Raw genomic sequence first — 64,583 nt, 5'->3', positions numbered from 1 at the left:
ACAGAGTACATCAGTGTCTTGTGCTTGAAAACCTCATATGTTTGAATGTAGATAACACTTCCAGGACTAGGGATTTATTGTTGAATTCCTCTAAGAGGGGCAAGAAGGTGTCCTCAGGTGGTGAAAGATGAATGGTACTTACTGGGTGTTTTGTCCTGAGTTTTGCTGATTTGGACATGCGGGAGGGGTTAGTGCGTCTGTTACGTTTGGAACACAAGTCCACAACTGTCAGTATAGTAGCAGAGTTAGAATTGTGGGAAGGTGTTTGGGTGGCAGTGCCCTTTGTGCTAGCAGCTGGTGCATTCTCGTGTGATGAATTTGAATGGGGGGAGAAGAATCAACTGAAGTGTAATCATGTTCTGCCTGCTCGGCCATGTTGATGTGGTTGATATTGTGGGAAGTTACTGATGGGAATACAGAGGAAATTATTTGCATAAATACCATTTTAAGCAGGGTAAATTATTGTTATGTTGCTTTATCAATGTTAAACCTATTAGGATATCAGCAGGAAAGTAAATGTCAGCTATGTAAGTGGTAACTGGAATGGCTGGGCACTCATCTTTGAAGCTAATCTCTAGGGAGAATTTACCAATGGTCGGGAATGATACACCATCTACATTGCAAAGATTGACTTCGGGGGGTTCCAAAATGGTGACACATTTTGTTTCAGTGGGGAATTTGTGGAAAGTGTGTACTGACATGATGTTAACTGGGGAACCTGTGTCAAGAAATATTGTCACTTTGGTGTTGCTAGACATGGCATTGAATGCTAAGGAATGGGAAGACATGTCTGAGATATTCAAGGTATGTACCAGTAGAGTTGATGATTGAATATCTGGGTATGGTGTAACTGTCCTTTGTGTTCACTGAGTCTTTGTATTCTGTAGTCACAAAGATGTGTTATGTGATGTCTTGCAGGAGATGTGTTACATGAATGTCTGAGGTACTTTATCAAATGGCTTCTCTAGGTCCAGGTACACATACTCCATACATCCCTCTCTCTCTCTCTTACAGCACATCAATCACTCTCGTGTAAAAGCTTAAAAGGTTTGACACAAATGACCTTTCAGATCTGAAGCCAAATTGACTATCTCTCAGAATGTTCATCTCTTCAAGACATTTGGTTCATTGATCTTTCATAATCCTTTCACATAATTTTACTATTGTGCTGGTTAGTGATACTGGCCTATAATTTAGTGGTGTTTCCTTGTTTCCACCTTTGTGAATTGGAACCACATTTGCCCTTTTCCAATCAAGTGGCACAGTGCCTTCTTTCGATGAACATGCAATAAGACTTTGGGTCTTGTCCGCTAGTTGTTCCCTACATTCTTTAAATACCCAGTTTGAGATCCCGTCAGGTCCTAAGGCTTTGCCACATACAATGATCCAAGGATATTGAGCACTTCCCTCACCTCTACACTTATATCTGCTAAACCTGGTTTTTTGCTGCCCTCACATTTCTCCAAAAAGTTGCACTCATTTGTGAAGACTAATTGGAAAACTGAGGCCTCTTCAAAGACCTTACCATCTACTATTAACTTGGTGATTTCTTCCCTGTCTGAATGTACCATTTATGAACATGTAAAACAGCTTTGGTTCATTTTTGCATTTTTCTACTACACCTCTTTTAAAGTTGCTTTCTTCCTCCCAGTGAATTTTGGTATAGTCATTCCTAGCTTGTTTGTAAGCTTCTTATCTTTCTCCATTTTTCCCAAGCCACATCCCTGGCCTTTACCTAAATTTTACACTTTTTGTTAAACCAATCCTGTTTTTGCTTCTTCCTTTCCCTAGTCTTTGATATATGTTTGTTCATTCCTAGGTTGTAATATCAAAAAAGATTTCCCATTTCTTCCTTATCCCTGTGGTACTCATAAATTCCTCCCAATTTTTCTTCAGTTTTCTCGACCCTTAGTAATCTTCTTTCCTAAAATTGAGTCTCCCTTGCCTTTGATTCATTCCTTGGCTCTATTTTCTCATTGTCCAGCATGCACGTGTGTATATGTCAGGGCAGGGCTTTCATCACCCTGTTGATGGAGAAGTATTACAGAGTGCAGCATAGAGCTTTGTCTAGGAGGATAACTACTCCATCCCTTCTTCTATTGTTTGGATTATATCATATTCCTCTTTAGCCAGGAGGAATATGTGCTATATTTGGGGTAGCTTTTCTAGCCCCTTCCTCAATTGGGATGAACAGTGGATCCTGCAAGGGGTTGCTCAGATGTACAGGTGACTGCCAAGCAGTACTGCTGCCCTTGTACCATTACCAGGCAACCATCATGCCTGTATTGCCTCCATATGAGAAAATATAAAGTGGATTTAATAAAACTTTAATCACTATTAGAATATTCTATCCACTCCTGGTATGATCATGATCTATTCTCTTCATGTAGGTAAATAAAAAACAATTTATCCTTTCATTCACTGAGTTGTATATTTGCAAATTTGGAGCATGTTTAAATACTAAAGAAAAGAAAAGAAAAAATAAGTGACATATTTCATTATAATAAAATATAAATCACCAAACAGCCTGTATAGAAATAGTTGCATCAACATGGTCCTTTTTGGGCAAAGATCATGCTAGTATACCATAAGCAACAAATAAACGTACAACAAATACCTGTCCTATACTTATATGTAGGAGAAAAGGAATAGTTACCTATCCATTCTAAGCAAATAAAAAGTGAGAACATTTCTGTCTCATATGACTTTGGATAGAAATGGCATGAATTTTTAAATCTAAAACATTTCAAGCTTGCAAACCAAACAAAAATTTTCATCACAGAAGTAGACCACTTCTTTGGTTTCATTTTTCTTATAATAATAAAGCTAGAATATTAAAACTCCTCAACACCATCTTAATGCCCTTCATATGAATTCAGTTAATTATAAACACAAGAATATTCACAAGTTGATTATATCATATATGACCTTGTCATTCATATAAAGTCAGCCATTCCTACAAAGATACCTCACTCTTTGTAGGCAACTTGGTCATTGCATTACAACAATGGTTATGCCTCAACCTATGTACTTAATCAATTATGGTACTTGGCCTCAACAATACTTATTCTGTTATATGCAAATCAGAACTAAGTTGTGCGTGCAAGGGAAATGCTACAAATATATACTTAAAATAACTCCCAGTTTCATGCTACAAATATATACTTAAAATAACTCACAGTTTCATGCCATATCACACTAATTATGCAAATCCCTTTTCCTATGGAATAAAACATTCTATAAAATTTTACGACAATGTAATATAAAAAGCAAGAATGTAATGAAAGAATGGATTGAAGGACTAGTAAACCTACACTACCAGCTCAGCCCCTTCAGTATTCATGAGGAACAAAACTTGCCTATTCACTACTATCTGCTGGATTCTAGAGGAAACCATACAATCTTGACTGCTTTGGGCTTTTTCAGGTGTTCTATGATTTACCTATGACTTGTTTAAGTTTATGTGGTACTTAGCTGTAGCCAAAGCAGTCACCTTTGCACTATGTACCAAGATAAGTAGCAATTATCAGTAGCTACTGGAGCTCAAACATGCTACAATGGCTGCCTACAGGTACCTCTTACTTTGACTATACAAACACATAAGGCAAAGGTGATACTTTCAGCTGCAACAAAGTGCCTCTCAACATTATTTAAGCAATAATGCCATACACTCAGGTTCACTGTAATTATGACAGGGTCAAGGAATGAATGACTACATAAAGAGAAGGGCAAGTGGGAGAAAGAGGAACAGGAGATGCAGGATGAGGTGAAGCAGAAGATGTATAAGGACAAAGACAAGGAGGAGGAATATGGAAAAGAAACAAGGAAAATATAAAAGAGGACATGTGCAAAAGAAAGATGAGGAGGAGAGAAGCAGAAAGAGAGGGGCAGTAGGATCAGAAGAAGGTGGAAGAGTGATAAGAGGTGGAGGGTAGTAGGAAAATGGCCATGGAGGATAATGGGAGGAAGAGGAATGAAGGTGGTGGTGGTGTAATACATGGGTGAGGGGGAATAAATAATGAGAAACAAATTACACAGTTACAAAGATACTCTGGTCACACAGACTTTTCAGTCCTTTTTGGGTAACATAGCCTTAATCCTAAACTCCAGTGCCTATTTGTTGAATTTCCCCAATATAACTACTTTTCCATAACTTACACATGCACACAATGTATCTCAATATCTAACAGGTGATAGTTGGGTCTATTCTTCAACATATTCACTGAGGTACTGACTACTACACATTCAGGAAGGTTGTTCCACTTGTTTGCCACATAATTTGTGAAGAAAAATTTTGTATTCCCTAGATGTTCTGCTCATCAACTCTAATTTTAAGCTGTTCCCACAAGTGGGTAGTTTAAGTGCTGTTGCCTACATAATTTGGGGTGGTGTGCTACAAATTTCTTTTGGAATTTTTAAACATTTGATAATTTTCCATCTCAGTTGTTTCTTTGTGATAATAAGGTGAGTTGCTTTCATCTTCCTTCAAAGGCCTCACTATGGACTAACAAGATCATGTTGTAGCCCTTTGCACCAACTCCAACCTCAGCATACCTTTAATTTGTGTGTCCCATATAATCAAATTTTGCATAGCATTATAATCTCTACTCGCTAAATTTACTCACGACCTCAATCATTCTGATGGCTTTCTTTGTTGGGTTATTGTTTTGCTGTGGAAACTTGGGGTATTTGAAATTATTACCTACTACAGAACTTAGTCTTTTGTCATTTTGTGTAGGGAAATTTTTCTTACTTTCGAATTTGCAAATCATCTGAATATTTTGTCTATTTTCTTCCAATTTGATAGTTGGAAATGTCCACAAATTTTGAGATGGTTTCATTAAGCCTACACTATTATTATTGTTGTAAAAATACACAAAGGGGACCCTAGCATAGCATTGACCCTTGAGGAAACCTTATATCACAATTCTGAAGTACAAGGCAGGGCTTTTTACTGCCCTTTATTCTCCATTCTGTAATTAGTTCACCAATGCCCAGTATAGTCCTTGATCCCTAGTGTCTATGCTAAGTATTTAATTTTGTAAATGGGAGCTTTATCAACTACTTCATTTTAGAAGTCCATACATACTTCATCCAGTGCTTTTGTACTGTCATTTTGTGGAATAAAAGGCCTTATCCCCCTATAAGGGGGATTGTGTCAAAACATACACCCATCCAAAACCTATTCATTGCCTTTACCATCTTAGCATCTTCATCAAACCTCTCCAGACATTAACTCCACAGAAAAATCCCTAAGCAAGGCAATGTTTGGGTTACTATCCATCACTGCAATATACCAACACATAATAGGCCTGATCACAGAAAGTCTCCCCAAAACATAACCATCACACATATGACACTGAACACATCCTACAATACCTCATCCTAGCCATAACATTTTTTCAGTGAGAGGCTTGTGGGCCAATCCAGTGGCTGTTGCCAGCTACCTAGGAGCCTTGGGTCTCCTGCAGGAAAGATCTGAGGCAATGGATTGATTGATTGATTATGTTTGGATGGGTTAAGATCCGATGGGTGTCAGGTGAGTGTATACTTATGACTTGGCCACCCCCTCTTATAAAGGGAAAAGGTCTTTTAGTAATATGTACTTTTAGATGGACGCCAATGAGTACCTTCCAATGATGGCCCTGTAAGATCGTTATCAGAGAATGATCTCCCAGATACCCATCTTCAAAATAAATCAACACAATCTAGAAGATGCATCCTGGAGGGGTTGACCAGGTCCAAGAGCTCTTTCACACTAACTGTAGTTACTCTTCCTTTTCACATTAGGAGAGCTGACAAACCGTAGCTGTTCCCTATCTTCTACTACTATAAGCCACACAGAAACAGTCTCAAACTAATACTACATAGACATTAGTCAAATGTTTCTTCCCAGAAAGATCTATGGGAAAGGAGTTGGAAATGGGGAGGGAGGAGGAGGAGGAGGAGGAGGAGGAGGGAAGGGAACAGCTGCCAGTTGTCTATCCTCCTAGTATAATAAAAAACAAAGAAGAAACCTCGGGCCTGGTCTGAAGACCGAGTGGGAGTCCCTCAGGGCTGCCCCTCCAGGTGATGAGGGTGCTGATAAGTTTTGAAGATGGGTGAATGGGAGATAGTTCTCTCTGATTTCCATTACACAGGACCACCACTTGCCAGTATCAATCATGGATTCCTTGGTGAGGGCGATTCAATATTTACTAATTTACAGATGTAAGCTTAGGAATAAGTTATCAAGCTATGGACTTACAAAAGCTTTTTTCTTAAATTCTTTAGTACTTGTTTTTAGTAATAATGAACATGATTATAACAATCTAAATCAACTACACTTTTAGCCTTTACATATTATCATATTTCTCAAAAATTCTCAAAGAAATAATGTCAACATTATGTCCATCTCTATTATCCACTAATTTAATCCCCAGTTTATGAACTCAATTGTCACTTTTCTGTTGCTGCCTCTTTTTAAGCTATTTGGAGCTTTTGTGTCTTTCTTAGAGGAGAAAGACAAGTGGGCAGTGGGAAATAGGTGAAAAGGATGAGTGGACATGGTGGATGTGTGTAACAAGATGGAAAAGGTTCAATGGGGAAATATTGGGACAGGAGGCAAATTAAGGTAAAACATATGGATAGGAAAACATAGGGACAGAATAGTAGAAATATAAATATATATATATATACATACAAACACGCACCAAGGGCTTTTTCCCCTTTACTAGGGAAGTAGCCAAAGTCAAAAAGCATAATTCCACTCCCATCCATTTCATCCCCACCCACTCCACTCCCATTCACCACCCTTCCCTCCCTCTCTCTTTTCTTGGCTCCTCCTGGATGATGGGTCATTCCTGCATTCAAACCATTCTTGTATGGTTAGAAATAGATATGAGATATATATACAGTACATATATCTATATACAGTAAAACCTTGGTTCCCGAACATTTCACAAGTTCAACAAATTGGTTCTCAACCAAATAATTTGATAAGTTTTTGCTTCAGTGACAAACCAAAATATTGGTTCTCAACCAAGCTGAATAGGGAAAAATGGAGGAAAATTCAATTTTTTGTGGAAAAATATCACTGACAAAGCTGTATGCATCATATACCCACACTTGACACCTCAGAAATACAAATCTCTTCTTATGCAGATCCCATAACAATTACATACACACACTGCAATGCAAACAAAACTGCAGAAATGCTACAACCATACCTTGACACACTCAATACCTGGTTCACTATAAATAGCCACACCTCTCACCACTTGTACAACAGAACACAAATACATACCATGCCCCTATATCAACAATACTCTCATACCACACACATACACCCAAGATTCTTGGCATAACATATGATGTCATTCAAACAACATATCACAAACATAAGTACAAAATGCACAACTAGAGTTATTGCACTTATATCAATTGCAGGAACAACATTCGGATAAAAAAACAAAAAAAATATTACTACAGTATACAATCAATGCATATGCTGTGATGAGTTATGCGAGCTCTGTGTGGGCCCCTAATTTCACTAAGACACACCACAATACCCTACATACCATACAAAACAAAGCCATAAAAACAATTACAAGCTACACACATCTACAACACCTTCAGACAATTTACACCATGAAATGAAAGTCCTCAAAGTCAAGGATCACCTTGACATGAGAGGCACACATACTTGCCACAGCCTCCACAAACACAACACACTCACTGCACTAGATAACAGGACTCCCACACATGCCAAGAAATCCCAAAACAACACCGAAATACTTATATCACACGCAGATACTCTCTTATTTTCCTCCAGAAGCATATCCATAATCATATCACTCACTGCTCCATCAACAAACTGAAAGACAATACATTGCTACATGGCAGACCCCAATATCCATCCCTCTGAATCCTCTCTCCACTGAAAGAGCCAAGTCCACCTGGCTAGACTTCAGTGTAGTCACCATCCAACCCTTCTAAGCAACAAGAAGATGCTGGATGACCACATCATAGATAACTGTACAGGATGCAACACTTCACCCCATACTATACAACACATTATGAAAGACTGCATTGTACACAACCATGCATGCCAACAACACAATATACACTCTATAAAGGATTTGTGGGAAAACTCTGCTCTGGCAGTGGCATTCCTCAGAGAGATGGGACTGCTTGGCCAGAGTCTAGGGAAAGACAACAACTTGTTTTGGCCCTGAACCAAACTGGTTTTGGAACAGTTTTCTAGACAGGCTGTGGTCAAATAACTGAGGCTCTGCTGTGTATGTATGTACATACATACATACATATACCAAGGCATTTTTCCTCTTTCAAGGGAGGTAGCCAAAAAGGGAAAGGCACAAAAACACTCCCACCCATTTCATCCCTAAATACACTCCACACCCCTCCCACCCTCCCTCTCATCTGAGCACCTCCTGGATGACGGGTCATCCCTGCACCTTGCCCACCGCCCTGGGTCAGAAGCAGTGTCGCAAGACACAGCACATCCACAGCAAGGCCGCTTCATTTAATCGGCGACCCCCCCTCTCCGTCCCCCTTTGCATATAAGGAGAGGACGGGGAGAAATCCCTTCGGGCTGCGTCAAAATTTACTCGCACATACTACCCCACCCCCCCGCCCATTCCTCCTCATGCAATCACAACATCATCCATATACAACCATTCTCCACTCACCTCTGTCTTCCGTCCTCTCCCTTCCTTCCTCAACAGACATTCCCCTCTTCCCCAAAGCCCCCTTCACCCCATCCATCCACCTCATCCTAGGACGTCCCCTCATGTTCACTCCCTCCACATCTGCCTTCCATACCTCTTTTACTAGTCTTTCTTCACTCATTCTTTCCATGTGTCCAAACCATCCTAATATTCTTTCATCAACCCTATCTCCCAGCTCCTTTTTCACCCCTGTTCTCCTCCTCACCTCCTCATTTCTCACTCTATCCAGCCTAGTAACCCCCACCATACTTCTCAGACACCTCATCTCAAACACATTCAAACTCCTTCTCTCTTATGTTCCACGTTTCTGCCCCATACAGTGCTGTTGGCACAATCACTCCTTCATACAGTCTCCTCTTCGCATCCATTCCTAAATGTCTATTCCTCATTACACTCTTTAATCCACCAAGGCATTTACTCGCTTCTCTCAATCTACATTCTACCTCCACCTTCACTCCACCTTTTCCTGCTACACTTGCACCCAAGCATCTAAAACTATCCACTTCCTCCAGTCGCTCTCCCTTAATGTTCACTTCCAGTCTACTGCCACTTTCACCCCTTGTACATCTCATCACCTTACTTTTACCCACATTTATCTTTAGCTTTCTTCTATCACATACTCTCCCAAACTCTGCCACCGGCTTCCTCAATCCCTCCTCCGACCCTGCCACAAGCGCAGTGTCGTCCGCAAACAACAGCTGGCTCACCTCCCACTTTTCTCCATTTTCTTTAACCATCTCCAATCCCTGACCCACTACCCTAGCATTCACCTCTCGCACCACCCCATCCATGTATAAGTTGAACAGCCAGGGCGACATAACGCATCCTTGACGAAGTCCCACCTTTACTTCAAACCACTCACTCTCTCCATTTCTAATCCTGACACAAGCTCTACTACTCTCATAAAAACTCTTGACAGCTCCCAAAAGCTTTCCTCCTATCCCATAAATCTGCATAACCTCCCACAGTGCCTTTCTGTCTACCCTATCATAAGCCTTTTCCAGATCCATAAAAGCCCAAAAAACATCCTTCCCCTTTCCTATAGCTTTCTCACATATCTGTCTTACCACAAAGATCTGATCTACACAACCTCTACCTGTCCTAAATCCACACTGTTCCTCACCAATTACTCCTTCTGTTCCTCTCCTAATCCTCTCAATCAAGATCCTCCCATAAGCCTTCCCTACTACACTTAACAGGCTAATCCCTCTGAAACTACTACATTCACACTTGTCCCCTTTTCCCTTGTAAAGAGGAACTATACAGGCACTTCTCCAGTCCTCCGGTACTCTACCCTCTCTCCAGCAAACATTAAATAACCTCACCAACCAGTCCACCATCACTGAACCTCCCTTTTTCAGACATTCTGCATGGCATCCATCCAGACCAGGCGCCTTACCTGCTTTCATCATCTTAACAACTGCCTTCACCTCATCCTTCCTTATTTCTCCTCCATTCTCCTCACTCATCACTCTCATTTTCTTCGCATTTCCCACTGTATGTATGTATGTTTAAATATATATATGTGTGTGGTTGTGTGTGTTTGGTTGAGGAGTAGATGTGGTAGTAGATATGAGGAGAGAAAAGGGAGGAGAGAAAAGGAAGAAGAGAAAGAAAGTCATGAGGGTTACAAGAAAGAGATAAATGTGAAAACATGTGGAGACAAATCTTTCAGGAAGAGAAAAACTGTGGAAAGAAGACATACTAAACAGAAGAAAAGCCCAGACATTAGGAAGAACTGGGAAAGAAATACAGAGGAGAGGTGTGTCACCTTGGTTTGGAACCCCTATAGAACCACATTTTGGCAAGGTGGTACATTTTATAGAATTTATTACAGCTAATGACATACCATTCTATTTGGCTGATGAGCTCATTACCACTGTGAAGAGGTTATGATTCAACTTCTTCAGCATGGAAACAGCCTTCAAGATTTTATTCTGGCTAACAACAAACATTCTATTCTGCTGAGGGGTTGTCACTGTGGTAAACAGATGAAAACTAAATTTCCATTCAGAGAAACTCAAACATATTTCAACAAACTTGAACTTTTGCTTGAATAAAATGGGAAATCTTCCTTGAAATCAAATATCCTTTGTGCTCAAACTCGAGTTCTCCAGGTTACTGCATTGTGTCAATACTAATGAGAAAATTTCCTTGAAAATGAATATTTTCACTAAAACCTAGCTTCTTAATTATAATGTGTGAACTCTAATGCTGACACAGAACCTGAAAAAATATATATATGCTCATCAACAACAACTCTGCCATTCACTGCAAGTTTATGTAAGTTTACTTTTTTTTAAGAGGCCATCATGACCTCAGGGAAAATACATCTCACAAAAGACAGTTCTAAGGTTCTCTGGAAACCAAATTGTTGCCAAGTGGTACCTGAGCATTAACCCTTTAAAACCACTGTGATAAAACTACAGCATTTAGGAATTTTGCATATGGTAATACTTTATGATTTTATTCAGCTTAGATAACCTTCTAGTCTGTACAGGGAAGGGAAAAAAAATATCAACCTACCTCAACTGCCAAATATAAGAATTGTTTTGACAAATTTGGAACATCTAAGTATTTCATTACGGCTAATGTGACATTTAAATCAGCTCCAAGAAACTTCTGGTCCAGAAAGTTATATGCATCCTATTGACAAATTTTGAACCCAAGGGACCAATAACGGGTACCTGCAAGTGTGGGTCCTAGGAGGTAGATGTCGGAGCAACATCTCCCTGTCGACACCCTCACCTCCACCTGGAAGTGCAGGCCTGAGGGGTTGACACTCAATCTCCAAGTTGGGCCCAAGATCTGTATCAACTTCACTGGTATTTTCTCTACATTTTCACATAAGGAGAGCTGACAAGTGAAGTCTCCTCCTCTCCTCTTACTACTACAAACCAGAGACTGTGGGCTCTTTTCAGTGAGTGAAACTTGAGGCAACAATTATTATTCTGGACTCAACAAATATGGGATCCTGACTTTAGTATGTTTGATAATCTAATAAGGCAGTTCAATAAAGAAATCTTCCCTTAATTCCTTACATGAATTACTGAAGTTTGCGACTATAACAGTTCAAATCAATGCTAAAACTGACACTAATACAAGTATCTACCATAAAACCAAGTCAGTTACACTAATGAACTATAGAAGCATAAAAAATCTTTAACCAACATGAAAAACTGGTGAATATAACAAGTGTTTGATGGTAAGAAAACATGTTCATATTGACTGTGTAATATTTTTTCAATCCCATTGGTAAGAAGGATCTGGTGCTAAGAATATGTCCAGCATTAACTCAGAGATGCTCTGCATAGCATGAAGGACAATGGCTAAGACAATACTGAGGGACAGCTGCACATATTTGACTTCTATTAAATCAAGTGATGGCCCTTCACTGTCTTGTGCCGATGACCTCGTACTTTCCTCATCATCTTTCTCCTCCTTGGAGGTTTCATCCTCCACAGGTGTTATGAGGTCTTTGTGGGTTGAGGCTTCACCAGCAAGCTCTTCCTCATCCACAGGAATTTCAGCATTTTCTTCAGTTGAGAAACATTCATCAGGAGGACCTTGCATGCTTTGAAGATCAGAACAAGCACTAAGGTAATCTGTAATGTCTTCAGCTCGACTAAAAGACTGATCTCTTTCTAGTTGCATTCCCTGATCACAAGGTAAGGAATACATACTCAATGATTCTAAAGTATCTTCAATGGTATCATTGGAACACTGTACTTCATTTTCTTGGCATTCTTCAGCCAATGGTTTAAAGAGTGGTAAATCAGCAACAAGAGACAAAGCACTTACATCATGTTTCTCAAAAGACTTTCCTGTCTTGCTACCTTCTTCATTTGCTGCAACTGAGAGTAAACCTGAAGAAAGTTCCTTGATCAGCAGACTGGAAAGCACGGTCTTGGCTACATCCTGAGGTGTCATTCCTACTGTAACACCATGATCTGAAGAAATTACAGTAAGCTTTTCATTATCCTGCTGAGTTATCAGCTCATCTCTTACACATGGTTTACTTGTACCAGACCTAGAGTAATTCCCACTAAGATTTTTACGGGGTGAAGTGTTAAGCTTCCCTAAAACTCCTGGTAAACTATGGCTAAGAGTCCTTGTGGGCACTGGCAGTGTATCATCTACTTTCCAGAAATCCTCATCATCAACCTTGTTTCTTGTCTTAACTGGAGTTGTATTCTTACTTTTCAATTCTGCTATTCTATTTGAACCGGCATTTTCATCTCTCTTCTTTCTTGGTGACTTTGAGGCCCTTTTCCTTGGTGAAGTGCCCACCCTTGGAGAATTCATGCTATGCAAGGACTTTGTTTTGGGTCGAACAGCTGGGTAATTGGGATTATTTTCTTTATTGTTGGCTGGTGACGAATAAGAATCTTTTGTGTGGGAGTTGGGTTTATCCTCCTTAGCTGGTGATGAATGAGAATCTTTTGTAAGGGTGTTACTTTTATCCAAGTCTGTTTTATTTGAAACAAGAGACCCATCATTGTTCTCTTTCACTGATAACGGCTGCTCTTCCACTCCTTGGTGCAACTTTGTTAAAGTATTTTCATGAGTATTAGTATTTGGCTCTGTGCTCATGCTTTTATTACAAAATTCAACCTGGCTTGTATTCAAAATTTCATTATTTGAAACCTTATCATCTTGAGCAGAGATTGTAAGCTGATTTTTACTATGAATTTCTTTATTCAAATCTGCTTCACCAATCTGACTGACCATGAAACTTGTGGTACACGAAATGTTACAGCTTTCCACAGTTCCTGGGGACATATCAGTTAAATTGAGTCCTCGTTCAGGAGGAAGAGAATGGGTTTTGTCACTTTCCAAGGCACTGGTCTCTGTATTTTGTTTGTGGCAAATGGCAAGTCGAAGAGAATGAGGGCGAGGTCCTCTTTTGTTTGAATTTTTTTCTTCTTTTTGTTTTCCTAGTAAGGATACCATTGGCCCATTTGAGCTCTGGTCTCCCAGTGATACTACACTACTGTACATCCCACCACAGGACATCTTTACCTCAGTGTCATGCTGACTACAACTAACAGCCTGAATGCCCCCAGCAACATTGCACTCAATGAAAGGAACTGTGGAAACATCAGGATACACATTTGGACTATACATAATGGGCAGCACAGAACAGCAACTATCAAGGTCATTATATATAACTAAAGAGTCCTTTGTACAAGAGGAGTCTTCCTGTATATTCTTTACACATCTGCCATCATAAGATACACCTTCTTCATGAGGATCTACTTCTGAACTAGTGGAAACTAAGGGCACACTGTACAAACTGTTATCAAAATTACAATCCATTAGATCTTTGTGGATCAACCCAAGTTTTAATTCAGGATGGGCCCCGCTTGGGTATTTCAAATACATACTGGCTTTGAGATAAGGTTCCTTGATTTTCTCTATGCAATGATTTTTGTTGTACAAGATTTCTTGTGGTCCACACTCACTTTTTTGGTAACTTTGATTTACCCCCACATTCTTGCCCTCTTCTCCAAGAATGCACTGTATTTTTTCATCATTCTTTCTTATATCTTTCACATGTCTTTGATTTTCAGAACAATTACTAGAATTTCCACTTCCATCTATTTTCAATAAATTGTATCCTTGATTTTCATCCCTCTTTATGGCCCTAATTACATTAGAATGTTCAAAATTTAGGCAGTCTTGAATAGCTCCATAAGTGGCTCCCGTATGATGAATAATATGTTCCTCACTGTCCTGCCATGGCAGAACACATGAAAATGCACTTAAGTAATTTGAACCACACGACCTTCTTAAACTATCCTCTCCCTTTGTCTTTCTGAAAGTTTCATTGGTAATATGACTGTCACACTGCTGTGAAAAACTTATTAAATGTCCGTGGCTTTCAGTAGGCAAACAGCTGTCATCCAAATAGTCATCTTTCAACTGTACATGTATTCCAGTAATGTCAAGTGGGGATGGTGAAGAAGAAGAAGAAGCAGTAGAGTGAGGACAGCCTGAGAGAAGACGGTCTGTCCGGGGCACACTTTCTCAGGTGACATATGACTGTGCTGACAAGATTGCTTGAACGTCTTCAGTCAAGTCGCTGTCAACTATACCATACTGAGAAGGACTGAGTGTTTCTGCAGATACATAAACCTGCAAAAAAATAATATTTAGCAAGAGACACATCAAAACTATTCAGAGTTTTTCATATGGGAAAAAATTCAGTATAATATTGATGTTATGGTCTATCTATATAAGAGCTTTTTCCTCCTTACAAGGGAAGTACATACATATACATATACCAAGGCTTTTTCCCCCTTACAAGGGAGGTAGCCAAAAAGGAAAAGGCATAAAATCATTCCCACCCATTCCATCCCTGAATACACTCCACACCCCTCCACCCTCCCTCTCATCTTAGCACCTCCTGGATGACGGGTCATCTCTGCACCTTGTCCACTGCCCTGGGTCAGAGGCAGTGTCGCAAGACACAGCACATCCACAGCAAGGACGCTTCATTAAATTGGTGACCCCCCCTCTCCATCCCCCCACGCACAAAAGGAGAAGACGGGGAGAAATCTCTTCAGGCTGCGTCAAATTTTGCTCACACATACTACCTCACCCCCCATCCCCCCATTCATTCCACCTCATGCATCACAACATCATCCATATACAACCATTCTCCATTCACCCCTGTCTTCTGTCCTCTCCCGTCCTTCCTCAACAGACATTCCCCTCTTCCCCAAAGCCCCCTTCACCCCATCCATCCACCTCATCCTAGGACGTCTCTTCATGTTCACTCCCTCCACATCTGCCTTCCATACCTCTTTTACTAGTCTTTCTTCACTCATTCTTTTCATGTGTCCAAACCATCCTAATACTCTTTCATCAGCCCTATCTCCCAACTTCCTTTCTAGCCCTGTTCTCCTCCTCACCTCCTCATTTCTCACTCTATCCAGCCTAGTAACCCCCATCATACTTCTCAGACATCTCATCTCAAACACATTCAAACTCCTTCTCTCTTATGTTCCATGTTTCTGCCCCATACAGCGCTGTTGGCACAATCACTCCTTCATAGTCTCCTCTTAGCATCCATTCCCAAATGTCTATTCCTCATTACACTTTTTAATCCACCAAGGCATTTACTTGCTTCTCTCAATCTACATTCTACCTCCACCTTCACTCCACCTTTTCCTGCCACATTTGCACCCAAGTATCTAAAACTATCCACTTCTTCCAGTCACTCTCCCTTACTGCTCACTTCCAGTCTACCCCTTGTACATCTCATCACCTTACTTTTACCTACATTTATCTTTAGCTTTCTTCTATCACACACTCTCCCAAACTCTGTCACCAACTTCCTCAATCCCTCCTCCGATCCTGCCACAAGCGCAGTGTCGTCCGCAAACAACAGCTGGCTCACCTCCCACTTTTCTCCATTTTCTTTAACCATCTCCAATCCCTGACCCACTACCCTTGCATTTACCTCTCGCACTAGCTCATCCATGTATAAGTTGAACAGTCAAAGGCACATACATACTCCTTTTCATTCCACTCCCCTCCACCACCTATTCCTCCCTCTTATCTTAGGTCCTCATGGATGACAGGTCATCTTTGCATCACCCCCACTGCCCTGGGTCAGAAGCAATGTAGCAAGACACAGAACTATGTCTTGGATGTTATGGTAGTAATAATAATAATATCAATAATAATAATAATACATACACATACCAAGGGCTTTTTGCCTTTACAAGGGAGGTAGTCAAAGTCAAAGAGATAAACCCTACTCCCATTCACCATCTCTCCCTCTTTCCTTTCTTGGCTCCTTCTGGATGATGGGTTATCCCTGCATCTCACCCACTGCCCTGGGTCAGAAGCAATGTAGCAAGACACAGCACATCCACAGCAAGGCCACTTCATTTAATCAGTGACCCCCCCCTCTCCATCCCCTCATGCAGAAAAAGAGAATATGAGAAATCCCTTCATGATGCGTTAAAATATCATTCACACATATTCCCCCACCCACACCATTCTGTGCATCACAGCATCATCCATACACAACCATTCTCCATTCACCCCATCTTCTGTTTTCTCCCTTCCTTCCTTAACAGACATTTCCCTTTCCCAATGCCCCTTTCTCCATCCATCCATCTCATCCTTGGTTGCCTCCTCCTGTTCACCTCTTTTACTAATCTTTCTTTACTCATTATTTCCATGCGTCCAAACCATCCCAATACTCTTTCATCAACCCTATCTCCCTTTCCACCCCCGCTCTCCTCCTCACCTCCTTGTTCCTCATATTATCCAGCCTAGCAACTCCTACCATACTTCTCGAGCATTTCATCTCAAACACATTTAAACTCTTCCTCTCCTCCCCTCTCATGCTCCATGCCCCTGACTCAGTGCTGATGGCACAATCACTCCTTTACAAAAAGGAGTTATAGAAGAGATCTGGAGAGAGAGAGAGAGAGAAAAGTTTTCCACACAGACTGGTGGATATCTGGAACAAACTGGACAAAACAATAGTGTGTGCAAACACCATACATAAATTTAAGGACAAACTAGATATTGCGAGATACAAAGACGTGTCACCACTAGCATAACTCCCCTTCCTGTACAATACAACTAGGTAAATACATAATCTCCTCTTAGCATTCATTCCTAAATATCTATTTTTCATTACACTTTTTAATCCCCAAAAGCATTTCCTTGCTTCTCTCAACCTGCATTCTACCTCCACCTCCACTACTCCCCTTCCTGCCACATTTGCACCCAAATATCTAAAGCTATCCAATTCCTCCATGCATGCTACCGAGCAGCTTTCAAGCCCACAATAACATGCAGTCAGTACCCCTGATGGGGTATAATAGTAACATTAATAACAATAAATATAATAATAATAATAATAATACATACATATACAAGGGAGGTAGCCAAAGTCAAAAGGCATAATTCCACTCCCACCCATTCCACTCCCATTCACTACCCATCCCTCACTCCTGTCTTGGCCCCTCCTGGATGACAGGTCATCCCTGCATCTCACCCATTGCCCTGGGTCATGAGTAATGCAGCAAGACACAGCACATCCAGAGCAAGGCTGCTTCATTTAATTGGTGACACCCCCCTTATGCAGAAAAGGTGAAAACATGGAGAAAACCCTTTGGGCTGCATCAAAATATTTGAACATAACCTCTCTCTAACCCTCCATCTCCCACCCACCCCCTTCCATGCATCACAGCATCATCCATACACAACCATTCTCCACTCACCCCTATCTTCTGTCTTCTCCCTTCCTTCCTCAACAGACACCCTCCCCCCCTTTCTCAATGCCTCCTTTACCCCATCCATCCATCTCATCCTTGGTTGCCCACACCTGTTCACTCCATCCACCTCTGCCTTCCATGCTTCTTTTACTTATCTTCTTCACTCATTCTTTCCATGTGCCCAAACCATTCCAATATTCCTTCATCAACCCTACCTCCCAACTCCTTTTCCATTCCTGCTCTCCTCCTTGTTTCTCACTCTATCCAATCTAGTAACCCCTACCATACTTCTCAGACATTTCATCTCAAACACATTTAAATTCTTCCTCTCTTATGTTCCATGTTTCTGTCCCATACAGTGCTGTCGGCACAATCACTCCTTCATGCAATCTCCTCTTAGCATCCAACAACAACAACAACAATAATAATAATAAAAATAATGATAATAGATATTGTGCAGTATTAATTGAATAGCAGCATGCAACTAATGCTTTAGGGACTGTTTTGGGGTGCCCCTATGGACTAGAGCCACACATAATTTTGTCTATGTTAGAGTAAAACCTCTTCTCCTAAAGGAATGATGCTACTTTTATACTACAACTATTCCTCCATTATGCTGTTCCCTTAAAACTGTCTTGTACCACTTCTTTGAGTGTAATTTTTTTTTCCGTGTCCCTGCGGTATGGGGAGGAAAGAATTCTACAACCTTCATTCCTATGTGAACTGTAAAGGGTGATAAAGTGGGATGGAGTAATGGGACTAGGTATCCTGCTCTCTGTATAATTATCCTAAGAGAAGTCAAGGCATGAGAGGGTCTGGGATGAAATTTTCCAACCAGAATCCTAAAATTTGGGTCATTAAATGTGCATAGAATATGGGCTCTGCTTTCCTTTAAAAGTAGAGATTTATCTCTAAACATAGAAGACTGGTGTCTGATAAGTCCATAGTGGTGTCATCAAATTTCCTGAAGTATCAATAGCATTTTTTTTTTCAGCACTGCTTCTGACACAGGGCCAGGGGCGTGATGCAGGGATGACCCATCATCCAGGAGGCACAAGATAAGAGGGAGGGAAGGGGTGGATGGGAATGGAGTATGTGGGGATGGAATGGGTGGGAGTGGTTTTTATACCTTTTTTTTTTTTTGGCTACCTCCCTTGTAAGGGGGAAAAAGCCTTTGGTATATGTATGTATCAACAGCATATAATTATGCATACAATACCCCAGTACAAGTAACAAGAGTGATAAAGGGGAGATTTAAGGAAGGAAGTAGAAAGGAGGGATAAATAAACCACTTGTTCATGACAAGTACAAAAATGCTATGTCTATATAATGGTATGTAGTTACCTGCAACCCATCTACAACAAACCTGTGGGGGATCCATAGATATTCCTTTGAATTCATCTACCAGAGTGAGCATAAACAGATCAAAGGCTGCAGCACAAACCCACTCTGATGCCGTGCTAGCAACATGGAAGCCCCATCCTTTGTCTTCCGGCTTCCACTTGGTTGGGTTATCCCCTATTAAAATAAAGGGGAAAATATTCAAATAGTAACTTTACAAGCATGGCAAACAACATTCTAAGATTTCTTGTATTACCATGTACAAATAGTCATACCTTTAGTTGTAAAACATGAAGTGGCTAATAGTCTTCACCCATGTAGTCACCATTCCTATTACAACCTCTCCAAAAGTCATTATCACCATCTTTAACATTTCACATAAGACAAATGATGGGTACCTGCCAATGGTGGTCCTGTGAGATGGGTGTTGGAAGGAATCATCTCCCACATCTCATTTTTAATACCTATTGACACCACCTCTTCATGAGGGCTGGCACTTAGTCTCCAGGGCAAACCCTAAGACCCAAGTTAGTTATGTCTATTTATTTTGAAAAAGTAAAGGACAGATAGTCATGAAATATCTTGGATCCAGTCAATGATGAAATGCCAGTCCCTTGGAGGTGAGGATAATGATATCTGAAGATATGTGGTAGGGAAATGATTCTCTACTACATCAATACAGCCAAAAGCAGGTGCCCATCATTGGTTCTTCAACATGTGGAACACTCTTAATCAAGTAAAGGAGCAGTCCAGATACAGGATTTAAGTTATAAATCTAAAGATTTTCTTATGCTAAATCTATTTAGATATCAAAAGGCTTCCCATTTATAAGGAAAATTGTCAGCCAAGGCTGACAATTTTCCTTATAAATCCTTATAAAATCCATCCTCCATCCATCCATTTCCTTTTTAAAAATCTCTTCACCCCTTGTGGATGAGGGGCCAACCCTGGCTCCGGCCCACTGCCCAGGTCAGAAGCAATGCAGCAAGACAGCACCTCCACAGTAGGGCTAGAGCTGAAGCTTGTTTACTCCCCATCATTTCATTTATATGGACACCCTCCCCCTTGATCCCATCATGAGTAAATACAGAAGACAAGGACAAATCCCTTCAGGCCACACCAGTTTATTATCCATTCACAAACCTCCTTTATTCACACTTATATCTTACCCTCTTCTTTCCCTGCTCACCAGGCATTCCCCTTTTCCCCAAGGCCCCTTTCACCACATCTTTCCATCCCATTCTCAGTCTTCACCTCAAGTTCATCCCATCCCCATCTGCCTTCCACACTCCTTTTGCCAATCTTTCTTCACTCATTCTTTGAATATGCCCAAACCATCCCAGTATTTTTTATCAACCCTATCTGCCACCTCTTGAAATGATAATGAAGAAAATAACTGAGACATTTCTCAAATGGGTCAGGATATCAAATGAAGTAACTCAATAACAATAACTGCACTTACCTTCAAAGAGTGAATGTGCAATGACAGCACATATGCAACCCACTACAAAGAAGATGGCAGCAACAATAGCTAAACCAAGGCGAATATGAGCCATTGCCAAACTATTCACCATTGGATGTGTTTGATAAGAACACAAGGCCTACAAATAATGAAACCATCAATTTATCAAATCTTTGTGTGTAATTATTTCATAATACATGAATGCAAAACCTAAGAACCTAAAAAAATTGGGTTTAAGTGCTTCTTAAACAACATATATCAAAAGACACTTAAACAAGAAAGTTAAAATCCAAGGTGTTTGTCAATTCAATTCAATATCAATTTACCACTAATGTATATAAACAAAGCATTTATTGAGATTTCACTTTTTTCTTTAGAGGTCAATCCTGCAAGAGCTGTCACTAGATGGTTTCATTCAACTATTGATTTACCTATTAAGTACTTGTTAAAGTATTAAACCCAATTTTTATTTGTTTTTTATTCACCAATACATCTTTGCAGATTATACTTTTTAGTTGTCTATTATGAGATTACGATTTAGAAGACAAGTGGCAGGGCCATGCTTCTCTCTGATATCCATTTTACAGGACCACCACTTGCTGGAATCTACCATTGGTCCTTGTCCATCTTCTCAATGTATTTAAGGGCCCTTCACAATCCTCTCATACAATTTGATTATCGAATTTGTCGGATGCACAAGTCTATATTTTAGGTGTTTTCTATCTACTTCCTCTTTTATGAACTGGTACCACTTTAGCCCTTTTACAATCCCAGGCCTTAACTCTTTTTCTAATGTATATACAATAGGACAAAAGAATCATACGAGAGGTACAAAGAAAAGAGAAGTAAAGCAGATAAAGGAGACAAAAAGGAGAGCAGATATGAAATGGGGGAAGAGTATGACAGAAAATTCTAAAAGTAATAAAAAGATGATTACGAGAGAAAGTAAGAGAGGAAGGGGAGGCAAATCTAGTAGAGAAGAAATGGTAAATGGTGCAGATGGAGAGATAATAATGGAAGAGACATTGGTAAGAGGAAGATGGGCAAAATATTTTAGGGAGTTGCTAAGTGTGAAGAAGGATAGGGAGGGAAATGTTGTTACAGTGGGAAGTGCTAAGAAAATGAAAGTGATGAATGAGGAAAATGGAGGAGAAATAAGAAAAGATGAAGTGAAAGTGGTTACTGAAATGATGAGAGCAGGTAAGGCACCTGGGTTAGATGGCTGTCATGTGGAGTGTCTAAAAAAGGGAGGTAAAGTGATGGTAGAGTGGCTGGTGAAGTTGTTTAATGTTTGTCTAAAAGAGGGTAGAGTGCCAGAGGACTGGTGAAATGCCTGTACAGTTTTACTTTACAAGGCAAAAGGGGACAAGTGTGAGTGTAGTAATTTCAGAGGGATCAGTTTGTTGAGTGTAGTTAGAAAGGCTTATGGGAAGGTTTTGATTGAGAGGATTAGGAGAGGAACAGTGTGGGTTTAGGACAGGTAGGGGTTGTATGAATCAGATTTTTGTGGCAAGGCATATATGAGAAAGCTTTAGGAAAAGGTAAGGATGTTTTTGGGCCTTTATGGATCAAACCAGTTTACAGAATTTGGGGGTAACTCAGCTACAACTACAAAATAAATATAATCAATACGCCAACGCCTGCATCATCACATTGAAGAGGTTAAGGAAGGGAGGTTGGAGGAAGTGGATAGCTTTAGATACTTGGGGGCAAATAAGGTGGGAAAGGGAAGAGTGGAGGTGGAATGTAAATTGAGAGAAGCAAGTAAATGCCTTAGGGGATTAAAGTGTAATGAGAAATAGACATTTGGGAATGGATGCCAAGAGGATATGGTATGAAGGGATGATTGTGTTGACAGCAGTGTATGGGGCTGAAAAATGAACATAAGAGAGGAAGAGAGAAAGAGTTTAAATGTGCTCGAGATGAAACGTCTGAAGTATGGAAGGGGTTACTAAATTAGATAGAGTGAGAAACAAGGAGGTGAGGAGGAGAGTTGGGTTGGAAAAAGAGTTGGGCGATAGGGTTGGTGAAAGAGTATTGTGATGGTCTGGACACATGGAAAAAATTAGTGAAGAAAGATTACTAAAAGAAGTGTGGAAGGCAGAAGTGGATGGAGTGAACATCAGGGGCAACCAAGGATGAGATGGATGGATAGGATAAAAGGGGTGCTGAGAAAGAGGGGATGTCTGTTGAGAAAGGAAGGGAGAAGACAGAAGATAGGGGTGAATGGAGGATGGTTGTGTATGGATGATGCTGTGATGCATGAAAGGGAATGGGGGGTTAGGAAATGGTTATGTGTGAATGCTATTTTGATGCAGCACGAAGGGATTTCTCCCTGGCTTCTCTTTTTCCCCAGGACGGGACAGACGGAGGGGGCTCACTGATTAAATGAAGCGGCCTTGCTGTGGATGCATTGTGTCTTCCTGCATTGCTTCTGACACAGGACAGTGGGTAAGATGCAGGGATGACCCATCATCCATGAGCCAAGAAAAGAAGGATAGAGGGATGGTGAATAGGAGTGGAGTATGTGGGGATGAAATGGGTATGAGTGGATTTATGCCTTTGACTACCTCCCTTGTAAGGGGGAAAAAGGCCCTTGGTATATGTATATATGTGTATATATTTATATATATGTGTATATATGTATATATATGTGTATATATATATATATATATATATATATATATATATATATACATATATATATATATACATATATGTATATGTATATATATGATATATATATATATACATATATATATATATATTAGTAGAAAGTAAACACTGGGCTCGTCATAGAAATGAGTTTATTCCGATGTTTCAAACACTGTCCAGGGTTTGTCTTCAGGGATATTCCTGAAGACAAACTCTAGACGGGGTACGAAACATTGGAATACACTCTTTTCTACGACGAGTCCAGCATTTACTTTCTACTAAAATATGGCTCCTGGACTCCATCTATTTTTGAACACACACACACACACACACACATATATATATATATATATATATATATATATATATATATACATATATATATATATATAATTATATATATATATATATATATATATATTCATATATACACACACACAATTATTAGGCTGTGAATCTTGTCCACCAGTTGTTCTCAGCATCCCTTAAGCATTTAGTTTCAGACCTTATCAGGCACTGGAACTTTCCTCATATCTATTGTCTCTAGCTGTTTATATATGTCTTTTCCTTCCATATTTATATCTTTTAACCCAGCATATTCATACTGTTATCTTACACAAATTAATTGCTAATTGATTAAGTTTCAGGTGACGCATCTCCATTGACCTCTCCTAATTTCACTTGGTGATCCCTTCCCTGTATCTCAATTTATTTGGTTTATCATGTGTTAACTGTATTAATGTCAATTTTAACTCACCTGTACCCATAAGTACGCAGTACCTAGCCCAAAGGCTATGATTGCTCCAGTGAGGTGAACAAAGAAAACATTTGTTTCCTGGAAGTTGGCAACGACTGATATTCCAAGAGCAGATATGGAACCTAACCATAACCCAGCACGGTTCAGCCGGACAATGGTTGAGGATGCTGAATGATTGCGATAAAACTCAGCAATCTGTCGATACCTCACATAGATTGTGATGAAGACTGCAAATCAATTGTGTCCCTCTTCAGTACAATTACAATAAAAACATGGGAACTAAGTTTATTATTTTTATCTTCAATATGACAAAGTACTTAAAACAAAACAGTATCTTCAATATGTGAATATAACAAAACAGTATCTTCAATATGTGAATATATAACACCCAAAACAAAAACAAATACAGCCATACCTCTAAAAAGAACTGCTTAACTATTGTACACACACAGACACACAAATGTAAAGATCAACCTAAATTATTCTATAGATATGTAAATGGTAAACTAAAAAAAAATAAACAGGAAATAGTAAAACTACATCAAGGGAACATAGAGGATATAGAAATAGCTGAAATTATGAACAAACATTTCAAATCTGTATTCACAAAAGAAAACATACACAACTGGAATGAATGAAGGAAAGATCCCTCCCAATGAGATATAATTGTGACACAGAAAGAATAATGAACCAAATAATGAACATTGATGTCAGAAAATCACACAGCCCAGACAGAATTTCAAACTGGATACTAAAAGAATGTACAGATGAACTAACGGACAAAATATATAAGACAATAGATTACTCACTCAAAGAAGGAAAGGTACCGGAAGACTGGAAAAATGCCAATATTGTGCCAATATATACAGGGGGAAACAAGGAAGATCCAACAAATTATTGACTGAACTCCCTTACAAGTACAATAACTAAAATTTATGAGAAAGTCATCAAAAGTAGATGGACTAAACATCTGGAGAAAATATACTAAATTTGAGACAGTTTGGTTTTATACAGGGAAGGTCGTGTGCCACAAATTTGATGTGTTTCTATTCAAGGTTAATAGTTATAATGCAAGAAAGGGACGGATGAGCAGACTGTGCTTTCCTGGACATTTGATAAAGTACCACACAAAACACTATCAAGAAAACTCAAAACAACAGGAGGTATACACAGAAAACTATTGAAATGGATGGAAGATTTCTTGCATGGGAGAAAAATGAAAGTGGTGCTCAGAGATAAAAACACTAATTGGGAAGAAATGACATGTGGAGTCCCACAGGGTTCAGTACGGGCTCTGATAATGTTTGCTATATGTGTAAATGACATGGATGAAGGTGTAGAATATTACATGAACTTCTTTGCAGACAATGCAAAACTACTAAAGAGAGTATGGAAAAGGATTGTGAATCGCTACAGAGAGACCTGGACAAGGTCTGGGAATGGAGTCAGAAGTGGGAAGTGAACTTAAACATGAAGAAATGTAGTATAATGGAATTTGGAAAAAGTAAAAAAAGAATATCAGGACAATATAAAATTGGTGCAAAGGAAGTAAAGAAAGTTGGTTCCGAAAATGATCTAGGAGTAATCATCACCAAAGACAGGTCCCCAGACAAGCAGATAAACAAAATGGTTGGAGAAACCTACAACTTACTAAGATCAATAAAGGTGGCTTTTAATTACTTGGATGAGGTAATGGTAAAGAAAATTCTAGTCACACTGATAAGCCCAAGATTGGAGTACACTGTGACACTATGGACACCCAGTACAAAAAGAAAATAAGGAAAATAGAAAGAATCCAAAGAGCAATGACAAAGATGGCACCAACACTTTCAAAAGTGACATAAGAGCAAAGATTGTCTAAACTGGAACTACCAACCCTGGAACAAAGAAGAGAAAAAGGTGATATACTGGCCATTTACAGAATCATGAAAGGCATGGAAGTCCTGACAGAGAAGACTTATCAAGGTGGGATGGAAGAAAAACAAAGGGACATGAATAAAAACTCAAAAAGGATAGTTATAGAAGAGATTTGGAGAGAGAGAGGAGAAAAAAAAAAAAAAAAAAAAAAAAAAAAAAATTTTTCCACACAGAATGGTGGATATCTGGAACAAATTGGATGAAACAATAGTGTGTGCAAATACCATACAGGAATTTAAGAACAAACTAGATATTGCGAGATACAAAGACGGATCACCATGAGCATAGCTCCCCTTCCTATATACTGTAATATAACTAGGTAAAATAAAATACACACACATGTGAATGGATGTGAAGAAATAAAATTTTCCATATAGATGTATAAATATGTGGAATAGCTCAGGTGATATAGCCCAAGCTAAAGCAATACACGAGTTCAAATCTAAATATGATAACTGGAAATCAAAGATTTAGATTAAGTTAGAACTGTACATGAATTTGAGTTTGGGTATGTTAGAAAATTAGAGAATAGGAGATAGGACCCAATGAGCATTGCTCCTTTCCTGTATGCTACAATTAGGTAAATGCACACATACACATACAATTTTGAGGCTAGGTATGATAAATTAGAAAATAGAGGACGGAACTCGATGAGCACTGCTCTTTTCTTGTATACTACAATAAGGTAAATACACGTACACACAAGATCGAGAGAATACAAAGGGCAGCAACCAAACTGGTCCCCAGCCTGGCAGCCATGTGAAGAAAGACTAAAAACATTAGGTTTGCTAACTTTGAAAGATTGAAGAGAAAGAGGTGATATGATTACAATATTCAGGTCACTAAAGGGGATAGATTGCACTGACACAAGAGATCTCTTGATTTAGGATGGGAACTCTTTAAGAGGTCATGGGAAGAAATAAACACCACATCTAAAGGACTGAAGAAATACAGTTTTCCATATGGAATGTGATATGGCCCAAGCTAGAACAATACATGAGTTCAAATCTAAATATGAGTGGAAATTAAGGATACAGTATAAGTTGGAACTGTACATGAACTTGAGGCTGGGTATGATAAATGGGAGATTAGGAGATAAGACCCAATGAATGTTGCTCCTTTCCTGTATACGCACTACAATTAGGAAAACACACACACACTAGGTATGATAATTGGAGAGCAGGGGACTGGACCCAACAATTACTACTTTCCTGTATACTACAATTAGGTAAATAAAGAAATTTGTAAATGACAAGCTGAAACATACTGAAGGATTCAAGTTGGAAGTTTAAGTCACTGTATTTGAAGATATAAGAATGCAAGCCAAAATAATGAATGTGAGCTTCCTATCAGTATTCAATATGATTGACAAGTATGAGGGAGAAAATGGTGAAGAAATGGAAGATACTATAAACATCATAACAATGGAAGTAAGTGAAATGTTTGAAATTAATCAAGGATTTGGAAGCAAGTGATGCTGTAGGGCCTGGCAGGATCTCAAATTGGATTTTGAAGGAACATAGATAGCAATTATTGGATAAAGAAATGGACATAGAACTACCTAGTGTAGGCCCTGTGGTCTCTTGCAGTCTCCTTCATTCTTATGTTCATAATTGAAAGCATGTTCACTGGAAGAAGGGAAGGTGTCATTGGATTGGAAATCTATGAATGTGGTACCAATATTCATGGAAGAAAACAAGGAGATACCACTAAATTTTAGACCAGTGTCCTTGACCAAAACAATAGCCAAAATGTGTGTGAAAAAAAAAAAGGACAAAGGAAAGGAATACTGACTGCCAAACAAACTGAATATAGAAGGTAAATTTTGCATGATTGACAAGCTAAGTTTCTACTTGAGAGTGGTTATGTTGCATAAGGCAGGATGGGCAGACATTGTATACCTAGATTTGAAAAGGGCATTTGACAAAGTGCCACACAAAAGACTAATATGGAAGCTGGAAAATGTAGGAAGCAACAAAGGGAAAACTTTGAAATGGTGTAAAAGACTTTTTAACTGACAGATATATGAGAATAGTGGTGAGAGATAAAAATTCAGACTGGAGAGGAATGAGTATTGGGGCACCATATATATACCCACATGCATAAGCACACATACATAACAAAATCCACAATGGTGTGGAAAAGCAAAAGTTACATACTGACAAAGGCGCCAAAATTGAGGGCCTGTCCAAAAATACAGCTTTCAGGAGAGTAGGTGCCCGTATCACTTATATATGGAAACTCAGGCTCTGTGTGATGCAGCAACACTGATATGGTGTACCTGGAATTCAGATAATATACATATAAAACACTGATTCATGCCTATATGTATCAAAGACCCTTGTTATAATATCTACAACAGGAATTAGTTACAACTATACACAAATAAATCTAGGTAGCTCACGATACAATTTGCCAACCACAAAACTCATAATAGGAATTGTGCATGCAGTTTTAGAAAGAAAAGAAGAAGAAAAAAAAAATGTGAAAAGAAAATGAGAAAAGGTTGAAAAAATAATAAATAAATAAATAAAAAGTGGCATATGCTAACACAATTAGTAGCTAGGTTAGAAATAAATATTTGAAAGTGAATAAGACATTGAGGAGGAATTATTTTACTAAAAGTATGAGAGGTCTATAATGACAAAATCACAAACTCAAATAATTAACAGAAGTTTCCAATCAGTATTGACTAAGGCAAAACTTTATAGAGAAGGGAGATACTAAGACTGCTGTGTTAAGAGATATCAAAGTGGAAAAGAAGGAAAGGAAGTATACAGCATTTGTTTTGTGATCTGAGTATCAATGTGTTTTTGTGTGGATGTATAGTGTGGTGCAGGTGGTAGGTATAGATGTTTAACCAATAAGCTTCTGGTGAATTTTTTAGTTGATTGTGCTTGTATGATTTAATGAAATGGGCAAGTAGGGTTGAACTCTTGCACAGAACAGTGTACCTATTATTTTCATGTAACGTTTTATGAGTAGGATTTTGATTTCTGTGTTTGTGTTCTATTGGGGTGGTTTTGGTGTATCCCATAATTATTCTCAATGCTTTATTTTGTAAAATTATAAGGAATCTATGTTTTCTAGAATACCAGGAGTCACATTATGGAAGAGTACCTGAGTGTGGTTCTCAAGAATCGTTTATAAGACTGTGATTACAGTTCCTCTTTGCAGTCCTAAGCCCAGGTTTGTGACTGATCTTAGTGTTTATTTTCTTGTTGATTTTCAATGTAAGGTCTTTAAAGTGTAGGTGAAGGTCATTTTGCTATTAGATGTTTCTTTGATAATGAAAGAATAACTGAAAACCTATTCCAACCAAGATTGGAAAATGAGGCAGTTGTATCGTCACGACATAATGAAAAAAAAAAAAAAAAAAAAAAATGAAAAAAAAAAGGAAGAAAAAAAAAAAAAAAAAAAAAAAAAAAAAAAAAAAAAAGGTAAGGAAAAAAAAATATATATATATATATATATACATATATACATAGACATACATATATATATATATATAATACAACAGGCAGCAACCACAATGATCCCCAGCCTGGCAAGAGGACTGAGATGCAAACTACCTGAATAGATGAAAGATTTTTTGAAGGAAAGATACATAAGGACAAGTAAAGGACAAAATGTCAAGATGAAGAACAGTAATGAGCAGAGTTCCACAAGGTTCAGAGCTTGCACCAACAATGTTTCTTGTCTATGTCTATGTTAATGATATGAACAACAAGCTATGCCAACATGCAAAAATCATAAGAGTGAAAAACAGAGAACAGTAGACTATTGCAGAAAGATCTAGACATTATTTTTGCATGGAGCCAAGAATGGGAAATGAAATTCAATACCAAAAACCTGTCACCTGACAGACATATCAACAGAGGTGTATGAACTACTGCAGAAGATCAAAGTAGCGTTTCATTATATGGATGACGAGATGATGAAAAAACTCATCAAAACCCTGATATGTCCAAGACTGAAATATGCATCAGTAGTTTGGTCCCTACATAAAGTGAAGGGCATAAACAAGAGCAAGAGAATGCAAAGGGCAGCAATCAAACTGGTCCCAATCCTGGCAGATACACCATACAAGGAAAGACTAAAAGCACAAGGCTTGCCAACTCTGAAAGATAAAAAGAAAAGAGGTGATATGATTACAGTATTCCACTAAAGGGGATAGTTGGGATGGTTTGGACACATGGAAAGAACGAATAAAGAGAGATTAGTAAAAGAGGTGTGGGAGGCAGAGGTAGAGTGAACTTGTGGGGATGACTGAGGATGAGATGGATGGATGGGATGAAAGGGGCACTGAGTAAGAGGGGAATGAATCACAATGGCAAAAGCCGACAAGACTGTGAGAATAAACACCTTGTGAGATCGAAACCTTTCTTGGTACTACGTTTCGCTTGTTACAGCTTTTTCAAGTACAGACATGACACACACTCTGAGCACATATAAGCCAACAGGGAAGGAACTGGGAGAGGTTATCAGGGAGGGGTGGGTGGTAGGTGGAGGGGGAGGAGGGGGACGGGTGGGACTTGGTGGAGACAAAGGAGGACATTTCGGACAGTTTGTTGGAGTGGACTAAGGGGGACATTTCATACATTTATTTAATGCGGGTAACAGATGGATGATAGGAGGGGCGATGTTAAACATGCCTCTGTTCTGCTCAATGGTTTTGAAGCTTTGAATGGCGGCCGCTTCGAGGCATTTTCTCCTCATCCTGTCTGGTTCACTAAACAGAAGTTCTGTGTTATCCCAATGCATCAGGCGGTCGTTGGTGTTCCGGTGGATAACACAGGCGTTGGTGGTGATGTTGTTCCGGGAATCGTAGCGATGCTCCCGGATCCGGGTCTTCAGGTCACGGGAGGTCTCGCCGATGTATACTTTATCACATCCAGCACAGGGTATGCGGTAGACACCAGCGTTTTTTCCCCACATCTCGTCCAGGCTGTCACTCCTTCTTGAGAGCTCTTTGATAGTTCTGCTGGACTGGCCCACTACCTGAATGTTGCAACGCCCAAGTGTCTGGGTGAGGGTGGCGGTGACGCTGCTTCCATTATTTTGAGTGCCTTTTTCTTACACTGGTGGATGATGCACTCTAGATATTTTAATTTATGAAAAACCTCCTTTATGTGCCTAAACTTGTCCTCTAAGAATTCAGGGCTACATATTCTGAGAGCTCTGAGGTAGAACCCTATGACTACACCTTTTTTAATACTGAGGTCATGGTGGGATAGGAAGTGAGTCAAATCGTCCTTATTGGTTGGTTTCCTGTAGACTGTAAATTTAAAAAAATTATCATTTTTGGATACCCTTATTATCAAACATGATAATTTTTTAAAATTTACAGTCTACAGGAAACCAACCAATAAGGACGATTTGACTCACTTCCTATCCCACCATGACCTCAGTATTAAAAAAGGTGTAGTCATAGGGTTCTACCTCAGAGCTCTCAGAATATGTAGCCCTGAATTCTTAGAGGACGAGTTTAGGCACATAAAGGAGGTTTTTCATAAATTAAAATATCTAGAGTGCATCATCCACCAGTGTAAGAAAAAGGCACTCAAAATAATGGAAGGGCGGGAACCAACAAAAGATCCAGCTAGGAGGCTTATCCTTCCAGCCAGCAGCGTCACCGCCACCCTCACCCGGACACTTGGGCGTTGCAACATTCAGGTAGTGGGCCAGTCCAGCAGAACTATCAAAGAGCTCTCAAGAAGGAGTGACAGCCAGGACGAGATGTGGGGAAAAAATGCTGGTGTCTACCGCATACCCTGTGCTGGATGTGATAAAGTATACATCGGCGAGACCTCCCGTGACCTGAAGACCCGGATCCGGGAGCATCGCTACGATTCCCGGAACAACATCACCACCAACGCCTGTGTTATCCACCGGAACACCAACGACCACCTGATGGATTGGGATAACACAGAACTTCTGTTTAGTGAACCAGACAGGATGAGGAGAAAATGCCTCGAAGCGGCCGCCATTCAAAGCTTCAAAACCATTGAGCAGAACAGAGGCATGTTTAACATCGCCCCTCCTATCATCCATCTGTTACCCGCATTAAATAAATGTATGAAATGTCCCCCTTAGTCCACTCCAACAAACTGTCCGAAATGTCCTCCTTTGTCTCCACCAAGTCCCACCCGTCCCCCTCCTCCCCCTCCACCTACCACCCACCCCTCCCCGATAACCTCTCCCAGTTCCTTCCCTGTTGGCTTATATGTGCTCAGAGTGTGTGTCATGTCTGTAATTGAAAAAGCTGTAACAAGAGGGGAATGTCTGTTGAGCAAGGAAGAAGGCAGGAAACAGGATTGACTGGAGACTGGCTGTGTATAGATGATACTATGATTACAAAGGATTACAAAGGTGGAGCATGCCGACAGGAGACCTTTTGGTCCATATCTAGGTCGGATGCGAAAAAAAATCATAATAAATAAAAACTATAATAATGTAAATAACAAATAAAATACATAAATAAATGCATAGGTATAGTTAGATAATAAACAAACAGGTAAATAGTAAATAATAATGAATTGACATATAACTAATAATAAATTAAAATCAAAACAGACAAACGATAAAACAAAAAGAAATCATATGAAATAAATTATAATCATTACAGCATCTTGCTTAGGTGTTTATCTTAATGATTCTTAAAGCTTCGAACTGAACTACATTGCACTACCTGTGCAGGAAGTTTATTCCATTCATTAACTACACGGTTGGCGAAGTTGTTTCTACCTACTTCCAAATTTAATCTATTTCCGGACAGTTTGAGACCATTGTTTCTTGTCTGATTCTCATTCAATGTGAAAATTTTGTCACTATTGATGTTGTCAATTCCCTTTAGAATTTTAAAGACCTGTATCAAGTCACCTCTGAGTCTACGCTTTTTTAGGGAAAACAGATTCATATGTTTTAGTCGATTTTCGTATGATTTATTTTTGATATTTGGAATCAGTTTTGTGGTTCGCCGTTGTACTTTTTCCAGTCTGTCAATGTTTTTAATGAGATTTGGTGACCATTCAGAAACAGCATATTCTAAATGTGGACGAACTAATGATTTATATAGCTTGTTAATGAGTGATGGACTTTTGAAATCAAAAGATCGCGCAATCAATCCTAGAATCTTATTTGCTTTCTCAGAGGCTGAAATACACTGCTTGGATGATTTGAGATCGTTACTGATAATTACGCCAAGATCTTTTTCACTATCCACTTTTGTTAACGAATTTTCAAATAACTTGTAATCGTACTTACTGTTATTTTTACCTATGTGCATTACCTTGCATTTACTTGTGTTAAATTTCATTTGCCACTTTTCAGACCATTGCTGTAATTTATCTAAATCTTCTTGAATATCTAATTGATCAAAGTGATCATTTGCCATTCCGCACAGTTTTGTATCATCAGCAAATTTGGAAACAGTACATTTTAGTCCATGGTCTATATCATTTATACATACTATGAATAGAAGTGGCCCAAGAATGGAACCCTGAGGAACTCCACTTGTAACATTTTTCCATCTAGAAGTTTTTCCATTTAAAACTCTGTTTTCGATCATTCAACCAATTACTAGTCCAACTTAATAGGCTACCACTTATTCCATGTGGAGCTAATATAGTAATTAGTCTTTCGTGTGGGACGGTATCAAAAGCTTTTGCAAAGTCTAGATATATATAAATAAATACATGTACATATATATGTATACATATATATATATGTATATATATATGATGCAAGGAAAGGAGGGGATGGGGTTAGTGGGGGGATTAGGAAGTGGTCATATGTGAATATTTTGACACAGCCCAAAGGGATTTCACCTCATCTCTTTTTCTGCATGAGGGGACAGAGAAGGGGGATCACCAATTAAGTGAAACGGCCTTGTTGTGGATGTGCTGTGTCTTGCTGCATTGCTTCTGACCCAGGGCACTGGGTGGGATACAGGAACAACTTGCCATCTATGAGGAGCTAAGGTGAAAGGGAGGGGAGGGTGGTGGATTGGAGTAAAACAGGTGGGAATGATATGGGTGGGAGTGGATATATGCCTTTTGACTTGGCTACCTCCCTGGTAAGGGGTAAAGCCTTTGGTATATATATATATATATATATATATATATATGTATATATATATATATATATATATATATATATATATATATACAGACGCTCCTCTACTTACGTTCATTCGTTTTACGTTTTTTCGATTTTACGTTTCAACTGACTAAAAAAAAAATTGTAATTTTTTTTTTTTGAGTGAATCTTTTAGTTTAGCAGGCTCTCCGTAGTTCAAATGATACTTACGCATGACGCTACGTCCATTGTTTACATGGCACAAACGACAGACTGAACGTGCCTTGCCTCCTCCTCCACCATCTCAATTTATGTTGCTTGAATTTAATTTATTTGAAATTAATGTTATAATTTTATAATGTTATGTGTATAATTAATGATTTAGGGGTGTTTTATAAGATACGGTAATAGAATTTACAGATGTATAGTACAGTAACAACTTGCGTTCATTTTCAACTTACGTTCGGCCGTTCGGAATGTAACTAAAACGTAAGTTGATGAGCGTTTGTATAAAGAGGATAGATTGAACTGACAGAGGAGATCTGATTAAAGATAGAAGGACTCTATGATGTCATGGGAACAAATTAAGAAAGACCACATGTCTACAGGATGTGAAGAAATACAGTTTTCTATTTAGATGCATAAATACTTGGAATAACGTAGTAGGTGATATAGTCCAAGCTCAAATGATACAAGAGTTCAAATCTAAATATGATAATTGGGAATGAAGGTTATATATTAAGTTGGAACTGTACATGAATTTAAGGCTAGATATGATAAAAATAATGGAGAATTGGTGACAGGACCCAACAAGTGTTGCTCCTTTCCTGTATACAATTAAGTAAATACATGAGGAGAGACTGGAATAACTGAGACTACACACACTGGGGAGCAGAGAAAGGTGATATGATTGTAGGAGTGAAGTGGTAGAGGTGGTAAAAGAGAAATTTAAAGAGGCTAGTAAAATGGAGAGATGGCAGACATAAGAAGTAATCAGAAGTATTTTCTGAGTGGAGATTAGTATTTACCTATTTGTATTTTACGGGACGAGAGCTATGCTCGTAGTGACCCGTTTTCGTATCTCTCCGCATCCACTTTATTTTTAAAATCTTGTATAGTTTTGGCACTCACTTTTTCTCAGTTTAGTTTGTTCCAGACATCAATCACTCTATGTGGGAAGCTATTATTTTTCAAATCTCTTCTGTAACTGTCCTTCTTTAGCTTCTTTTCATGTCCTCTTGTTTCTCTTGTCCCATTTTAATAAGTCGTCTCTATCAAGAATTTCCATCCCTTTCATAATTCTGTAAATGGTCTACAAATCACCTCTTTCTCTTCTCTGTTCCAGTGTTGGTAGATGTAATTTCTCCAGTCTTTGTTCGTATGTCAAATTTGATAGTGTAGGTGCCATTTTTGTTGCTGCTCTTTGAATTCTTTCTAATTTTCTTAATTTCTTTTTTTGTGCTAGGTGCCCATAGTGTTGCAGCATACTCTAATTTAGGTCTTATTAGTGCAACCACTATTTTCTTTATGATTTCTTCATTCATGTAGTTGAAGGCCACTTTGATTGACCTTAATAAGTTAAAAGTCTCTCCAACTAAATTACTGACATGTTTATCAGGTATCAAGTCACTTGAGATAATCACTCCCAGGTCCCTTTCTGAGTCGACTTTTTTTACTTCCTTGTTTTATATTGACCCGATATTCTATTTTTGCCTTTTCCAAATTCCATTATACTACATTTCTTGATGTTAAAGTTCATTTCACACCTCTGACTCCATCCTTAGTATCCAAACATGAGACTACTGCATGGCTCTGGATTTTTTGTTTTATCTATTTATTTTACATGGAAAGAATGAGTGAAAAAAGATTAGTAAAAGAGGTGTAGAAGACAGAGGTGGAAGGAATGAAGATGGGGGGGGGGGGGCAACCAAGGATGAGATGGATGGATGGGGTAAAAGGGGCATTGGGAAAGAGGGGAATGTCTGTTGAGGAGGGAAGGGAGAAGACAGAAGATTGGGGTGAATGAAGAACGGTTGTGTATGGATGATGCTGTGATACATGGGGGTGGGTGGGGATGGGGGTATGAGGGAGTATGTGTGAATGATATTTTGATGCAACCTGAAAGGATTTCTCCCGTCCTCTTTTCTTCTGCATGAGGGGGCAGAGAGGGGGTTGCTAAATAAATGAAACAACCTTGCTGTGGATGTGCCGTGTCTTACTGCATTGCTGACACAGGGCAGTGGGTGAGATACAGGGATGACCTATCATCCAGAAGGAGCCAAGATAAGAAGGAGGGATAGAGGTGAATGGAAGTGGAGTATGTGGGGATGGAATGAGTGGGAGTGGATTTTATGCCTTTGTTTTTTGGCTACCTCCCTTGTAAGGGGGGGAATAACCATTAGTATATGTATGTATCTATTTATTTTATTTATTTATCTATTTATCTTTTTTTGGCTTGTGGGGCCAGTACCCACTCAAACCTCAATCTTGCAGGTGGTCTGGAACAGCTCATATACATGGTTTGTTGCTCACGTGAGGTCACTGTTAACCTCTTCAATACGAGTCAAATTCTCATGTGCAGCACCGGATTCCTAATGTACAATGATGAATCATAGTACTCAGGTTATAAAATATAAAGTCACTGCTGATTTATTAGTTCTCTTTCACTTTGAGTAATAATAAACACAGAAAACGCAATCAATCCAGTTCACAGAATTCAAAGGTAACTCAGCTACAACTGCAAGATAAATATAATCGGGACACCAAAGCCAGCATCCTCGTATACCCACTTGCACCTCATGATACCTACGTAGGCATCATTGTATGGAAGAGGTTAACGTGATGCCGCTGTAATTAGTGGGAGTATCCCTTAACTGCTGGTGGCACCAGAGGGAGGGTGTGCCCCCAAGAAGCTGAGGGTTGCTTCAGAAGTGGTGACAGCAAGGTGCCATGCCACCCTTGCCATAGTGTGTGGTGGACTGATCCCTAGGCAAGAATAGCCATGGCAATATCCTAGGCAGATCCTGTGGACAATAGAGTCCACCCTTCTATCCGGATAAAGGTGGATTACCTTCTTGATGGTAATGCCCTTGATCTGTGTGATCATGGGTTCCAGGGGCAGTGTGATTGTGCTGAACCTCACCACTGCCTTGATGGCATCATCTGCAATAGTGTTCCCTGGAATCCAGATGTGACTGGAGATCCAGTAGAATGATGCAGACCTTCCATGCTGGTCCAACAGGTGCAGTGATTGCTGGATTAACATCATTAAGTAGATGTCATCTGAAGTCTTCACAGACCAGAAGACGTCAATAGCGCTCTCTTGAGTATGTGTGGAACACAACTACCCCCTGCCCAGCAGAGAGAGAGCATGGTCTGGGGCCTTGGAGATGGCAGCAAGCTCTGTCTGAAGAGTAGGGCTTCCGTCACTCACTCCCCATAGCACAGTCATCCCATCAGCAGTTATAAAAGCTGTGCCACACCTTCCCACAAGGGGATCCACAGAGCTGTCCATGTAGTACAACAGGCCCACTGAAGGGGAGGGTGATGGACCTTATGGCTTCAAGGACCATGGGTCACTGTTGTGCCGGATTGTACTCAGCCTTCCTTCCATTGAAGTGGAAAAGTTGAAAGCTGGTGCAAGGCTTGCCACAGGGGTGGGGGGGCATAATCTGGATGAGGATCATCTAAAGCATGTCACCAAACCAATTCCTGGAGTTCAAAGGTGTGGATCCCATTCATTGCATGGGTCTTCCAGGAGTGACCAGTGGGGTCTCCCTCAGCTTCTAGGGCACTCAGAAGAGAGATTTTTACTTCACTCTCCCTTGGACTGATTAAAAGTTGGATGAGAAGACAAAAGGAGGTAACCCCCACCTTCTTAGATTCACCACACTGGTCCATGTTGGGGACACAGTGACAGTGCAGAGAGCATGTTTTTGCAGGACTTTGAACTTGTCCCACAAACTGGGCTGGAGGGAGATGAGAGCCACGGTGGCATAGTCCACCAATGAGTGTACTGCCTGGATATGGTACATCCAGAGGACCTTGTGCCCAGCCCCTAGCAGGGGTTTCACCATACTTCTGAGGAGATTTAATCTTGTCTTTGTAGGCTCTCAGAGGTACCAGACTTCTGGAGCACAGGAGAGCCTGGCATCAGTCCAGATGCCCAAGTATTGATAGGTAGGCACCTAGGGGAAGGTGCTGCCCTAGATGGGCACTGCTTCTGTGTCCTCAGACTCATTGCTCTTGTTTTTGTTGTCAAGAGTCCCAGGCTTCCACATTGCTGGGAGAGGTGAATGAGAGCCCTCTGAGCCCTGTAAAAGAGGCAGATGCCCCAAGTGCCCACCAATGCAAGCTCGTCCACATACCAGAGGAGGCAAGCATCCTCTCCGAGATCAAGGAGAGCCAAGTTTTCTATGAACACATTGAAGAGGGTAGGACTGAGAATGGCCCCCTGCGGGATCCCATTTTCCATCCTGTGGTATGTGGATAGGTGTCTCTGGAAGTGCAGTCATGCTATTCTATTTGTTAGGCAGTCTACAACCCTTGGATCCCCTTAGTACACTAGGATGTAAGAATAGCAGTAGCACTTGCTAGCTCAATACTTTTTCTAGATTCAGAGGCACTACAATTGCAAGCTGATTACTGACTAATCCACGAAGGGTTGACACACATATTGTGATGGAAGGGTTCCTTCTACCATAGAAGGCAATTGAGGACCATCCACTCAGGGGCCCATGCCTCAAGGGATGGGTGGCATCACAGGAAGCTACGGAATACATGGACTTGATGATTTAGCTCTTTTACAATGTCACTGTAATAGCAATGGTCAGCATACTGATTTATGCCTGGCTTCATTTTGGAGACAACTTGTTATGCAGTGGCCTTGACAGCTGTGATATTGTCTCAATGTAGCTCGTCTATGTTTTGTGTGGGGATGTAGGACTGGTACCAGTGGTCTAGTTCCTCTTGAAAAAAGGTCCAATTGGCTTTCCCTGTACTCCAGCACCGAGGTGGGGGAGGTGGAGGGGGAGGAGGTCCATGGCTAAAATTGTGACTAGGGCAAAATGGCTCCTAGTAAACTGTGAGGCATCATCCAGTGAGCATGATGAGCCATGCATACAGAGAGCATAGTGAGGTCTAGGCAAGGCATCTCCCCCAGAAGTGTTGCTAGGGTGTGCCCTGCAGGACTGAGGATGATAATGTTGTATAGGAGAAGGGTGCCCCTGGCAAGGGTGATTCTGGCAGTGAAGGCCTCTACCCATTCTCCACAAGGCACAGCAGGTATGGAATCACATGGAACTGTTGCCCAAACCAATATAGCAAGTCCAATTGACCCCCCACTATGGGCTGTATAGTATATCTGGTATACCGGTCAGTTGACCAGGCAACTGGTCTCCTGCCAGAGGGCTCCAGCCATATCCCTTGTGGCCATGGCAGCCTGTAGTACATGGATTTTGCCAACCAGGCCATTGATATTCCACTGCAAGAGTTGACCAGGCAACTGGTCTCCTGCAAGAGGGCTCCAGCCATATCCCTTGTGGCCATGGCAGCCTGTAGTACATGGATTTTGCCAACCAGGCCATTGATATTCCACTGCAAGAGTTTTAGTTCTTGCTGTGATGGGGGTGGAGGAGGAGGGGGAGTGGGGTGCTACCGATTAGGAGGAGAGGGGTGGTGGGTGGATGAGGAACAGCAGTGGTAAGGGGAGAGGGGGATGAGTAGGATGGAAGGAGGAGGAGAGGGTAGGAGTAGGGAAGAGGAGGTGGAGTTGGGTGGATGGGGGAAGGAGTGGAATGGGAGGTGAGTAAGAGAGGTGTGGGAGTAAGGAGGAGGAGGAGGAGGAGGAGGAGGAGGAGGAGGAGGAGTGGAGTGGGAGGGAGTTGTAGGGGAGGAGTGGGGTGGGAGGGTGGAAGTGGAGGAGTAGGGTAGGAATGGGACAAAGGAGGGGGAGTAGGAGTACAGTGGGATGGGGGTAGGAAAAATGAATATAGGGTAAAACAGAGGAGTAGGAGGAGGGTGGGAGGGGAGATGGCGTAGAGTGGGAGGGGGTAGGAGACGTGGGATGAGGAAGAGGAGGATGGATTTTGGGGGAGCAGGGAGGAGTTGGGTGAAAGGGGGGACAAGGAATAGGAGTAGGGTGGGAGAGGGGAGGTGGGCACCTTAGGGGTAAGGGATGGGGAGCCCCTGTCTGATCCCCCCATTTGCTTTCCATCGTTGCACCCTCCTCGCTTCTCTATGAGGATAATAACAATGAGTACCAGATCACTGGCTTCTGACAATTGGGTGGGCAGGTGTTGGGGGGAGTGGGGGTGCTGTGACCTTGACCTTTGACCTTGTGGTTTCTCCCACTGTAGTCAGTGATGGGGTGGGGGTCTGAGTTGGGGTGGTAACTCAGAGCAATTGGTCTGTAGGGATATTGCAAAAGTCCCTAGAATATTGACTGTATAAAACTAATTCAGTTGATACTCTATATAATGTTTTATTTCCACGAAGATAATCATTTTTGGTTCTTATTTCAAATGTTTTTATTCCTTTTAATTCCTAAATTTTGCATTTTCATGCCTGTAATACTAGGCATTAGATTTCAATGAAGTGTTATTACCTTACATATATTCTATAATAATTATTATCTCAAAATTCACTGACTGGAAACCTGCAACCCCTCAGTGGGTGGCAGCAGTCCTTGGGCTCTCCCAAAGATCTCTCTGTGAAGAAACTTTGGAGTGCACTTTGTGATGTACTAATGTGAGATTATGTCTGTCACTGGCTTTTGATAGGAAGAGGGAAGCAGTTACCAGCTGTCAGCTCTCTTTGTGTAAAAAGGTGGAGGAACTACAGTCTAAGGTGATGGAAAGAGAGATCTTGGGCCTGGTACCATCTGTACACTTCCAAATGAAGGCAAGGGTGTGAATGAGTTTTGAAAATGGGGATTACTCTGACTTCTGTCTTACAAGACTATCATTGGTTCCTTTGTATTTCATCATTGAGTGCAGTTTTGTGGCATGTAACATAGTATGGTGCCTAGATACAAAATCAAACAATCAATGCTTTATCTTTTACTTACGTGATGATGAAAGTGGCAGGAAAGAGAACAAAGATGGTAAGCGGCAGGAAGTACAAGTAGGAAGACCCCATTTTTTCAAAATTTTAGCCTCTTCAAGTTTCTGAAAACAAAATAAAAAACAAAACAAAAAATTCAGTCTTTTTATATTTACACAGAAAACTGATAAATTTACATAAAAAAATAAATAAAAAATTAATATAAATGCATATTTGATATTACAAATTCACTATTGAACTATGGAAAAGCAAATCAGCATACCCTACAATTCAATATTAGTAAAAACAAATAAAATTAGGTGAATGAATACATAAATAAAACTAATACACCAAACAACAGCAATAAAAGAATTGGTGCTACAGCATATCACTTTAATATCTAACTAAAACTTAGGACCTCATTTAGAATCTTGATATCTAAGCATTAAATTGTGTGATCACTTCTTTGGGAGTTTGTCCCATTATAAGACTAGCAAAACTGTTTCTATTTTACATCCTGCAAATCTAAGTCCCTTCTATTCACCAATTATGTAAATGGCAAAAATGGCTTATGTCTATCACTTAACTATTATGATAGTGTCAATTTTTCATACATACATAAATACATACACACACACATATATACAACATGCTTCTTCCCCTTTATACAGGTGGCCAGCCAAGGTATGCACCCACCTTGACCCATTCCACTCTTACTGTTACTCGTTTAACTTTAGTTAAATGAGCTTTTACATAATATTCACTTAATATTTATGCTGTGTTTGTGTTCTTATGTGGTACCATGCAACATCAGCTGTAGCATTAAGAGGTTAATAACTACCAACATTTCCCCCCATCTCCTACTGCATAAGAAGATTCCAAATAAACTGTATTTTACATGGTGCACTCCCTAAGTTCACTGACCTGGCACTAAATTTTCTGAAACTGGGACCAGCAATGGTTGCTTGAAAGTGGTGGTCCAGCAAGACAGATATCATGTTTCTGCCACCTGTATTCAAAACCCATCAACACCCTGACTTTAACCTGAAGGCATAAAATCAAGGGGCTGACACTAAGTCTTCAGACTGTGCCTGAGCTTTCTCTCTGACAACTTCAACTCTATTTCCTCCACCTCTCCACATACAGAGATCTGTATGTGGAGAATAACTGGTAACCATGACCCTCCTCCTCCTACTACTACTACAAAGTCCCATACTAACATAACACATAGTCCAAAGTTTCTTCCTAGTGCTATGAGAGGGAATCAGGACCATTGACAGCTCCTGTGGGGCAGTGAATTTTCAGTCTATGACTGTGAAACTTGAAGCAACACTTATAACATCCACTGAAATTATTTATCTAAAATCTGTGTGTTTTATATATATATATATGTATATATATATATATATATATATATATATATATATATATATATAAAACAATAGTAAGTATATAAATTAATAAAAAAATAATAATAACAATAATCTTTTTCCAATGAAATAAAGTTTGTTTTCAGTATATAAAATATTTATTCTTTGTTTAAACATTACACTGTGCACTTGTACCCATATAATCTCAAGCTAACACCAATAAGGGGTACCTGCTTGTGATACATATACATACATATACCAAGGCTTTTTCCCCCTTACAAGGGAGGTAGCCAAAAAGGAAAAGGCATAAAATCATTCCCACCCATTCCATCCCTGAATACACTCCACATCCCTCCACCCTCCCTCTCATCTTAGCACCTCCTGGATTGTGATAGTCCTGCTAAATGAACACCAGAATCATCTCCCTGCCATTTGTCCTCAAATATCAAATCCCTCAACTCATATCTAGAAGTGTAGTCCTGAGAGGTTGACACTCATTCTCCAGACCAAGTCCAAGATCTCTCTTTGAATTTGACTATTTTTTTCTCCCTTTCTTCACACAAGGCAAGCCAACATTTGGACAAAACAAAGAAACTAATATAACAATATACAAACAATGCATACGCTCAGTGTTGAATTATGCGAGTCCTGCATGGGCTCCTAATCTCAGTGAGACACACCACAACACCCTTCAAATCATACAAAACAAAGCCCTAAAAACAATTACAGGCTGCACAAATACAACACCTACAGACCATTTACACCATGAAACAAAAGTCCTCAAAGTCAAGGACCACCTCGACATGAGAGGCACACAAACACTTGCCGCAGCCACCACAAACACATCACACCCGCTACACTACATAGCAGAACACCCACACACACCAAGAAACATTAAAACAACACCCAAAGACCTTTATCACGCACAGATACTCTCTTCTCTTCCTCCACAACCACCAAATACCAGCCTCCGGAAACATATTCATAATCATATCACTCACCGCTCCATTAACACACTGAAAGACAACACACTGCTGCATGCCAGACCCCCTGATATCCACCCTTCTGAATCCTCTCTCCCACGAAAGGACAGAGTCCACTTGGCCAGACTGCGGTGCGGTCACCACCCAGCACTTCTGAGCTACCAGAAGAGGCTGGATGACCGCGTTGTGAACAGCTGCCCAGGATGTAACACTTCACCCCATACCATACAACACATAATGGAAGACTGCATTATACACAATCATGCACGCAAACAACACAACATACACTCTATAAAGGATTTGTGGGAAAACCCAGTTTCGGCTATGGCATTCCTTGGGGAGACGGGACTGCTTGGACAGACAGTCTAGGGAACGACAACAACAACAACAACAACAACAGGTAACTCACCTCTTCCTCACTCTACTAACCAATGGCATGATTATAAAGAAATTGACCCATACTATAGCAACATAGAAAACAAATGTTATTTTTCTTTCCAAGAGAAATTTATGAGTGGGTCTGGGGGTTGGTGCTTCTACTGTGGTGTCACAAGTCTCCAGTAGGCAAAACTAAATCATCATTATCATCTCTTGCACAATCATAGGTGCCCAAGGAAAATCTGAATTTTTTCCTTTTCACTTACTGGGGAAAGCAAAATACTTTCTCATGCCTTACACACACAGACAAAACCTGGCATGAAAATGCCCATCATTACCTAGTGGCACGCCAGTCAGAACGTCCCACTGTCAAAACGTCCCACTTGGCCTTCGGTCAAAATGCCCCACTTGGGTATACCAAAACGCCCCACTACCACTGGATCAAACTACGAATAACGTCCCACATAAAAACGTGTTATTAGTGTAATAGATTGCATACCCTAAACTAATTCATTCTAATCCAACCTACCCTAACTAAATCCAACAAAATAGCCATTTTCCAAAACTTGTTAACCATCTCACTTCCGTCTCAAGGGGCTGACACATGATCTCTGGACTGGCCGTAAAGGCCTCTTTTAAAGTTAAACTATATTTCCTCTAAAGGCATAACCTCACCTTTCATCATAGCCCCCACTCAACCCTTCAAATCAAATTATTTGTATTTTGCCACAGAATAGTTATAATTCATCTATTATATTTTTTTTACTGAAAAATAATCTCATACTCAAAAGTAAAAACAAGGTGAGAAAATTGTACATTTTCAAATGGGTTCAGACACAAACATGACTAAATCTCTACGAACAACAAGTGAAACCAAAGACAGTGGGTGATATTTGTTTTCATTTAAATGTAAACACTCATTATAAAATATTTACCCTTATAATTATACCCTACAAGTTTATACCCTAAATGTTTGTCTTACATTTAACATTATCTCTTGGAGTCTTGACTTGTTCAAATTTGAAATACTTTACTTCACCTAATCACTGCCATAATCAAATAATTATTTCTTTACATATGTCTATGTGATATAGGAATTAAGACATGAGATACGAAGGTCAAATTATGATAAAAATGATCACAACATGAATGTCCATAACAACTCTCCACATTGTACCACTGTCAACTTCAGTATATAATCATCAATTACCCAATGTCACTAATTAAAAGTTAAAATGTTGTCAATACTGCTATGCTTACTTCGTTGTAAAGCTTCTGCCTGTCACTGGCTGTGAAAATGATATCCAGCCTTGCTATCATTTCTGGGTCACTTACGATGTGATGTCAGTATCAGCTGATAACTTCACGATTACTTAGTCCATGAACATTTCTAAGAATACCATTACACTACATATATACCACTACGTACTGATCACACCATTCCTTTAATATCCACGAAATTTGGTTCAAAACATGATCCTGTATATTACTTGATTTACCTTTTTCGTGTTATAACTTACCTGAATTTTAATTATGAAACCATCACTTCGTCAAGCAATACTTTGTAGTTTGGACCGTAATTTCATTTTCATAACTAAACAGAAGTCCTTGTGATTAATTGTGTATATCTATAATAATTGAATATTAGCCTAGATAACATTGAGAACTGTGGACATAAAACGGAACGCGATTTGATCAACATCAGCTGTTTGTTTTGATTGTAATAAAAAATGGGAACTGGAAAAGAACGAAATAAAATATGGATAATTGTATAAAGGTTCACAGTAAAATCACAGTGCTACCCAATTAAAATTTGTATATGAAACTGCTAAAAACTAAGTAAATCAAATACCACCAAAACAATTAGTAAAAACGTATTTTGACTGGCAGTAAGTGCAATAATCTACATGGGCTCACAAAATTGCATATACCAAAGGATAATCCTTTGGTATAAGGCTTTTTAAAAGCTTTGATGTAGCTTTTATATGTGTACTGTAACTTTGAATGAATTAAATAGCAACTTTAAAAGTATATACTTTCAATTTTATTTAAAGTACCTAATTGAAATGATATTCACCATAAGATTCTAGTGTCAATTTTAGGTTCACTTTTCAACATAGGATCTTCAAGTTTTAAAAAGCTTAAAGCCAAAGGCATAGCCAGGGGGGAGGAAGCGCAACCCCTCCCCCCTCCGAAACTTGTACGTGTTCGAGATTAGTTCAGAGATTACATGCCGATTTTTTTCTGGGTTTGGAAAATTGAAAGAATATGCAATTCTGAGTTTGTGTTCCCTTCCTCCTCCCAAATAATATTTTTGGCTTTGCCCTTACTAAGATCTTTTTCTTATCTACAGCTGATAAGTTAGGAGTTATCCCAGTAAAAATGTGTATAATGTGTACAAGGAGACCAAATTAAGAATGAAAAAATCAATGCTAGACAGGGATGACATAATATCTAAATACCATGGATATTTCAATTAGAACTCTTATTATTCTTGTTACGTTGAGGAGGAAACAAGTTGTTGAACTATTGTGGTTTCTTCTCTCTCATAAGCTGAACAGTATTTCCTCCTACATCTGCTAATGTCATAAATTTCTCACATTGTAAATTTGATCAAATTTAATGGAACTAATATTTCAATGAATATTTAAGTAGTAAGTTTAAACTCTAAGGATTAGCTTTGAATACATAGCACGTTAAAATTAGAAACTCAGAACTGGCTCCTACATAACCAAATCAAACGGAAAATAAAAGATTAGGTTAGGTCAGAATGAGCGTAACATCAACTACTCCAAATACTACCTTATAAAGATAAACAACCCTCAGATATTCTGGTGTTGCATATTTTTACAAAGTCCGGAATTTATAAGAAACAATAAAGCTATTATGAGCAAAATAGAAATAAAAGTCGACAGTATAAGGCCAATTCCACATGCTCTACCCAAATATCACATAACCGCCAGAACGTTCTCGGCGTTCTGCTGCGCACACTCGGGTAGGAGTTGCCTCTCACCGTGACTTGGTAACTGTATCGACGACACATTATCTCGGTGAGATAACACTTTTTCTGTCTTTTGTGTGCTGCGATAATTTTGTATTTGTGGTTGGGAAAGGTGCTTTACTTACTTGTTTTCCGCTGAAAATCCCGTCCGTGGGGTTGCTTCCGGGTCCGTCCAACCCTCCTCTGGTACACACGTCGCGATCCTTACACTAATTCCCTACTGTCACCCCCTTTGTGGGTTTCCCTCGTTCCCCCACGCACACACACATCCACACACTCGTGGGCTTAGCTATGAACTGCAGACCCACGCCGACGCGCAGGCACCTCCCCCCCCTCTGGGGTTACCAACGTTCGCGTCTTTTAGCCCCCCCCCCCACACACCGGGGGTGCCAACTGCCAGTTTCCATCCGCGTCACATACACCACTTTCACACCACACACACCCTTGATCTCGAGATCAACCTACTCTTCATCTCCTACTTCGTAGTTCTGTAGCCACTATGGAGGACGCCTGTCGCGGTGGGGTCTCCGTGACACCGCCCCTTCATACGCTGTCACTCCGCTACTTTCCTCCTCGTCTTCTCCTTCACTCACTACGCTCCGAAGATCCAAGGTATGCCGCGGCACTCCCTCGACAGAGACGTAGTTCCGCGAATTCACTTTCGTCACTATCCCTCTCGTCCAATGGGACGTGCACTTCCTATCCTTTGGCCTCCCCCATACTTCCTCCCCCACCTACACTGAAGTGGGTCCTTTCTTCAGCATTGGCCAGTAGTCCCGGCCTCTTATGGGGATGCCGCCAATCGTATTTAAACACGACTCTTTGCGGGATCGAGCCGTCATCTTGGCCTGACCTGGGGGACATGTTATGAAAAAAAAAAAAAAAAATGCCTCCGTCGGTAGTACTCGCGCCTTCTAAGCTATGGATTTAATCGTAAGATGGTGTCGTTCTACTATCCCATTTCCGCTTGGGCGGTAAGCTGCCTGGAAGAAGCGTCTTGTGTTCCACTTGTTCAACATGCCTTTCAGCGCCTCCGACAGAAACGCTGTGCCGTTGTCCATCAGGACTTCATCCTCTGGGCCCCGTTTCAAAAATGTCTCATTCATCACCCGTGCCATCTCCTCTCCAGTCTCCGTCTTCAGCTTCCGCCAGACGGCGTAGCGTCCCGGGCCGCAATCGTCCATTGATAAGTACCTGGCTCACTGATAGTAGGTTAAATCAACCGCCAGCCTCCTCCAGTTTTCTCCCACACTAAGTTCCCCCGCCGAGTGCGGCCTAGGCGCGGGATCTATTGACTGACATCGGGCGCACGCTCTCACCGCCCGCCGGACTTCTTCCCTCGATATATACGGGTCAACCTTCCTTGCCAGGAACAACAACCTATCGACCCCTAGGTGGTGAGTTCCATGCAACTCTTTCGCGCGGAGGGACCCTGGAGCGCACACTTCAAACTTATCCTAGTCATGTTCTTCCTTCACTTTCAGCCAGCTTTTCTTCACTCTGGTTAGCGCATCTGCTTGGTTCATTCCCGACGGCACCTCTGTCACTCTCATCCTCAAGCCAAACTCGTCTATTAACTCCCTCAGGATCCCAAGACGGCGCTCACGAGGACCTCTGCAGCCCTTTGTGCGCACTCTCTTCTCAGCCGTCAGCACTGTAGCTGAGTCAGCCCTGATTTCAATTTCACGTAGCCCCCATTTCAGCGTCAAATTGACTCCTTTTATGGCCGCGTCCAATTCCGATACGTTAATGTGGTGGTAGTCATCCTTTTTTTTGGTGCCACTCCCCATCTTCGACTACCACGCCCCCTATCTCCAAGACGACGCCGGATGCTATGCTGCTCGCATCGCACCACACTACGCCTCGACCCTGTTGTGGTGCGTTCCACCATCCCCTCACTGGATCATCGTGTCTCATCCGTCGTACGACGTCACGTATCATGGTAATCGTGCCCTCATCAATCTTCTCTCCCCAATCTTTCGACCCCGACCGCCTCTTAATGTAGCTGCACGCTACAGGGAGCCAACCGGCGATCGGGTAGTGACCCACCAATTTGTCACGCTGGGAGAAGAAATCTCGTTTGTTCATTTCACCCGTAACCTTCGGGATCTCGTTGCCTCTCCTGAACACCAGGTTTCCGGTCCTGTCTCTTTCCACTTGCAGTCCCAACACTGCTCCTCCTTCCACCGGTTCAGGCTCCTTCGCTACTAACCCGTACCGAGCCAAATGGTCCACTACGTCCGACGCTGATACCACACTATCATCCACCAGTATGTCTTCGAGGTACTAGTCAGTACCCTTCTTCATTGTTTCAGTCTTCTCCAGTACCTTCAGGATTTTCGTCATGATCCTCGGGGCCCAGCAGAGCCCAAACCCCAGCCTGGTTAAGTAATAATTTCTACTGTTATATTTCACTAGTTGGTAGTCCCATAGTTTCTCCGCCACTTGAATTTGTAGGTAAGCCACCCGCAGGTCTACAATCGTGGATGCCCTCCTCATTCGGCGCCATCTGCATAGGGTCTCGGTACACACGTCTACGAAATCATCGCCAGTGTGACACCTCACAGACTGGTTCAGTTCTCGGAAATCCAACACCGGTCGTACCTTGTTCTTGGTTGGCTGTACCACTGCCATCAAGGACAAGATTCCACCCTCCACCGGCTCCTCCCAAGAACTCGAAATTCCCTCATCAATCCACCGCTCTATTTCAAGGCCAAAATTGTCTCTCAGCCCCTCTCCTAAAGTCTGTAGCAATCGACTTTATTCTTCAAAAGAGGTGAGCCTTCTTATGAGTACCACTCTACTTCCCACTTCTGGCCATCAAATTCCACCAGGAAATCTTCGTTCTCCATCGTACAAGGTGCCGCTCTCTCGACAGGGTCGAGCTTCATGGTGGCACTCCCCTCCACGGCCCTCATTGCCATTCCTACATCCACTTCCGGCCTCAGCCTGGTCCTCGACCCCCCTTCCGTATTCGAGTCGCGTATCGCTCTAATTCTCACTTGTCCGGCGATAAATGTGACTTCTCCAAGCTGGACAATTGCATCTATTCCCAGCACCATGTAAATTCCCTCTTTCGCCGTTCTAATGACGAGCACTCTTAGTCGTATCGGGATACCCTCCACCATAATTTCATTTTCCTGGTCACCTTCGCACTTTGTCTCCCTCCCGTCTACTGTCATCAGGGCCACATCTCCCTGTCTAAACTCTTGAACCACGTCAGTCGTTACGATCGTGGTTGAACAGCTGGAATCTATTAGCGCCTACGCGCGTCTTCCTTTCAGCCAGACATCCACGATCAGCATAAAGCTGAACGGTGTCCTTACATTTCCTTGTGTAGAGGTCGCCCTGATTGCAATGTCGAGCCATATGCCCTGGCTGATTGCACGCGTAACAGACGAGCTCCACCTCTATACAGTCCCTCGCGAGGTGACCTAGTCACCGACATTCGTAACAACGGACCCGAGACTGGGCCCGCCATCCGCTGTAATCACCCCTGGACTCTCCCGTTTTCCCTTCTCTTGCCACGGTCCTCGTCAGCGGCCCTTCTCTCGCCGCAACAGCCAATGGACTTTCATTCTTTGTCCTCGCCAGCAGCCTAGCGCGGGTTATCAAGTCGTCCATACTCGCCGTCACCGCATTCCTTATTTCCTGAAGTCCAGCAGATACACGATCCGGAAAACTATTCACAAACATCATCCTCACTAGTTTCTCCAAGCCTTCGTCCTTGAAAGTCGACAGGCCTACTAACCTTTTGGTTTAGTTGGCAAACACATCAACCTGTTCACCTACCCATCGCATTCTTTGCAGCTGACAAAACGCATCAAACGGACTCTCACCGAAAGGCTCCTTTAGTCTTTTCTTCACCCTCCCCGCATCCGCTTGCTCATCTCCTCATTTCCAGGTAGATGGCTAACGCGTTGTTCTCCAAATCAAGGGCAATACTGCTCACCTCGTCCGACATTACCGTCAGCCTCGCAACCAACTCCGTCTTTTTTAAGCCGCCCGGCGACGTCTCCATTGCCGTCAAACGGCTTTAGAGTGATATTGTTCATCTTGAATGGCTCCCTGGAGCTCGTTGTCGCGGTCATGGTGCCTAAATAGCTTGTCTTTTGATGGGAAAGGTTGTTTACTTGTTTTCTGAAGAAATCCCGTCATGCGGTTGCGTGTGCGGCAGTCTTTAATCCTCCTTGGATACACACCACACGGTCTCTAAGCTAATTTTCCTACCGTCTAACTTCTAGCGCAATCCCGGGGGGGTACCAACCGCGCGTCCCCGTCTGTGCCACATTCACTACATTCACACCACAGTTGGGTAGTGCGTTCAGTGGGAAAATAAAAGGATGGTTGTGTAGAACCAGTAAGCATGTTTCGGAGTAAGCATATTTGTCGCGGATCAGGAACCAAAATCATAGTACATACCCACCCATCCTACACCTATCTGTTATCCCTTCCATCTCAGTTCTTTGTGGATGAAGTCATCCCTCTCCCTAACCCACAGCTGAGGTCAGAGGCAATACAACAACAAACAGCACCTCAACTGCTGCTGAAGTTGGTTGACTCCCATGTCTTCATTACATGTCAACCCTTCCTCCTAATCCCATCTATCTAAATAACATTAGGCGATTACTCTTTTACACCTCCACCTATCAATCATTACCATTTTATCTTAGCTCCTTATGGATGAAGGGTCATCCCTGTCTCCTGCCCACTGCCTGGGTCAGAAGCAATGCAACAATACACAGCATATCCACAGCAGGGCCAACCACTTTGTTTACATGTCAACCCTCCCTCCTTGTCCCCTCATGCAAAAATAGACATGAAAGGTTAAATTCACCCAAATCCTTTGCAACCATGTTAATTAGGGGGTTTAGGTATTTCCAATTAGATTCTTGCTGTGATCAGTCTTTCTATTAGTGGCTATTGTGGATAGTTGTGAGATTGGTCTGTATGATTCTGGGTTTTCATGTGGTTTGTTGGGCTTCAAGATTGGGTTTATGTGAACTTTTTTGCAGATGCTTGGAATTTTGTTGTGTAACCAGTAGTAGATCAAAATGACAATACTCTTATGGCTGTTGGGCCAAGGTGTTTTGGGTAGATGTATGAGATCTAGTTAGGTCCTTCAGCTTTGGAGTTTTTAATTTTCTTTATGGTTCCTTCTATATCTTTACTAGTGAAGAGAGTGTGTCTTACTGCATTGCTTCTGCCCAGGCAGAAAGAGAAGAAAAGGAGAGTGGGAGAGGGTGGTGGGAGGAAAAAGGGAAAGATGACTGGGGCCATATGGAGAATTGTCACCCCAGGATGCCCACATGAAGAATTGTCACCCCATGAAATCCCACCTGAAGAATTGTCACCCCAGTATGCCAAATATCAACAGTGGAGTATAGATTAGGTTAGGTTAGGTTAGGCTAGGTAGGCTAAGTTTGGTTAGGTTAGGTTAGGCTACATTAGGTCAGGTTAGGTTAGGCTAGGTTATGTTAGGTTAGGTTGAATGGGGGTTATGCTTATTGTCATCAACTTATGCAACCGAAGAATTGTAAACTCAGGATGACCCATATGAGGAAGTGTCACCCTAGGATGGTCCACATGAAGAATTGTCACCCTGTCTGGGGTGATGATTCTTCATGTGATCCGATGACTGGAATGAAAAAGGGGGTAATGAAAGAAGTGGAGCCATACAAGAGGGTGAGAAGAGATAGAGAAGGGAAATTTAGGAGTTTGAAAATGGGCAAGGAAACTAGTCTCCTCTCCTTTCTTAGTTTTGGGACTGACAAAAAAAAATTCTATAGGAAATGAGTAATACTTTCCAGTACATTTTCATGAAAGGAGAATGGCTGCTCTCTTCAGAATCATGTTCTTATTGTTAACATACATATACCAACAGCTTTTTTCCCCCTTACAAGGGAGGTAGCCAAAATCAAAGGCAGATTGGTTACAAAATAGGACGAGGGAGTCATATGAGAGGTACAAAGAAAAGAAAAGAGAAGTAAAGCAAAAGGTAAAGGAGGCAAAGAGGAGAGCAGATGTGAAGTGGGGTAAGAGTATGACAGAAAATTTTGAGTAATAAAAAAGAAAATTTTGAGTAATAAAAAGATGTTTTGGAAAGAAAGGAAGAGAGGAAGAGAGGAAGAGGAGGCGAATCAAGTAGAGAAGAAAAGGTAAAAGGTGCAGATGGAGAGATAATAATGGAAGAGAAGGTAGTAAGGGGAAGATGGGCAGAATATTTTAGAGAGTTGCTAGGATGAGGTGGATGGATGGGGTGAAGGGGGCTTTGGGGAAGAGGGGAATGTCTGTTGAGGAAGGACGGGAGAGGACAGAAGACAGGGGTGAATGGAGAATGGTTGTATATGGATGATGATGTGATGCATGAGGTGGAATGGGCAGGGGGATGGGGGGTGAGGTAGTATGTGTGAGCAAAATTTGACGCAGCCCGAAGGGATTTCTCCCCGTCTTCTCCTTTTATGCATGGGGAGACGGAAAGGGGGGGTCGCCGATTTAATGAAGGGGCCTTGCTTTGGATGTGCTGTGTCTTGCGACACCCAGGGCAGTGGACAAGGTGTAGGGATGACCCGTCATCCGGAAGGTACTAAGATAAGAGGGAGGGTGGAGGGCTGTGGAGTGTATTCAGGGATGGAATGGGTGGGAATGATTTTATGCCTTTTCCATTTTGGCTACCTCCCTTGTAAGGGGGAAAAAGCCTTGGTATATGGTATATGTATATGCTAAATGTGAAGGAGGATAGGGAGGGAATGATAGTTGCAGTGGGAAATGCTAAGAAAATGAGAGTGATGAGTGAGGAAAATGGAGGAGAAATAAGGAAGGATGAAGTGAAGGCAGTTGTTAAGATGATGAAAGCAGGTGAGGCACCTGGTCTGGATGGATGCCATGCAGAATGTCTAAAAAAAGGAGGTACAGTGATGGTGGACTAGCTGGTGAGGTTATTTAATGTTTGCTGGAGAGAGGGTAGAGTGCCGGAGGACTGGTGGAGTGCCTGTATAGTTCCACTTTACAAGGGAAAAGGGGACAAGTGTGAATGTAGTAGTTTCAGAGGGATTAGCTTGTTAAGTGTAGTTGGGAAGGCTTATGGGAAGATCTTGATTGAGAGGATTAGGAGAGGAACAGAGGGAGTAATTGGTGAGGAACAGTGTGGATTTAGGACGGGTAGAGGTTGTGTAGATCAGATCTTTGTGGTAAGACAGATATATGAGAAAGCTATAGGAAAGGGGAAGGATGTTTTTTGGTCTTTTATGGATCTGGAAAAGGCTTATGATAGGGTAGACAGAAAGGCACTGTGGGAGGTTATGCAGATATATGGGATAGGAGGAAAGCTTCTAGGAGCTGTCAAGAGTTTTTATGAGAGTAGTAGAGCTTGTGTCAGGATTAGAAATGGAGAGAGTGAGTGGTTCGAGGTAAAGGTGGGACTTCGTCAAGGATGCGTTATGTCGCCCTGGCTGTTCAACTTATACATGGATGGGGTAGTACGAGAGGTAAATGCAAGGGTAGTGGGTCAGGGATTGGAGATGGTTAAAGAAAATGGAGAAAAGTGAGAGGTGAGCCAGCTGTTGTTTGCTGATGACACTGTGCTTGTGGCAGGATCGGAGGAGGGACTGAGGAAGTTGGTGACAGAGTTTGGGAGAGTATGTGATAGAAGAAAGCTAAAGATAAATGTGGGTGATGAGATGTGATGTAAGGTGATGAGATGTACAAGGGGTGAAAGTGGCAGTAGACTGGAAGTGAGCATTAAGGGAGAGTGACTGGAGGAAGTGGATAGTTTTAGATACTTGGGTACAAATGTGGCAGGAAAAGGTGGAGTGAAGGTGGAGGTAGAATGTAGATTGAGAGAAGCGAGTAAATGCCTTGGTGGATTGAAGAGTGTAATGAGGAATAGACATTTGGGAATGGATGCTAAGAGGAGAATGTATGAAGGAGTGATTGTGCCAACAGCACTGTATGGGGCAGAAACATAAGAGAAGAAGAGAGAAGGAGTTTGAATGTGTTTGAGATGAGGTGTCTGAGAAGTATGATGGGGGTTACTAGGCTAGATAGAGTGAGAAATGAGGAGGTGAGGAGAAGAACGGGGGTGGAAAGGGAGTTGGGAGATAGGGTTGATGAAAGAGTATTAGGATGGTTTGCACACATGGAAAGAATGAGTGAAGAAAGACTAGTAAAAGAGGTATGGAAGGCAGATGTGGAGGGAGTGAACATGAGGGCACGTCCTAGGATGAGGTGGATGGATGGGGTGAAGGGGGCTTTGGGGAAGAGGGGAATGTCTGTTGAGGAAGGACGGGAGAGGACAGAAGACAGGGGTGAATGGAGAATGGTTGTATATGGATGATGTTGTGATGCATGAGGTGGAATGGGCAGGGGGATGGGGGGTGAGGTAGTATGTGTGAGCAAAATTTGACGCAGCCCGAAGGGATTTCTCCCCGTCTTCTCCTTTTATGCATGGGGGGACTGAGGGGGGGTCGCCGATTTAATGAAGCGGCCTTGCTGTGGATATGCTGTCTTGCAACATTGCTTCTGACCCAGGGCAGTGGACAAGGTGCAGGGATGACCCATCATCCAGGAGGTACTAAGATAAGAGGGAGGGTGGAGGGGTGTGGAGTGTATTCAGGGATGGAATGGGCGGGAATGATTTTATGCCTTTTCCTTTTTGGCTACCTCCCTTGTAAGGGGGAAAAAGCCTTGGTATATGTATGTTCCCATTTCATCCCCACATACTACATTCCTATTCACCACCCCTCCCTCCCTTTTTCTTGGTTCTTCCTGAAATATGGGTCATCCCTGCATCTTGCCTACTGCCCTGGATCAGAAGCAATGTAGCAAAACAGAGCACATCCACAATAAGGCCACTTCATTTAATCGGTGACCCCCCCTCCATGCCCTCATGCAGAAAAAGAGAAGACAGGGAGAAATTCCTTTGGGCTGCATTAAAATATAATTCACACATACTCATTCATCTCATCTTTCCTTATTTCTTCTCCAGTTTCCTCATCTCTGTCATTTTCATAGCACTTCACACTGCAACTACCTTTCCCTCCATATCCTGTTTCACATTTAGCATACATACATACATATACCAAGGCTTTTTCCCCCTTCCAAGGGAGGTAGCCAAAAAGGGAAAGGCATAAAAACACTCCCACCCATTTCATCCCTAAATACACTCCACACCCCTCCCACCCTTCCTCTCATCTGAGCACCTCCTGGATGACGGGTCATCCCTGCACCCTGCCCACCGCCCTGGGTCAGAAGCAGTGTCGCAAGACACAGTACATCCACAGCAAGGCCGCTTCATTTAATCGGCGACCCCCCCTCTCCGTCCCCCTTTGCATATAAGGAGAGGACGGGGAGAAATCCCTTCGGGCTGCGTCAAAAATTACTCACACATACTACCCCACCCCCCACCCCCCCGCCCATTCCTCCTCATGCAGTCACAACATCATCCATATACAACCATTCTCCACTCACCTCTGTCTTCCGTCCTCTCCCTTCCTTCCTCAACAGACATTCCCCTCTTCCCCAAAGCCCCCTTCACCCCATCCATCCACCTCATCCTAGGACGTCCCCTCATGTTCACTCCCTCCACATCTGCCTTCCATACCTCTTTTACTAGTCTTTCTTCACTCATTCTTTCCATGTGTCCAAACCATCCTAATATTGTTTCATCAACCCTATCTCCCAAATCCTTTTTCACCCCTGTTCTCCTCCTCACTTCCTCATTTCTCACTCTATCTAGCCTAGTAACCCCCACCATACTTCTCAGACACCTCATCTCAAACACATTCAAACTCCTTCTCTCTTCTTCTCTTATGTTCCACGTTTCTGCCCCATACAGTGCTGTTGGCACAATCACTCCTTCATACAGTCTCCTCTTCGCATCCATTCCCAAATGTCTATTCCTCATTACACTCTTCAAACCACCAAGGCATTTACTCGCTTCTCTCAATCTACATTCTACCTCCACCTTCACTCCACCTTTTCCTGCTACACTTGCACCCAAGTATCTAAAACTATCCACTTCCTCCAGTCGCTCTCCCTTAATGTTCACTTCCAGTCTACTGCCACTTTCACCCCTTGTACATCTCATCACCTTACTTTTACCCACATTTATCTTTAGCTTTCTTCTATCACATACTCTCCCAAACTCTGCCACCAGCTTCCTCAATCCCTCCTCTGACCCTGCCACAAGCGCAGTGTCGTCTGCAAACAACAGCTGGCTCACCTCCCACTTTTCTCCATTTTCTTTAACCATCTCCAATCCCTGACTCACTACCCTAGCATTCACCTCTCGCACCACCCCATCCATGTATAAGTTGAACAGCCAGGGCGACATAACGCATCCTTGACGAAGTCCCACCTTTACTTCAAACCACTCACTCTCTCCATTTCCAATCCTAACACATGCTCTACTACTCACATAAAAACTCTTGACAGCTCCCAAAAGCTTTCCTCCTATCCCATAAATCTGCATAACCTCCCACAGTGCCTTTCTGTCTACCCTATCATAAGCCTTTTCCAGATCCATAAAAGCCCAAAAAACATCCTTCCCCTTTCCTATAGCTTTCTCACATATCTGTCTTACCACAAAGATCTGATCTACACAACCTCTACCCGTCCTAAATCCACACTGTTCCTCACCAATTACTCCTTCTGTTCCTCTCCTAATCCTCTCAATTAAGATTCTCCCATAAGCCTTCCCTACTACACTCAACAGGCTAATCCCTCTGAAATTACTACATTCACACTTGTCCCCTTTTCCCTTGTACAGAGGAACTATACAGGCACTACTCCAGTCCTACGGTACTCTACCCTCTCTCCATTTAGCAACTCCCTAAAATACTTTGCCCGTCTTCCTCTTACCACTGCCTCTCCCATTATCATCTCTCCATCTGCACCTTTTACCTTTTCTTCTCTACTTGATTTGCCTCCTCTTCCTCTCCTAAATTAGATCTTTTTATTCATTTAAAAATTTGTTCTCATACTCTTACCCCACTTCACAGATGCTCTCCTCTTTGCCTCCTTTATCTTATGCTTTACTCCTCTTTTCTTTGTATCTCCCACATGATTCTCTTGTCCTATTTTGTAACCAATCTGTGAATGTTTGTTTATTCTCTTCTACAGCTTTCTTTGCTTTATCATCCCACCACTCACTGCCCCTCCTATTTCCTCCTTGTTGCACACACCACCTTTGCACACCTTGTGGCTCTATCCTTGAAACATCCCCGTTCCTCTTCCACTCCTAGTTCTACTTTATCCTTCACTCCATACTACTCTTCTCTCAGCTTCTTCTTCTACTCCTTCTCTTTCTTATTGTTAATGCTATTTATAAAACTTTATTTGGATAACTAAAACTGATATTTGTGGTTGATGATCAAATCAGTATCATATAGTATAGAGTTTCCTCTTTCATATGAATATAATCTAAAAAACTGTACAAACTTCCAAAGGACACACTTTTGTGATAATGAAATACTTTTATACAACATTAGGGCTTATATATTTATTTAGGGTGAAGACTGAATAGCAGTGATATGAACAGAAAACCATCTTTACTTAAATTACTATTTGGGTTTCTTGAGACTCCCAAAAGCATCAATGGCAGGTTTGGTACCTGAAGGAACTGATGTAAGGGTTGGCGGTGCTACAACAGGCTTCATGAGAGGATTGTTTGACGGCACACCTTGGTCAAATCTTGATTTACGTTTCTTGGATTCTTCTTCCGCTGGTTTTTTCGTTCCAGAAATAATATCAACCTGTGAAACAAAGACAACCTTTTGTGTACATTTTTTAAAAACTCCGTCAGAAAAAAGTGAATTCACATAACTTCTTCAGCAGTACTGCCAGTTTGTTCCTAATGGACCTCTCTCATGTAAATGGTGTGGCCTTTGTCTTCTCTAACTTGTGCTGCCATCCAAACATTTTTTATTAGTCTGACATCCTAACCATGAGCCTTTCCTACTTCCTTTACCCCATCTATTCACTTACTCATTGATCTCACCCTTGCTTTCACCCATAGCACCAGATCCACTGAAGATATCTGCTCACTCTCATCCATTCTCAAAACATGACCACATTACTTTTGGATGGCCTATTCTACTCTCCCAATTCTACCTATACCCCATCCTTTCAAAAACTGACATCCTGTACTATTATATCTCATAATTGTATACATAGCCCTCAAATATCTTATTTCCATTCTCTCCTTAATTCTTCTAACTTCCTGTATATATTTTCAGTGAAACAAACAACAGTGTAAGGCATTCAATTCCCCCCTCCCCAAGATTACAGCAATGTATTGTTAGACATCATGAACAAATTTAAGATCGAGATCTGTAATGAATCTAAGAGAAGAGCTAAAGAGCATTCAAATGGATAGAGAGGGGGTATTACAGGGTTGAACTGCATAGTGGTATAACAAAGAAGTGCACCTCATGCATATAGCAAGGGCTTTTTCCCCCTTACAAGGGAGGTAGCCAAAATCAACAAGCATATATCTACTCCTACCCATTTCATTTCCACCCACTCGACTCCCATTCACCACACCTCCCTCCTCTTTTCTTGGCTCCTCCTGGATGATGTGTTATCCCTGCATCTTGCCCATTGCCCTGGGTCAGAACCAATGCAACATTCATAAACAAAAATGTGTATTTTCATTATTACTCCCTCAAGAATCCATTAAATACATACATTTTTTTCTACTTCTGAGGTCTGATTGTGCATGGTCTCTTCTACAAGGTTTTTTCATTCCAGTTTTGTCAGGTTCGCTGTCAATACATACAAAATAAGGATATTACTCACTTTTATACTACGACTGTCCCTCCGTTATGCTGTCCCCCAACCCCTTGTTGCTCTCCTGTACCATTTCTCTGAGTATTCTTTTTCTGTGGTGGGGGAATTCCCTGTGGTGGGGGAAAAGAATACTGCCACCAAGTATTTCCACTTGGATCGTAAGAGGCGAGAAGAAAGGGACGGGGAGTGGGACTAGGCATCCTTCTCCTTGTAGCCCCACAGGGGACATCCCTAAACGAAAAAGTAAAGGCATAAGAGGTTCTGGGAGTTTTCCGACCAGCACCCTAAGGTTTGGGTCTTTTAACCTCTTCACTCCGGGCCAAAATCTCGCGGGCAGCATTATCTGCCAGACGTACGATGTGTCGTAATAATACTCGCATCATAAAATATAGTCACCGCTTATATCGATTGTTCTCTCTTTCTTCCGTGAATTTTGATAACCACAGAAAATGTGAAGACAGTTTAGAGAGTATGTCATTACGCAGGGGCAACTACAATAAATATAATCAAGACGCCGATATGGCAGCCTCGCATATCCACTTGCTCCTCATGCCGCCTACGTATGCGGCACCGTATGGAAGGGGTTAATGTGTGTGGATGTGGTACAGATGAGAGTAAAAGGGAAGAGATAGGTAGTATGTTTGTGAGAAGAAAGGTGGATGTGTTGGCTTTGAGTGAAACTAAGTTGAAAGGGAAGGGTGAGTGTAAGTTTGGGAGTGTAAGTGGGAGGTTATCAGGAGTGAAGAGAGGGCGAGGGAGGGAAGGGGTGGGTATTCTAGTAAGTGAAGAGATAGGTAAACGTGTAGTGGAGTGGAGTGGAAGGAGGTTTCCTCAAGGATAATGTGGATGAAGGTGAAACTGGGAAAGGAGATGTGGGTCTTTGTAAGTGCATATGGGCCTGGCAGTGAGAAGAGTGTAGAAAAAAGGGAGGCCTTTTGGATATATTTAAATGAGTGCATAGAGGATTTAGGAAGAAATGTCAATGTAATAGTACTGGGAGACCTTAATGCTAGGGTAGGAAATGGTCCAATCGATGGAGTGATTGGGAAATGTGGAGTTCCAGGAAAGAATCGTAGTGGAGAGTTGATGGTGGAAATGTGTCTAGAAAGAGAGTTGATGATAGCAAATACAGTGTTTCGGAAGAAAGTCAAGCATAAGTACACATGGGAGAGGGTAGTGGAGGGAAGGGTGGTAGATAGAGCACTAATGGATTATGTAGTGGTAAATAGGATTATGATAGGAAGAGTTGAGAGTGGAGGATAGATGGAGAAAGAGGAAAGGGACAAAAAGTAGGGAGGTTCTTAGAGTGAACTCTTTGAATGAAAAGGAAAAGGAGAAGGAGTACGAAAAGAAGCTGAAGGAGGAGTGGGAGGGAGTGAAGGATAGAGTAGAGCTGGGTGTGGAGAAGGAATGGGGATGGTTCAAGGAGGGAGTCATAAAGTGTGCAAGGATGGTGTGTGGAACAAGAAGGACAGGGGGAAATAGAAGAAAGGGTAGTGAGTGGTGGGATGAGGAAACAAAGAAGGTTGTAGAAGAGAAGAAGCGAGCTTTCACAGATTGGTTACAAAATAGGACGAGGGAGTCATATGAGAGGTACAAAGAAAAGAAAAGAGAAGTAAAGCAAAAGGTAAAGGAGGCAAAGAGGAGAGCAGATGTGAAATGGGGTAAGAGTATGACAGAAAATTTTGAAAGTAATAAAAAGATGTTTTGGAAAGAAATTAAGAGAGGAAGAGGAGGCGAATCAAGTAGAAGAAAAGATAAAAGGTGCAGATGGAGAGATGATAATGGAAGAGAAGGCAGTAAGGGGAAGATGGGCAGAATATTTTAGGGAGTTGCTAAATGTGAAGGAGGATAGGGAGGGAAAGATAGCTGCAGTGGGAAATGCGAAGAAAATGAGAGTGATGAGTGAGGAGAATGGAGGAGAAATATGGAAGGATGAAGTGAAGGCAGTTGTTAAGATGATGAAAGCTGGTAAGGCACCTGGTCTGGATGGATGCCCTGCAGAATGTCTGAAAAAGGGAGGTACAGTGATGGTTATTTAATGTTTGCTGGAGAGAGGGTAGAGTGCCGGAGGACTGGTGGAGTGCCTGTATAGTTCCTCTTTACAAGGGAAAAGACAGAGATGTGAGAAAGCTATAGGAAAGGGGAAGGATATTTTTTGGGCTTTTATGGATCTGGAAAAGGCTTATGATAGGGTAGACAGAAAGGCACTGTGGGAGGTTATGCAGATATACGGGATAGGAGGAAAGCTTCTGGGAGCTGTCAAGAGTTTTAATGAGAGTAGTAGAGCTTGTGTCAGGATTGGAAATGGAGAGAGTGAGTGGTTTGAGGTAAAGGTGGGACTTCGTCAAGGATGCGTTATGTCGCCCTGGGGTGGTGTGAGAGGTAAATGCAAGGGTAGTGGGTCAGGGATTGGAGATGGTTAAAGAAAATGGAGAAAAGTGGGAGATGAGCCAGCTGTTGTTTGCGGACGACACTGCGCTTGTGGCAGGATCAGAGGAGGGATTGAGGAAGTTGGTGGCAGAGTTTGGGAGAGTATGTGATAGAAGAATGCTAAAGATAAATGTGGGTAAAAGTAAGGTGATGAGATGTACAAGGGGTGAAAGTGGCAGTAGACTGGAAGTGAGCATTAAGGGAGAGTGACTGGAGGAAGTGGATGGTTTTAGATACTTGGGTACAAATGTGGCAGGAAAAGGTGGAGTGAAGGTGGAGGTAGAATGTAGATTGAGAGAAGCGAGTAAATGCCTTGGTGGATTAAAGAGTGTAATGAGAAATAGACATTTGGGAATGGATGCTAAGAGGAGACTGTATGAAGGAGTGATTGTGCCAACAGCACTGTATGGGGCAGAAACATGGAACATAAGAGAAGAAGAGAGAAGGAGTTTGAATGTGTTTGAGATGAGATGTCTGAGAAGTATGATGGGGGTTACTAGGATAGATAGAGTGAGAAATGAGGAGGTGAGGAGGAGAACAGGGGTGGAAAAGGAGCTGGGAGATAGGGTTGATGAAAGAGTATTAGGATGGTTTGGACACATGGAAAGAATGAGTGAAGAAAGACTAGTAAAAGAGGTATGGAGGGCAGATGTGGAGGGAGTGAACATGAGGGGATGTCCTAGGATGAGGTGGATGGATGGGGTGAAGGGGGCTTTGGGGAAGAGGGGAATGTCTGTTGAGGAAGGACGGGAGAGGACAGAAGACAGGGGTGAATGGAGAATGGTTGTATATGGATGATGATGTGATTGCATGAGGTGGAATGGGCGGGAGGATGGGGGTGAGGTAGTATGTGTGAGCAAAATTTGACGCAGCCCGAAGGGATTTCTCCCCGTCTTCTCCTTTTATGCAATGGGGGGACAGAGAGGGGGGGGTCGCCGATTTAATGAAGCGGCCTTGCTGTGGATGTGCTCTTGCGACACTGCTTCTGACCCAGGGCAGTGGACAAGGTGCAGGGATGACCCATCATCCAGGAGGTGCTAAGATAAGAGGGAGGGTGGAGGGGTGTGGAGTGTATTCAGGGATGGAATGGGTGGGAATGATTTTATGCCTTTTCCTTTTTGGCTACCTCCCTTGTAAGGGGAAGAAAGCCTTGGTATATGTATTTACTCACTTTGGTTCTCTCTTTGCGTTCCTTTTCTCTTCGTTCCATTTCTTCCTTTTGTACTTTTGCAAGCTCTTCATAATAAGATTCTTTGCCCCAACAATGTGGATCAAACATATCCTGTAACAACAAGAGCATAATTTTCAAAAGGAAGCACACAAAATAAATCAGGAATACATACATGATAAAGGATTTTCCCACCTGATATGGGTGGCAGTTGAATCAAAGAACACACTCAATATATACACATTAAAACCCATTTAACACTCTTTACACCTTAGCACTTGAATTAAATTCTTCCTACAAAATTACGAATATAATCAGGAAAATGAACTAAATAATGAACTATCACCCTGTGTACTGTGTCTTGCGACACTGCTTCTGACCCAGGGCGGTGGGCGGGGTGCAGGGATGACCCGTCATCCAGGAGGTGCTCAGATGAGAGGAAGGGTGGGAGGGGTGTGGAGTGTATTTGGGGATGAAATGGGTGGGAGTGTTTTTATGCCTTTCCCTTTTTGGCTACCTCCCTTGGAAGGGGGAAAAAGCCTTGGTATATGTATGTATGTATCACCCAATCCAGCTGGAATGTAAACTACTCAAAATAAAATGCAAACATGCATATACCAAAAGGTTCTTTCCCCTCTAAGGTGGGGTGGGGGTGAGGGCTGAGTTAAAGCATAAACCTAACCCTTCTCCCATCCCACACCCAAATATCTCATCTCCTTAATGATGAAGGGTCACTACTTAGATCAGAGGCAATGCAGCAAGACATAGCACCTCCAGAAGAGGACCCAACAGCCAAAGCTGCAACTTCATTACATGGCAAAACCCCCCTTCCTCAACTCAAGAACCAGGGTTCCCACAGAAAATTGAAAACTAAATTCCAGGACTTTTCCAGGATAAAAATCATCAAATTTCCAGGACTTTGAGCGGAATATCTGAAACAATTTTCAAATACAAACTGATCTTTCTGGCCTCCTCCACCCCTTACAGCCAGCCGATTCCACCCACTTTATTACACTATGCAGTCTTCCTCTGTTATATATATATATATCAGAGTATCAGGTATAATTCATTCTTTGCTCTTTCTTGAAAATAGTCACTCCATTGATTTCAGTTTCTGCTTGAGGTCTTGTAGTTTCTTTTCCAGTTTCATCCACCTTTTCAGAAACTTTCAGTCTGAAAGCATTGGACTTAGCCAGAAGTGAAGTCATGCTCTGTTTCTGCCTTCTTTGCCAGCT

The 64,583-nt window shown here is 41.4% G+C and overlaps 2 protein-coding genes across 12 annotated transcripts in view; both read right to left on the bottom strand.

The window, feature by feature from the left end:
- Window positions 1–14,126: 14,126 nt before the first annotated feature.
- On the bottom strand, window positions 14,127–47,447 carry LOC143040743 (DNA damage-regulated autophagy modulator protein 2). Of its 5 annotated transcripts, none has more exons than XM_076212166.1 (7): window positions 47,424–47,447; window positions 41,252–41,351; window positions 28,266–28,387; window positions 24,190–24,416; window positions 20,778–20,916; window positions 19,341–19,492; window positions 14,127–14,867 (listed from the first exon to the last, which is right to left on the bottom strand). In XM_076212166.1, the coding sequence occupies exons 2-7, from the start codon at window positions 41,320–41,322 to the stop codon at window positions 14,760–14,762; spliced, it is 819 nt and encodes a 272-aa protein (XP_076068281.1). In that variant the 5' UTR covers window positions 41,323–41,351; window positions 47,424–47,447; the 3' UTR covers window positions 14,127–14,759. The 5 variants fall into 5 exon arrangements, with proteins under 5 accessions (XP_076068281.1, XP_076068255.1, XP_076068264.1 ...); XM_076212140.1 differs by lacking the exon at window positions 47,424–47,447 and adding an exon at window positions 47,084–47,277; XM_076212149.1 differs by lacking the exon at window positions 47,424–47,447 and adding an exon at window positions 45,478–45,688.
- A 10,984-nt stretch (window positions 47,448–58,431) lies between these two features.
- The window catches only part of LOC143040721 (uncharacterized), a 14,496-nt gene continuing 8,344 nt past the window's right edge, over window positions 58,432–64,583 (bottom strand). For 2 of the 7 annotated variants that reach the window (XM_076212092.1, XM_076212110.1), the window contains exons 6-7: window positions 63,352–63,462; window positions 58,432–58,729 (exon numbers count right to left, since the gene is read on the bottom strand). In XM_076212092.1, the coding sequence (XP_076068207.1) occupies window positions 58,520–58,729; window positions 63,352–63,462 (321 nt within the window). In that variant the 3' untranslated portion in view covers window positions 58,432–58,519. Of the gene's footprint in view, window positions 58,730–59,645; window positions 59,723–59,756; window positions 59,979–63,351; window positions 63,463–64,583 lie in introns of all 7 variants that reach the window. The other 5 variants (XR_012967747.1, XR_012967745.1, XR_012967744.1 and 2 more) reach the window with 5 other exon arrangements.

Source organism: Oratosquilla oratoria, chromosome 2, assembly GCF_046742065.1.
Source record: "Oratosquilla oratoria isolate Oo_2021 chromosome 2, ASM4674206v1, whole genome shotgun sequence".
NCBI classification, from domain to species: Eukaryota; Metazoa; Arthropoda; class Malacostraca; order Stomatopoda; family Squillidae; genus Oratosquilla; species Oratosquilla oratoria.
The sequence above is the reverse complement of the archived record's forward strand: the minus strand, read 5'-3'. Positions and strand labels throughout refer to the sequence as shown.

Bases quoted from the DNA above. Each gene is read 5' to 3' on its own strand.
- LOC143040743 (XM_076212166.1), bottom strand. From the start codon at position 41,322: ATGGGGTCTTCCTACTTGTACTTCCTGCCGCTTACCATCTTTGTTCTC. The intron at 20,917-24,189 runs GTGAGTTAAAAT...CATTATTTGTAG, and splicing joins CTGCGTACTTATGGGTACAG to GCCTTGTGTTCTTATCAAAC. The intron at 19,493-20,777 runs GTAAGTGCAGTT...TTATTTTAATAG, and splicing joins TGCACATTCACTCTTTGAAG to GGGATAACCCAACCAAGTGG.